Genomic DNA, 71,743 nt, shown 5'->3' on the forward strand with positions numbered 1-71,743 from the left:
TGATTTTAAGTTGGAGTTGTCCTCTGAAGTATTGGCCCATCAAAGCTGCTATTATAGCAGAGCCATTTGGTTTTTGAGGGACAGATTTGCTTCTGGTGGTGATGGAGGTGGGGGTTGAAATATGTGGGATTTGTTTCCAGGACTTGCTGTCATCCTGTGGCAGCTAGTGCTAGATCAATGTTTATGTAGCACAGTGTATTAATAGAATTCTCTGTTTTAAAGAGTATAATTTCTGAACCAATTTAGGTGCTTTGTTAAAGTTAACTCTTTTATCTGTTAAGTTTTGTAGCAGGCTTGTGGTTGCAGTATTGTTACATGATTCATATTTCTAGCCTAAGTCCATGGATCCATGAGTTTATTTATTTTAGGATTTGTAAAGAAGGCTGTGTCTCTATTTGGCATACTTGTATATATTAGCATCAAAAAAAATTTTTGTATACTATTTATCTGTAAAAATAATTTTAGAGCTCTTGTGTATATGGTTACATAGAATCTTTCCCCAGTAATGGGGGAGGTAGCATGAGCTTTAAGGCTTCTAGTACATGTTACATTGTTCCATAAGACTTCACTTACAAAACACGAATTCAAAAATAAATTAAGAATTGTAAGACAGCAACTTCAGCATTAAAACCCAAGCTTGAAGCCCTGTGTGGTAACATGTCCGTGAATCCAGCCTTGCTGATTATATTAAAAGATTCTTCTCCAATGGATGAAGGATACCCATTGCTTATATATTCCTGTTGTGTGATTTGTCTTGTGCACAATGAAAGGCTCACTCACACTGATGGCATTCGAAGTGTTTCTCTTTGCTGCAACTGCTCATTGGTTACCTAAGGATAGAGAAATTGTCCCCTACTCATTGGCTACATTCATAAGATGTCTAATATAAATTGTCTCATGTGCCTAACAGATTAAAGATCAATACATGCTTTTCCACATTCATAGGGATTTTCCCCATTATATACTCTTATGTGCAGTAAATGAAGGATTATATTGGAAGGATTTTTCACACTGATTACATTCATAGGGCTTTTCACTAGTGTGGTTTCTCGTGTTTTCTAAGGGATGAAGTAATACTAAAGGCTTTCCCACAGTCTTTGCATTCTATTTTGTATTCTCTTGTACACAGTAAGGGAAAACCTTTCCAAATTGATTATGAAATGAAAGTTTGAGCTTTCATGTGTACATCAAAAGTGAGTGTTCCCTGAATATTTTTCCAATATAATCATGACAGTTACAGGGTTTTTCCCCAGTGTAAATTCTCATGAACACAATGGGAGTGGAACTTATGCTGAAAACTTTTCTGTATCAATCACATTTATAGAGATTCTCCTCAGTATTCTCTTCTCTAAGGACAGATCTAATGCTAAAGACTTGAAAATGCTACTTACAATCATTGTGTTTGTGAATTATAATGTGTATCCAAAGGGATGAGTGGTAACTGAAGGCCTTCTGCAGTCCTTATATTTGTAAGGTTTCTCTCTGTTTTGTGTTCACATGTACCTCAGAAATTAAGAGTTACTACTGAAGCATTTTTCATATTAGTTATATGCAGAGCAGAAAATTCACCAGTTCAAATTTTCTTGTGTTGAATAAAGTTACATCTTGCACTGATGATATTCATTGAGTGTTTCTCTAAGATAACTTATTTCTGTTTTTGTGCAATTGTGTTAACTTTTATGTCTTACCTAAAAATGTCCTACTTAAGATTTGACCCTTTGATTTTTAAGTAGAACCTACAAATATGAACAGGTACTTGGGGAATTTCATCTTCTGTCATCAACTCATCTTTTTTCTCTAACCAAGAGATCAAACGGAGTTTGTCCATATGATGCCTGGATGATACCATGTTGGTAGTTCTCCTGTGTCTCATTCCTGGGCAGGTTTCACTGAGATGAGTCCAGTAAAGGCCTCTTCATTGAAGGTCACTGAGTCCTGTGATTAGCTTGTCAGCAGCCCAGCAGCCAACCCTTCCTTCCTTGCATTTCCCGTTTGGTGACAGGGAGGGTCCTGAGCAGACCAAATGCTAGTTAAGAACAGATAAACAACTGCCATACTGTGAGTCCGACTGTAAATCTTGAAATTCAGAGCAGTGAGAACTCAAACATACCCTCTTTTAGTTCTCACAGTCCATTTGGGGCAAGGATCTTAGACTTTTTAGGTGGCATCTTCCCACTGAACTGTGATTTTTCAGATGAAGGCAGTACTCAAAAGTTGAAATTTAGTACAATTAATACTTTTTATTGCTTCATCAAAGATATTGAAAATTAAACTTGCTTTTCTTCTCTTCTTCCCTGTGAGTGTGTGTGGTGATGAAGAATACAGTGATTTTTGCTAGGAGGCCAGAATTTTGCCCACTATTGGTTTTGTGCCATCAGTGTAAATGTCAACATAGGTGGGTAACATCTTAGAATTATTATGAAAATAGTTTTGACTTTGTGTTATTTCCTCCAAAGGGTTTGGTTTCCTTATGAGTATAAGGACAGTATTCTGAGAATCGCTTCCCTAGAGAATTGTAAGGCCTTTTCTTTTGCTTTCTAATCTTTTTCATGCAGAGAAGGCATTAAGCTTTACTGAATTATTCAGTATCTCCTTTTTTGTGTGTGTACAATTGCTTATCCAGTTGTATGGAAATACCGTATTCAAATTACAACCCATAGAAGAGATTTTACAAGCCATGTAGACCATTTTTTAAATGTTCTACTAGACATTTTTTAAATGTTCCTCTTATTTCTGGCCTCAATGCAATCATTTGAATCTTATCATATTTATTTGTCTGCTTCAGAGTTGTTTTTTTTTTCCATGTCTTTTCCCAGTTATCTTACACAGTTTGATTTTGTAGTCTGACTGTGGTTTTCTTTTAAATTGATATATTTTGGTTTTGCTCTACTTCATGGATCTGTAAGTTTATGCCTTTTACCAAATTTGGGAAGTTTTCAACCATTATTTATTAAAATATGTATTTTTTTTCTATTCCAATGTCTTTCTCCTCTCCTTCTGGAACTTTTGTAACACAAACGTGTTTTTTTTAAAAATACTATCTCGGAGGTCTCTGATTCTTTTTTTTTTTTAATTATACTTTAAGTTCTGGGGAACATGTGCAGAACATGCAGTTTTGTTACATAGGTATACACCTGCCATGGTGGTTTGCTGCACTCATCAACTCATCTCCTACATTAGGTATTTCTCCTAATGTTATCCCTCCCCTAATCCCCAATCCCCCAATGGGCCCCGGTATGTGATGTTCCCCTCCCTATGTCCACGTGTTCTTTTTTTTTTTTTTTTTTTTTTTTTTTTTTGAGACGGAGTCTCACGCTGTTGCCCAGGCTGGAGTGCAGTGGCGCGATCTCGGCTCACTGCAAGCTCCGCCTCCCGGGTTCCCGCCATTCTCCTGCCTCAGCCTCCTGAGTAGCTGGGACTACAGGCGCCCGCCACCGCGCCCGGCTAATTTTTTGTATTTTTAGTAGAGACGGGGTTTCACTGTGGTCTCTATCTCCTGACCTTGTGATCCGCCCGCCTCGGCCTCCCAAAGTGCTGGGATTACAGGCTTGGGCCACCGCGCCCGGCCTGTCCACGTGTTCTCATTGTTCAACTCCCAGTTATGAGTGAGAACATGCGGTGTTTGGTTTTCTGTTCTTGTGATAGTTTGCTGAGAATAATGGTTTCCAGCTTCATCCATGTCCCTGCAAAGGACATTAACTCATTGTTTTTATGGCTGCATAGTATTCTGTGGTATTATGTGCCACATTTTCTTTATCCAGTCTATTACTGATGGACATTTGGTTTGGTTCCAAGTCTTTGCTATTGTGAGTAGTGCTGCAGTTAACATATGTGTGCATGTGTCTTTATAGTAGAACGATTTATAATCCTTTGGGTATATACCCAGTAATGGGATTGCTGGGTCAAATCTGATTCTAAAAGAATTATTTTTTTTAACTTTTTTCTTCCGTTATTTATTTATTTATTTATTTTTTGAGACAGGGTCTTGCTGTGTCTCCCAGGCTGGAGTGCAGTAGTTCGATCTCAGCTCTCGGCTCACTGCAACCTCCACCTTCCGGGTTCAAGTGATTCTCCTGCCTCAGCCTCCCAAGTAGCTGGGACTGCAGGTGTGTGGCCACCATGGCTGGCCAGTTTTTGTATTTTTAGTAGAGATGGGGTTTCACCATGTTGGCCAGGCTGGTCTTGAACACCTGACCTAAAGTGATCTGCTCACCTTGGCCTCCCAAAGTGCTGGGATTACAGGCATGAGCCACGGTGCCTGGCCTTTCTTCTGTTTTTCAGATTGGATACTTTCTATCTGTTCAGCAACTCTTTCTTCTGTAATCTCTATTCTGCTATGAACCCCTACAGTGATTTTACTGTTACTGAGATTTCTAATTATGAAATTTATATATATATATATTTGTTTTGTTTTGTTTTTTGAGACAAAGTCTCACTGTCAGCAGGCTGGAGTATAGTGGCGTGATCTCAACTCATTGTAACCTCCACCTCCTGGGTTCAAGCAATTCCCCTGCCTCAGCCTCCTGAGTAACCAGGACTACAGGCCTGTGCCACCACACCTGGCTAATTTTCTGTGTTTTAGTAGAGACAGGGTTTCACCATATTGGCCAGGATGGTCTCGATCTCCTGGCCTCGTGATCCGCCTGCCTCAGCCTCCCAAAGTCCTGGGGTTACAGGTGTGAGCCACTGCGCCCAGCCCTGATTCTCATCAATCTTAGCATGTACAACTAGGGGTGAGATAAGGACTCCATACACTAACTTTAATGTGCCCTTTCTCTGGCCCCCTCATTTTCTTGGTTCTCTACTCACTCTTTGGTTCCTGGGGTTCCCCACTCCTGGGTTTCTGACCAGAGCATTAGCTTCCCTGCGCTGTTGATAGGGTTCTCTGCCGAATCTGCCACTGCCACACTTGCCTGTCCTAGGGTAAGAGGCAACAGGCTTTGCCTCTGAGGGGCCATCTCATTGCTGGTGAGGAGAGAGAGGACACAGATTAGTTGCTTATACTTCCTTGGTGTACAGCAGGGAGAGTCTATAGGGCTTTCACCCACATATTGACCATCAGTTGGCTGGTGGGAAGGGAAAGGTGTGCTGGTTGTTTGCTGGCAATCCCTGGAGTAGGATAAAATAAAAGATTCCTTATAAAAGATAATTGAGTCAGAAAGACTCAGGACCTTGGAATCCGAGGCCTGTGGATCCAGGGAGGGGCGGTGAGATAGACTGACGTTAGATCAGTATACTACTGAATTCTGCTATGCTCTGGCATGGAGTTATCCTTGGTGAAATTAAATCAGTATAACTCTGTATGAGGGAGTGAGATTAATGAAACTTCTGATGTTACTGGAATTTAGCATTTAAATGTTGCTTACTCTTTAAATCAACCAAGTTCCTCTAGAGACCTCCAAGAACAAAAACTATTTTGCTCTGGAACTCAAAGCAGAAGGATATAGGTAAGACATCATTCGCAAGTATCCTTCTTCCTCCCTACAACCCTCTCACCCCTGACCCACAAAGCTTCATTAAATTAAGAGCTATTGCTCTTTCTCACAAAAGGTTGATGCCATCCTCTTTAAGTGATAACTTCTGAATTATAATCTTAGACCATTAAAATTCAAAGAAATACTTCAGGCTTGCCTTTGTGGAGCTGGAGTTGGTATCTCTGGATTAGTGGTGTGGTGCTGGTTTTTACTGACTTTTTCCTAAAGAGATCACTTTTCTGAAGTATCTTTTCCTTTTGGGATGTCAGAAGAAGAGAGTTAGTAAGTAGATTTCTTCCAAAGAGGAAGAAAAGAACTCTTAAGGGATTGGTGATTTGGAAAATATCTGTCAGCTAGCTTTCTTGCCCTCTGAGCCAGCTGAGTGGCAAGTGGGACATTTGTTTCCTGCTCTTATTAAAAAAAAAAAAAAGTATTCCTCTACTGCTTACAGCATATATATACAGACATCTATACAAAAATGAATGTTTTTATATGTATAAATGAAAATGTTTGCTTTTTTGCTGTTGATGTTTTCGATTTTTTTTCATTTATTTGTTTTCCTTTGATTTTGGCTTCTCCCAAAGGTTTCTACTTGACCTCCCTTCTGATCACAGGGGCATCAATAAACATGGTTGGTTGATTTTGTTCTTGTCTTTCATGATTATACCATTATGTACAGTCAAGTCTATTTTTCTCTGGATCAGCTGACTTTAAGGGTCTGACTTCACTCATTTTTTTCCTTATTCTCAAAGCAAACAGTTTTGCCTCTTTTTTATCTGGTGTTTACCCCATCCTGTGGCCACTGGTCTCTGCAACCAGGAAGGGTAGCTAGACCAAGAGACTATACAAATGGGAGAAATCCTGCTCAATGTGGTCCTGCCTTTCCATCTGGCAATCCTTCCTGAGTGCACTGTCCCTGTGCTGATGCAGTAGTCCCCTGCCGTGTAAATCCTCAGGGTCACATTATTGTGCCCTGATTTTAAAGATGGGAAAAGGTACAGTGAGTACCTTTAGATACTCTTGAATCTGAGCAGCTCTGAACTGTGATTATGGACATAAACTAGCCCCTGCTCTATGGTGGAGTTACATAATAGGGAGAGGGTCAACCCTAGAGAAAAGGAAACCTAACACAGTACTTAAGAACTTAGGCCTTAGGATTAAGTAGACTTAGGTTTGGTTCCAAACTTTACCACTTGCTATTGTGTCACCACTTACAGCTCTGTCATTATCATTAGTTGTCCTTCACAATGTCCCTTACCTACCTTTTCGGTCCCTTCTCCTGCTACTTCCTTCTCATTGTCTACCACCCTCTCCCTGCCCCTCAACACACACCTATGTTTTAACCAGATGGAACTACATGGAAGCTTCTTAGAAGGTAAAACCTCTAGCCCTATCTTCAGACCTATGAATTGGAATCTGTACTTTATGAGTATCCCAGGGTACTAAATATGCACATTGAAGTTTAAGAAGCACTGGTCTGACTGGGCACAGTGGCTCATGCCTATAATCCCAGCACTTTGTGAGGCTGAAGTGGGTGGATTGCTTGAGACCAAGAGTTCGAGACCAGCCTGGCCAACATGGCAAAACCTCGTCTCTACCAAAAAATAAATAAATAAATAAATAAATAAATAAATAAATAAATACGGGCCGGATGCAGTGGCTCACACCTGTAATCCCAGCACTTTGGGAGGCCAAGGCGGGTGGATCACTTGAGGTCAGGAGTGATCCTGATTGAGATTGCACTACTGCACGCCAGCCTGGGCGACAGAGCGAGACTCTGTTTCAAAAAAAAAAAAACAAAAAACAAAGCACTGGTCTAAGCTACTTCCTGGAGTTTTGATTTTTAAAAGAAACTGTCACTGTCTAGCCTGTGACTGCCGAATGTATGTGATTGCCCTCTGGAAAAGTATGATATGCTTGGCAATTTGAAGTATTCTTAGAATAATTCTTTGAATTATTCCCAACTAAACTGTATCCAAAATAGGTCCTTGAGAAGCTAATCCTTACTTGGCCCCCTTCATTTCCAACCCTTTGAAATTCACTCTGCTCCTTTCTCCTGATCTTCTGGAAGTTTCTTTCTGAATCTAGAGAAACTCTCCTCACCAGAGAGGAATGATGTAAGCAGGCTTAATTAAATGCCTGCTATATATAATGAAGCATATTGTTAGGTGCAGCATGGGGCATAGAAGTTCAAAGCCTATAGCTCTTGGGGATATTTTTATTTAGTTGGAAAGACAAGACAGAAACATTCAAAGTAAAGTAAATTTATTCCTTATATTTAGGTAGCCCTTGCTTATCTACCTCTTCTGAAACTTTGCAATAATTCTGTGATGTTGGTAGGAAGGGAATGTGATGTTAGGTAAGAAGTCAGATGGTGGGCACATCCGTCCCACAGCCACACTGCTGATATTAAGGGATTTGTTAATGTCATATGGCTCCTAAAGAGCTAGGATATGCATCCATATCTTCCAGCTCCAAGTCCAAGTTTTTTTCTTTTTAAAAAATATTGTGTCACATTATACCCTCTAATGCCAAGTTAATTTAAAATAAAGAAAAAGCCATATAAGATTGCAGAAGGAATTTTTGTGGTTGTGGTAGTTAAGAGGGAAGAAGTCATTTGAAAGAGTTTGGGGAGTCTTCAGTGAAGAAGGATAATGTAGCAGTACCTTGAAAGATGAGCAGGACTTATCTGGGCAGACAAAGAGGATGAGCAATCCAAGAGAGGGGATGAGAGGGAGAAAAACACAGTATGTTCAAAGAATAAGGATTAGACCAGTGTCCTCAGGCGGTGTGAAATCTAGATTGTTTCAGTCCAATTGAATGCGTCATCTAAATTTCCCAGGTGTGGGAATCAGTGTTTAGGTTAGAGGGACCACACAGTTGGTTCCTTCTTTTACTTCATGCTCTTGCACAGAATCCACTGTGTAGAATTAGGGAGACATGACTTCAGATACCTGACTGGTGGAATTAAAGGTGGTAGTTTCTAGGCTGGGTTGTGTTTCATGGGCTACCCTGTGTGCTTTCTACAGGCAGTGTGTTGCTTGTTTTGGATAGTTGGGAGCAGCTTCTCTCACCTTAAGGAACTGTGAGTAGATGGTGTGCGGGACCATATACACACACAAAATAGCCAACTAAAGAAAGCGGTGGAGCTTTTTGTCCGACATCTTAGGAAGCCTGTGGTGTCCGCTGCTGCTCTCCGAGCTTCGCAATGCCGCCCAAGGACGACAAGAAGAAGGACGCCGGAAAGTCGGCCAAGAAAGACAAAGACCCAGTGAACAAATCTGGGGGCAAGGCCAAAAAGAAGTGGTCCAAAGGCAAAGTTCGGGACAAGCTCAATAACTTAGTCTTGTTTGACAAAGCTTCCTACGACAAACTCTGTAAGGAAGTTCCCAACTATAAACTTATAACCCCAGCTGTGGTCTCTGAGAGACTGAAGATTCGAGGCTCCCTGGCCAGGGCAGCCCTTCAGGAGCTCCTTAGTAAAGGACTTATCAAACTGGTTTCAAAGCACAGAGCTCAAGTAATTTACACCAGAAATACCAAGGGCGAAGATGCTCCAGCTGCTGGTGAAGATGCATGAATAGGTCCAACCAACTGTACATTTGGAAAAATAAAACTTTATTAAATAAATAAATAAATAAATAAATAAATAAAAAAGCGGTGGAGATCAAGATCAGTAAGTTTGATTTGGGAACAAAACCCTGGAGACTGTATAGGCGATTGTTGGGGGTGGACAGGCGCTGAAGACTTTGATTGGTTTAGACCTAGAAGGAAGTGGCATTTGATTGGTTATTATAAGTGAAAAGGGCCCCTCCCTGGGTGAGATCTGCCAGCCTCATAATTAGGACCTGAAAATCTCTGCCAGGCCCGCCTTTGTGACGTGGCCCCGTCCACCTCAGCTATGGAACAGGCCTTGACTGGTGAGGCCCAAAGCCAGTGGCCCCGCAGAGGCGGGAGTGGGGCCATGGCTGAGGCGCCTGGGCCCAGTGGCGAATCTCGAGGCCACTCAGTCACTCAGCCGCCAGCGGAAAAAACTGTCGGGGGACCATCGAGGCGCTGCCCGCGGTCCGTGCTCAAAGTGTCCCAGTTGGTGCTCCGGGCCATCGCCGCTCACAAAGGGCTGACTCTGGCAGCTCTCAGGAAGGAGCTCGGAAACGCCGGCTACGAAGTGCGCAGGAAGAGCGGCCGCCACGAAGCGCCCAGAGGGCAGGCCAAGGCCACGCTCCTCCGGGTCAGCGGCAGCGACGCCGCCGGCTGCTTCAGGGTCTGGAAGGTTTCCAAGCCCAGGAGAAAGCCGGGGCGCGCGAGGCAAGAGGAGGGCGCGCGTGCTAGCCGGAGGACCGCAGCCGCGTCCCGGAGCTCACGGAGGCGCCGCCAGCCCCTTCGCAAGGCGGCCAGGAAGGCCAGAGAAGTGTGGAGACTGAACGCGAGGGCGAAAGCCAAGGCCAATGCCAGGGCGAGGAGGACAAGGAGGGCGAGGCCGAGAGCCAAGGAGCCGCCGTGTGCCAGAGCCAAGGTGGAAGCGGGAGCGACAGCGGCAGGCGAGAGGCGAGGACGGGCCGTGAAGGAACACACCAGGCCGAGGTCAGGGAAGGACAAGAGGCGAAGCTCCAAACCCAGGGAAGAGAAGCAGGAGCCTAAGAAGCCCGCACAGCGGACCATCCAGAAGCCAACGCCGGCTAAAACCGACCGGACATCTAGCGGGCAGGGGAAGACTCCGCTAAAGACTTCCACAAAGACCTTCCCTAAATCTGAAGGTCTTCGGAATGCAGTCGGGAGTGCATCTTGTGGGAGCAGCTTCACTCCCACCACGGACAAATGCCTTTCCCCCATAGGCCCCAAGAAGAGCGGCTCTCACACTCATTGAAATGAAATGGACCTCTCGACCACCTTGTGTCTGTTTCCTCTTTGCCGCACCTGGAAGGGAAGGGGTGGGTGGTGGTAACGTGCAGCGAAGAGAGTAAATTAACAGATTCTGTTCCTGCTGCAAAACTCAGAGAAATATCTTTTAGAAGGACAGAAAACAGAGGAAAACCAGCAGCTTAACAAGTGTTGAAGTTGTTAGATACTCTAGCAAATTCAAATTGAGTTCTGGGGAGGAGGGCATATTGGGAAAAGTGTGGACAGTCTTTAAGTTAAGTGGCCCCACTGATTCGTAGTGTTCTTACCTGAAATTCCTTTTAGGACAAAGTCCTCCCAAAATCGATTATAATGAGTTTGTAGTTTTTGCCTTGAATTGATAACCTAGTTTAATTTAAAAAATATTCTTAGGTTAATCCTCAGTTAAGTAAGTGTGTGAAAGCATACAGCATAGGGCCTGGCATAGGGTAGGTACTCATCACTGAGAGTTAAATGTGTGTATAATTAATTTCCGACGGGGTGGTAATGTGCTACAGCAGAAAACTACTGGACCAGTATGTACTAAGACCAGGATTCTAGTCAAAGTTCTGCTAGTCTGACCTTTGCTGAGTCATTTCTTAACCATTCGTGGTCTTGGTTTCCTTCTCGGTAAAATGTTGGGATTGAGCTAAGATGATGTCTAAGTGATTTAAATGTCATTAAAATGAAAAGGGGACTTAAACATCATGGCATAATGGTTTGCTTGACAAAATTCAGCAATAAGGAAATTATCTTCTGAGAAAGTGCCAACTCCTAAAGAGGAAATTATGAAGATTTACAGAATGCATAGCAGAAATACAAGGAGATGGAGAAGGCTAGATAATGAATAGGTCTTTTGCTTTGCTTAACAATAACAACATGTATTGAGCACTGTGTAACAAGTGTGAAATAAATGTATGATTTTAGTTCTGAATGCAGGGATTAAGAACAGTGCAAGAGTAGTTCTCATGCCATAGGCTGACAGGACACAGAAATGATTCCTAGGGAAGTAAAACGTCAAAGTAGCTGATTCAAGGAAAGGAGTAGCTGTTTTCAGCCGAAGTCAAAGGAATGGGGACATGGAAGTGGCTGGGAAGTGCTTTTTATTCTTAAAGAGGTAAGAGTGGCAGTGGGAAGGTATTAGAACCTCCTGGGAGCTTTCTCCAGGTATACCTGACCAAGCTTTTCCTTAGGAGAGTATGATATGTCCTACAAGGGGCAACAGGGTATGTGTATTTAAAACAGACAAAACAAACAAACAAAAAAAACCACCCTTAAGTGATGCTAATATTTACCCTTTCACACCCTTGAGAATCACTGCTTTAAGCCTATGCAAAGCCTAGTAACTGCAGAATTCTTGTAGCGTTATTTCATCTATAGATGATCGGAACTTGATATTTCCCCGTGTTGTAATTAAGTTTATTATGCACATGAATGTGAGTGGAAGAAGGCCTCTGAAAAGAGGCAATGAGAAAATCAAACATTGTCTACTGAACACAATTAGAATAAAGTTAATCAAGTGCCCTGATGATAGCCAGATGTATTACCCCCTTTCTAGTCTTAGGATGTTTTTACCTAAAGAACCAGTGAGAGAGGAGGCAATTAGAGGCTGGCTAGATAGATAGAGAGGGAGGGTCTTGGGAGAGAGACGGCGCCCGTGGGACTGCACCTGTATTGTCCCTACGGTGTAACTAGCAGATGGAAATGTGGTTAAGAATTTCCTCTTATACCAGGATGTCTGCTCAGAAGGGACTGTCCCAACTTAGGCACAGGCACAATAAATCAACTAAATGTCCTGAACACGACCCAGAGTTAATTGTAATATCATTAGCACTGTGGTTTGGGCACCTCCCCACCACCATGGGTTTCACTAAGGCGCCTGGGTAATAACCAAGATGGAGTCACTATGGTGCAACACCCCTGGGGGAACTTTACCCCTCCCACTATGACAGAAACCACAGAACACTTCTTTTTGCCACATAAAAAACCCATAACTCAGCCCCATTTCTGGCAACCCACTTTTGAGTCCCCTCTTGCTGCTAAGAGCTTTTCTGTTGCTTAGTAAATGCTACTCTGCCTTACTCACTCTCTGGTGTCCACTTGCCTTCTTCTTGGTTGTGGGACAAGAACTCAGACCTCACTAAACTGAATAAGAAGGCTGCAATACTAGGTGGTCTAGTATTAGTCTTTTTCTTCTAAGTATCTAATGATACTGGGAAAAATTTGTTTTCTAGATTTCCTAAAAACCATCACACTTATATTTGTTTTATGATGGTTTCTTCATTTCAAACTTCCATTCATTCACCAAAATGTATCCAATTTATTAAGTGCCCACCATATGCAGGAACAGTAGCAGACATGAGAGACCCAGATCTTGACCTTATATAGCTAACAATGGTCATCTCAGATTATTTTTCATTGATAAGCTTTAGGGTGGCTGTACTCCAATGAAATATAAGAAATGACCATATCTCGTTAGCAAGCTACCCAGATTATCAAGATCATAATGTTGGCTGGGTACTCAGCCAGAGGCATTCCCAAGAACAGCTAATCTCATCTCTAGTATTCATTAATGACTAAGTGCCTGCAAGATTCTAGGCCCTGTGCTGAGAATACTAAAATGGATAAAACATAATCTCCACTTTTCTGAGCTCACATTTGAGTGGCACATTTGGGTATTTAACTTTAGTCAGAGCAAATTGAATGACCCTGACGCAATTCTTTGCTTTTCTTTTACCTCAACTGCTTAGTGTAATGCTGATCACATCTTTGTTGGACTTGAGTTGTAACGAATGTTAGATGTCCTCTAGAACAAATATTCAATGGTTGTTTGAAAAACACTTAACAGAAACAAAAATGTCCTTTTAAAAACATGAAAAGGTCCAATTTAGAAATGCATATTTAAACTATACTACACATTAATACCAAAAAAAAAAAAAAAAAAGTATTTTTAATCAGATGGGCAAAAATCTAAATGTTTGAGAGCCTACTCTACTGGTAAGGCTGTGGGGAAACAGGCACTCATCTACAGTGTTGGTGGGAGTTTATATCATCCCTGTGCCTGCCAGATTTCTAGCTAGTGGACAGTCATAGTGGCTGTGTTTCTCTTTTCCCTTTTCTCAATTCCCTTACCTCCTTCCCTTTTTGGTGATGGAAAAGACCAGACTCCAAGTGGCCAAGGGGAAGTAAGAGTGAACACAAGAAAATAAGGAAACTTATGAGGCCCGGGGCAACAAAACAATCTGGCTGGGGTAAGGAAAGCTGCAAGGCATCTGAGGATCATTCATCCCCTAAGCAATAGGCTTGAGGCTTTTTAAGGCAACTCCTGTAGAGGAAGAGCCACGCCTTTGAGTTGCACTCACCACAGGCCCTTCCTGTCCAAGAGGGGAGGCTTTGTCACTGAGTTAATGGACAGTGGCTTCTGACCCTACCTCCACACCTGCTTTCCATGTTTTCTCCCACAACCATTTCCTACCCTACCCTATCCTCTCAATCCCAGGAATATCCAATTACTGCGAACATGCCTAAGGGGTCAAGTCGCACTCACTACCGCCACCACTTGGTGGCTCCAGACTTGAGCTCAGCACTCTTAGATCTTCAAGAGTAAGGTCAGCCCTTGCAGGGCCTTGAAACTGAGGGCCTCCTTAAACTCACGTGCTGGGCGATCTCCCTAGTCCTGGCCCTGCTCAGCAGTCTGCTGCTGAAGTGCTCCCTGGGAGTAGACCACCAGCCCAATCCTCCAGCCTCTACAGGTTAGATCGAGTGTCTGGCTGACTCAGGAGCATATGGGGGCCAGGATGCCAGAGGGAGGTGGCGAGGCCCAACCTGTTGTGTCTGGAGGCTTATGTTTCAGGCAGTGAGATGAGGTGGTTCTCAGAAGATTCTGCGGCTTATCTTCCCCCGTTCTGTGGTAGTCTTTTTGTCAGGAGCAAAGAGCAGGAATGGAGGGAAAAGTGAAGGAGAAGACCTAGAGAAGAAATAAGTGACACAGCCAACACTTTTATTAAACTGACAGGGACCATAAGTCCCCTGTTGGGTAACCCAAGGAAGTTCACAGTTCATCAGAAGGAACCAATTCAGATAATAGCTAGAAATCTGATAGGCACAGAGCAGCTGGGCTGCATGGCAAGTGGGCATTCATCCCCAAAGTTTCCTGGAAGAGGATGCCCAGGTGCCTGGTGGCAAGAGACAAGGCAGGAAAGTGGGGGAGGGCTCGACTGAAGAACACACTGAGAGCAGGAGCAAGGGCCACATTTGATTTCCCAGGCCTGAAATTCCAGTGCCTGGCACGTAATAAGGACACAAAAAATTGCTTGTAGAATTAAGAGTTTGATTCTCAGGAGTCACAGGAGACTGGAAGGAAGTAAATTAAAAATGGTGAAAAGTGGAAAACAACTTTGGAAGTTATCTGAAAGGAAGAAGAACGTCTAGGAAATGGAGGGATCAGATTTGGCAGTACTAGGCAGGGGGTGGAGTGGTGGGGGGGTCCTGTGGGGGTGTGTATGAGAAAGGGGCAGAGTGGTGAGGAGGCTGATGAATTGCTATAGCCAAACCAAGAATTTGGAGGATGAAAGTGGGAAGTAGGAATTGACCCCTGCTTAGTAGGCTTAAAGCTGATAGAAAAGAAACTGAACAGTAGGCAGAGGAATAGGTGGTAAGTGGGCTCATGATGGAATAGAATCGGCCAGAAATTTGAAGAGAGAAACTAGAATGGAAGGATGGGGATTGGAGAGAACAAATGCCCTTGGAAAGGCATGTTATTGCTCAGTCAGAACAAGGCAAAACTCAAACAAACAAAAAATCTGAAAAAGAGTAGGAACAAAGAGTAGAGGAAGAATGCTGCCTGTTGGGAAAATGGAGGTGGTGGCAGGAAAGAGGGAGAGAGCATAAGGCCTGGAGTTGAAGAAAGTCTCAGCCTAGGGGTCTAATCTTTTGACCATGGAGAAGCCCTGTGGGCAGAATTGTAACTGTCAGTTCAGTCTATCCCCATAGGTGCACCTGGGAGAGGAACTGGAGGAGGTAGCAGGGTCAGAGACTGCAAGGCAGGTTCCTCCCCACAGCCTGAATCTGTTAGAATCTTCTAAGCAACAGAATGCATTTTGGGTACCATGGCTTCATTGGTTACAACCTCTACCTAGTAAGCAGAGTCTGGATTTAAATCTTGCTTGTGTCAAATCTTACTAGAAAAACCTAGTTCCCTCTTATGCCCTGGTTACTCTGATATTCCTGCTGCCCTTGCCCATAGGGTATGCCAAATCATGGTTAGAAATCCCTTCCATGGCCCCTCGTTGGTCCTTAATCCAATTTTTATGTTGGAAAACCTGGGTCCTTAAGGGCTTGGCATAGCAGGCCTTACTCTACCTTTGTGCTAGGTGCCCATTCCACCTGCCTTTTATTAGAAGAGCCAGTGAAAAGGACAAAGCAAAGGGGAAGCATTTCCTTGGATGTCAGTTTTTCAGTTTTACATGGGATTTTCTATCTTTGAGTTGTTTGTTCCTTTCTGTCCTTTCAGATTTCTGGACCCAAGTATCCTCAGTGCCCATATTGGAAGCCCCAGCCCCAATCAATCATAGGGGCTTGGTAGTTGCCCCACCACAGTTTCTGATATTGGTGACTAGCCCCAGTTCTTTTAATGAGTTAAGAGTGGAAGACGACCTTGCAACTAAGGGGAATGGAACTGAGGTCTAGCCTAGTGAGGCTGCAGAGAATAAACCTGACAACAGGAGTGTGAAGATCCATTTGAAAACAGTGAGGTACCACTGCTTGAAATATGAACCCCCTAGCCAGTGGTTCTCAAACTTTAGCTTATATCACACATCCTGGAGGGCATGTTAAAAGACTGAATGTTGAGCTCCTTCCCAAGTTTCTGATTCAGTTCTCCTCCTGGGGCAGGTGCTAAGAATTTGCATTTCAAACAAGTTTCCAGGTGATATTTATGCTGCTGGCCCAAAGACCAAATTTTGAGAGCCACAGTTTGGTATGGCACACAAGGGAACAGAGGGAAATTTTGCTAGCTGAGGCTCTCTAAGGCTCTAAATAAATGGATTTCACTTTTCTGTTATTGCCCAGCCCCACCCACTCCCATTCAGTGCATTCATCCTAATACAGAGATGGAAAGAACTGGCCTTCTGGCGCCTCTAGGTCTGAGTCAGGACCTGCCCTTTATGGAACTAGGAAACAGTAGTTTGATTGCAGGAATGTTGGAAAGGGAGGAATTTTGTCCCAAATTATCACCTCTTTAGTTCTCTAAAGCCATTAACATTACTTTGACAAAGGAAAAGTTTTTCCTTCTACAGTGAGAACTAAGGCTTAAAGTGTAAATAGCCTTGTGAAAAGCTAACACTTTGGGATACATTATCCCATGCAAGGAATTCTTTGAAAGATACTATGTTGGGGTGGAAAGGGGAGGATACTCAGAATAGGGTGGAGGCATCACAGATGGAAAAATGTGACAAGTTCCTGAAGATGGATGTCCCTGTTTTACATTTTGCCCAAAGAGAACATAGAGACTCTTTTTAAAGGGGACAGGATGAAACATGAACATTTGAGGCTTATTCCCTGTGGGAAAAATCATTCAAATCTATTCACTCATCTGATAGCTGTTGCTTGTTTTATTTTTCGTCCAAGGGAGGTGGTGTTGGACCGAGGTAGAGAAGACAGCGGTACACCAGAAACAACCCAAAGGATTGCTCCTTCTGTAGAAGGTCCTTAGACTCCATGATGCCTTTCAGCTGGGTGCTACACTTGCACCTAACTCTGGGGGCTTCACTTTCTATCCCTACAATTACTCAAACAGATAAAAGACTGGACGTTAACATGTAGTTATTAAGAGGCGTGATCTAATAGTAAGGAATACCACTTCCCACAAGTCCTTCAAACAAGATTTGTGAGGAGCTGGATTTGTCAGCATGTCAGATCTTTTTGAAACCCAGAGAGTAGAATGTAATCAATACCCTTGTCATAATTAAAGACCAGACTATATGCTTATACACTGATACCTCTGGTACCTTAATCCTTAAAATATTTAGTGACCCTTGCCTCTTGACACAAATATATAATGACCATTTTAGATCCGGGTAACTCCCTTTCTTTGAAGGCAGTTTAGGGATTCCACAGATAGGCTTTGAACCTGCTAAATGTGTATGGAAAACTGAGTGAATTACAAATGTCTTTTTCTCAAAAGTGCGTTTCTGGTTTCTGTCAGATTCAACAGGTCTGTACCTAAGACATGTTCTGAACCATTGCTTATGCAGAGCTTTTAGTCTTAAAGAGGGAGAGTAAAAGAAGTGGCAGAGTCCAGATTTATCACTGAACCCAATGCTTTCTTACTCCCTGGGGCATCTCCTAATACTGATCCTAAAATGCTCCTGATTCTGAGAACCTAGGGCAAGACCTGCCTTACAAAGGCCGGCCATTTTGCCTTATTCATAGGATCATAAACAAGAGAAGTGCATTCCAGGAAGAAGGAAGGCTGCTCAGAGTAGCAGGAGGCAGGGGCCAAGCTGCTCAAGTCACATAAACTCTAAGAAGCCCAGTCAGCAAAATAAGTCTATCTTCAATTCTAATTGAGTCCAGGACTCTGAGGAGCTGTGATTCACCCAGTTTTTCCTGCAAAAGGCACAGTCACTAAACTAAATTGTTGCAACTCACTTCCTCTTGCCTCTCTGGTTCACTCCACCAATTGTGGTTGTGAAATACATCTTAGGGAAGAAACAATATCTAAGCATTAAAAAGAAAATATCCCACTTTGCTCCTCTTCCTCCCTAACACCAAACTGCTCTTGCATACAAGATAATTTTTAAGTTATAAGATTGATATTAACACAATCATTGATAAAGAGAAAAAATGACCAACTAACGATGCTAGAATACTTATGCAAGCCCTAGAGTTAAGGGTCTCAGTGTGGACATCTTTCCAGAAATGGAAAACCAACCAGAAAGCTCATTACCCTGCATCAGCTGAAAAGCTAAGCCACAGCCATTTCCCCTAAAGTTCTGTTTCTGGGAGAATGAGATCTTCAAGAATAACTCTTGCCCCTTGATGCGGCAAAGTCAAACAAGAGTGATGGCAACAACTTGCAAACATGGTAATTCCTGCTCTAATTTTCCAGCACTTAAAACAAAATCCCCACTCAATACAAAGTTTCTGTGCCTCTTGCCTGAAATCAACAAGAAACAGCTCACCTCCCCAGACTTTTCTCTGCCCAGTTAAAAGCAATCTGCAGCCCAGAGATTCAGACCTAGACACACACATTTACAACTGTCTTGATCTCAGCAATAACTGGGAAAGCTTTGTACTCAACTCCCACAACTTAACCTGTCATTTAACCCTTTCCACTAGTGCTCCCTAATCAGACTGCTTCCTGTCTTGAAACAGAAACCCATATAATCCCCACTACCCTCATCCCCAGAACACAGCCCCTAGAAAACCTAGCTTGTACAGTTTGCACATAGCATGCTCTCTTCAAAGACCCTGCACACAAATACACAAGACACAAAAAGACAGTCAAGAGGAGAGAGGGGTCTGCTCAAGAGGGTAATTTTTTTTTTTTTTTTTCTGTGTGGACCTGGGTCATTTGGGGGTATTAGGTCATCTCTTAGCCTTGTAGTGTGATTTCTCAGCTGGATATATGTATGTGCAGGATGAAGGGAGTAGGAATAAGGGGTAAAAAGGTTACTATGTTTTTCAGCAGGTGAGGGTGAGAGGTGTAGATGTATATACTGCTGACTGGGGTAAGGCAGACAGACCCACACAGAAACAAGGCCTGGCCCCGCTGGCTTTCATATGGATAAAAGGAGGGGCTCTGGATGCCTGATCACTAAGTCTCATTTCCTCATTACTCTCTAACCCAGTGTTCACCAGAGTGTTTCATAGTCACCGGTTCTGTGGGATGCAAATAGAAAGGATACTGAGGTCAAATACATTTAGGAAACACTGCATTAATAGAATCTTCAGTTTGGTCTACTGCAGAAATTTTCAGAGCCTTTACTATGCTAAAATGGCCTTTCTCTATATAGAGAGAGAAAATAGTAACAGTATGCAAAAGTGATACTCAAAATATTTAACAATTGGTATAGCATAGACTCCAACAAATCAGAATGGATTTCAGCCATAAACTGCCAGTACCACTCTCCTCTTGAGAATGGCTCAGGCTGAATATCAGCCCATGTAGGATGCATTGTTTCCAAAAGTTTTGCCCAAAGAACTCTATTTTTATGTGCTATCTCACAGAACTGGTGAGAAATGCTCTGGCCACTGCTGGGACCTCATCTTTCTAGGGATGGGGTTAGGGCTCATGATTCTGGCCCCTGGGGTTCAGAAGAACGGCAGCCCTGGCAGTGACTCCTAGTAGCACCAGCTGATAGACTTGACCGTAGCTGTAGTGGAAACAGATTTCAAAAGACAGATGTTCCTTTGTCCCAGCTGTTCCGGGGACTTTGTCCCTGGTGGGTCAGCAGATGCCTGTCCAGGTGATGTTTTCGGCCAAAGCTCTTCTCACAGCGAGGGCACTGGAAGGGCTTCTCCCCAGTGTGGGTCAGCCAGTGTCTCACAAGGTGGTGCCTTCGGCCAAAGCTCTTCCCACATTCAGTGCACACGTGACACTTTGGCACGGGTGGGGCACGCTGCCGTTTCCTTGTGCCAGGGCTCTCTCCAACCTCTTGGCCCTTGCAGGATTTGCCTTCTGCATGCACTCTCTGGTGGCTGGCCAGATGGGAGTTGCATCGGAAATTCTTACCACACTCAGAGCACCTGCTGGGCTTGTCATGTAGGTGGGTTTTCTGGTGCCTGATGAGGTGATGTCTTCGCCCAAAGCTCTTCTCACACTTGAGGCAGCTGTAGGGCCTCTCCCCAGTGTGTGTTTGTTGATGCCTGGCAAGGTGGGAGCCCCACACAAACTGTTTCCCACACTGGGGGCATGTGTGGGGTCTTAACAGGGAATCCATCTCTGTGCTACACAGCAGGTTTGAGAAGCCGTCTTCCTGAAGAAAAGGGGGCCCCAGGAGCATTCCTCTGGAGCTCCTGTGCATGGAATCCCAGCTCTCATCATGCTCTGGGTTCCAGAGAACAGTATCTTCAGAAACGCTGGATAACATTCTGGGAGGTTCTGCTTCTAGTTCAGGGGTATCCCCCTCATGCTCACTTCCATCTCCTGTGGAGAAGGGGAAATACCAACCCCAAGAGAAGAGTCACAACATTTCCTAAGTCACAAATGAGGTTGTCTGATACCTGCCAGCGCCCAGACTTGACCCCAGAAGGGCTGAGAGAACATAGTCTAATGTCGTACAAGATAGTGCAACAGATATAGAGGTTAAAAGCCTAGGCTTAGGAGGCAGATTACCCAAGATGGAATCTCAGCTTTCCCACTTAATGTCTCTAAACCTTCATTTCTTCTGTAAAATGGGAAGAAATACCTCTCTCTCAGGTGGTTATAAGATAGATAGCACAGGACCTGCACATAGTTTAAGTACTTAGTAAATGGTATATGCTATTGTTATTATTTATTACCATTATTTATTTACTACTATATATTACTATTAATCAGCATCTTTCTATCTAAGCATAGATGGAGAGGGTTACAGAATGTGCTGCAATTGTCACTGGCTGAATGACAACTGTCAGCAATCCTCAAGGCATTCCTGAAATGGGTGGGAGGTTGACAACAATATCAACAACTAACATTTATTGAGTGCCTATTACGTGCTTGGCACTGTTCTGTTCTAATATTCTAATATATTCGTATATTTAATTTTCACAATAATTCACAGATGAAGAAACCAAAGGGAGTTTTATTACTTTTCAAAGGTCCCACAAGTACAGTCCAGAATTCCAATCCACAAAGTGCCTACTACACCATGCTGCTACGCTCCCTTGCTTTTGAAGAAAAAGATCTCTAAACCTTTCGTCTCTGGAACTCTCTGAGGCAGAGTAGGGATAAGACGAACATGGAATGATGATGCCCTGAACTGTGAAGGAAATGGCTGAAAGCCTATTCTAGGTTCTTACCTGTATATGTGACCCTCAGAATGTCCCTCTCCTCTAAGTCCTGGGGGTCAGGGACCCATTGTTCTTCTCCTCCTTCTAGTTGAGAAAGCATGTCCAGTTTGGGAATTGGAAATCCTGCTCGTGGGGAAGAAAAACAGGGCTGTCAATTAGTTCAACAGCAATTCTATATTTCTGAAACCATCAAACAAAAAACTGTTTCCTATTGTTTGGAACTCTAGACAAAAGAAGGTCAAGAAAGAAACATCTCCCCACCCCAACCTCTTCCCCCACCCATCTCTGTTAAGTCCCTCTTCTCTGCCTAGAAAATCACTCTCCTTCCCAATGAACCTGTTTTATTCCACTCAGATTTTCCAGCCCAACTGGCCTTTCTGGGCATAACTTCACTTTAGTCCTCCTACAACAGTCCTACCCCCTGCATCCCTGTCTTCCTCTATATGGTTCCCAAGTTTACAAGGACCCGGTTCCAGTTCTCTCTGCTTTGTGAGAACCTCCTAATTCCCAACCAAGAAAAACCTCAAGTTCAGTACTCCACAATTCAGCATCAATTGCTTTTTTATTTATTTATTTTTAATGATGCTTTACTCTCTCATTCTCTTGGGATTGGCCCTAGTGTTCTTTCTCTGGCAGAAGCATAGACAGATTCCCTGCCACAGAAGGGGTTCTAGACAGACACTGTCCAATAGCCCTGAAGCAGATGGCTCTGTCCTCCCAGAGTATAATCTTCTAGTGGCTGGAGAAGGTCATGCTTACTCAGAGAGACTACTATCCCACAGTTTTCTTGCATGACATATTCTCCATAAAAGTCTGTCTGAGAGGGGTCCAGGCTCCGCCACTCCTCCTGAGAGAAGCACAGTGACACATCCTTGATGGTTACCAGGCCCTGAAACAAAATGTAGCATCTTCTGTCAGCAGCTGTTTTTCAAGGAAAATGTGATTCAGTATGAAAGGCTAATTTAGTAGAGGAGAGAGGGTGAGAAATGATCTGAGAAAAGAGCTGCCCAGAAGTCCCTGGGTAGGGCACACAGTTTTGGTAAAGGGGAAATAAGGAGAAGAGTGAAGGTAGATGGTCAAGGAGTGAGTGAGTGTAATGTTACTGGAGGAATTTCCCAAGTGGGGCCATGAGAAGCTGGAGGCACCACAAACTCATCACCCCCTCTGTTGACAGGTGTCTACTCAGTCACTTCTCCCTGGCCTTACTCTTTTGAAGAAGAAATTGTGTACCATTTCCTCCTCCTTCCACTGGACCTTGCCTTTTCTATCAGCACAAAATGCTACAGATAAAACATTCTTTCTTGCCTCCCTTGCCACAGCATTAAAGATATGAGTTGGCTCACATGATCATCAATGGTATGTTCATCTTATAACTGAATAGAATCTATCCCTTTCCAAGGGGTCATAAGACCCTTGGAAAATTAAATGGAGCCACAAGAAAGGGAATTCTTGAGGTTAGGGTTTTTTGGGGTTTTGTTTGCTTTGTTTTTTGTTTTTTTATTTATTTATTTAGAGACGGAGTCTCACTCTGTCACCCAGGCTGGAGTGCAGTAGCGCAATCTCGGCTCACTGCAACCTCCACCTCCCAAGTTCAAGCGATTCTCCTGCCTCAGCCTCCTGAGTAGCTGGAATTACAGGCACCCACCACTACACCCAGCTATTTTTTTGTATTGTTAGTAGAGACGGGATTTCACCATGTTGCCCGGCTGGTCTCGAACTCCTCACCTCGTGATTCGCCCACCTCGGCCTCCCAAGGTGCTGGGATTACAGGCGTGAGCTACCGTGCCTGGCCATATCTTTATATTTTTAGGCAGCACAGTATAGTGGTTGGGAGCTCAGAATCTGAAGCCAAGTGACTCAGCTTTGCCGCTTTCTCACAGCATGACCCTACACAAGTGCCTTAATCTCTCCCTGCCCCATTTTCTCATCTGTAAAATTGGATAACTTGAGTTGTTCTCAGAATTACATGAGTTAATATACATAAAGCACCCTGAAAATGGCCTACGTGATAAGCACTCTGGGGGTGTACTCCTATTAGTACTAACACTATTATTATTAGCTTTCCACAGCTCTCCTATTGCCTTCTGAATCTAAACCTATTTTCCTCCCAGGTTCTGCCCCTCTTTATATCCTTCTTCCTCTTCTTTTCCATAAATGTTCCATCATCCACCCAATCCTTCCACTTTAGGTTCTTCTAAGCTTTCTTCAGGTCCTCTTTTCCTAATCTTTCCAGATTTATTTCCTAAGGGAAGGTAATTATTCTTAAAATCCTCCTGTGGATAACAAACACAGCCATCCATTAAAAACCCTAACCTTGACTAGGCACGGTGGCTCATACCTGTGATCCCAGCACTTTGGGAGGCTGAGGTGGGCAGATCACCTGAGGTCAGCAGTTCAAGACCAGCCTGGCCAACGTGGCAAAACCCTGTCTCTACTAAAAACACAAAAATTAGCCAGGTGTGGTGGCATGTGCCAGTAGTCCAGCTGCTTGGGAGGCTGAAGCAGGAGAATTGCTTGAACCCAGGAGGTGGAGGTTGCAGTGAGCCAAGATCGTACCACTGCACTCCAGCCTGGGCGACACAGTGAGAGTCTGTCTCAAAAACAAAAAACAAAGCAAACAAAACCCCAAAAAACCCTAACCTCAAGAATTCCCTTTCTTGTGGCTCCATTTAATTTTCCAAGGGTCTTATGATCCCTTGGAAAGGGATAGATTCTATTCAGTTATAAGATGAACATACCATTGATGATCATGTGAGCCAACTCATCAATGGGCTGCTGCGAAAGCAATACAAAGGCACCAGTGATGGGACCACAGGAGAGGCCAAAGGAAGCAGAGCTCACCTGTGATCCAGCTGCAAGAAGTGCAGCTGCCATCTCCCAGTCTCCAGTGTTCCCCTCCTGGGGAATTGCAGGAACCCAGGGAGCAGACTGAGCTGATGAGGAGAGAGAAGAAACATTAGAGAATAACTATCTACCCTTTCTCAATAGGGCCTGGGCCCCATTTTAGAGAGGCTTAAGGGCCACAGCTTCTGTATCTATGCCCGCTGGTAAAACTCAAATGCGTAAATGTAGATGAGAAGGCCATCACTCAAAATGTTCTGAAAGGGTATCAGATGGCTTTTAGTTAGACTAGCTATAGTTTGAATTTACAGTACTTGAATGTAATTTTCATCTAGTAAAGTGCAGCTTACTGAGTGAGTTATCCAACAGTAATCAGGTTGCTGTCATTTCCTTCATCTCCCTCATTCAGTATCACTAATTATGCATTTGTATGTGGAGGGAGTAATTATGAAGAAACAAGAGAAGCCCAGTTGCATGGTTTGCTGAATTCAGAAGCCTATTTTGTACCTGTGACCAGGTCTCAAAAAGAATGGACTGGTCCTGGTAAAGTTTATGCTATTTAGTCCATGGCAATTTGGAGATTTTTAGCCCTACTTCTGGAACAAATATTAGGAGACTACGCACTGTGCTTCCCACACACTGTGGGCTCTCACCCTTCTCCTGAAGGGACTGTGGCTCCTCTTCAAGGTCGCAGCACAGGTGCTCCAGAGGCCCTGGTGCTGTTCTCCATGGCCCCTCTTCCTTGCTTCCCCTTTCCACCTGGGGCTCTGCTCCATCCAGCTGTACATTGATTGATTCCCATCCTGTCCCCAGAGCTGCTGTCTGTTCTGAAAGCATTTTTGCTGCAGACCCAAATTGTGACCTGGAACAAATTCATATCAGCAATGCCCATGAAAATGGGAAAAGAGTGATATTCCTAAGGGAGTTATGAAGAACAGGCCCAGGGATAATAGATGAAACTAGATAGGAGGAGCTTGCTGGAAGATGAACTTTAAAAGCTTGATGTGTTCCGATCAACTGAGCCTGCACCAAGCTTCCTGGAGGAACTAAGAAATTGGCAGGTGCTATGTAGCAAAGCCACTAACTGGTATTTTGTGGACCTCATGATGGAAACAAAATATACCTGAAGATTAGAAGAAGTTCATTTAAAAAAAAAGAACTGTCCCAGAAATTCAAAGGCTATCCATTTAATTTCAAGCACATGAAGTACAGGAAAGTAAGCAGTTTGGAAACATACAGGAAGAAATACACATAGACCTGCACTCAACAAGATGGATGTAATCACACAGAAGATTTTCTGCCACAAATCACAGTCTCATCAGTTTAGAATGAAATGATTACTATAGGTAGAAGTCCCAACCAAGGGGCGTATTTGTATCATGAGCACACACCTCTTTCATGAGGCTGAGCCAAAAGGTACCTCACTTGGGACAAGCCTCAACAAAAAGGCAATGAGAACTGGTAGTAAATACGGTAGAAAAACTAATAACTTGGAAAGCAGGTGTAAGACTCCAAAGTAACCCTAACAAGTAAGAGAAATTGTTGGTCAGTGAGGAGCTGAAGTTTAATCAGGAAAAGTAAAAAGGAACAGAAAGAGTTTGAACCAGAGCTGGAAAAGGGGGAAGAAGTACTGCTAACATGACCCAGATGAACAAACCTGTTTGTCAGGCACCAGTCAGATCTCGTTAGAAAAATATATTCAGTTTGAAAGAAGCATATGGAGAAGCCAGGGTGTGTCCATCAGAAGACATGAAAGTCAAGAAAGGGATGGGAAATATAGCCACTGGGAAAGTTAAAAATGTCGGATGTAGTTTTTTCGGTCTGGAGAAGGCTGATGAATGATGTTACTAATGAATAAAAACAGAGGTCCCTTCTATCTCTACATAGGTCAAACAGAAAAAATGGGTCTTGATTGCAAGCGAAGAGATTTAGGTTATTATTATTTTTTAATTATTAATAATCCTGCAGTGTACAAAACCAGATAGTGGGCTCTTCTTTTTCTTTGGACATCTTAAGAGCAGGATAGATCACACTTCTGTTGTGATAGGGCTTTATGGCAGAGAAATAATCTGAGATCTGAGAATCTCTTTCTGCTTGGCAACATATTTTGGGTATTCTTATTCAATAACCAAACACTCGAGTCCGTGAAAGACTTCCAAGAGGAGTCAGAAACTTGGTAACTATCCTGGCTTACTTACATCCTTTTAATAACATTTGCAAGAACCTTGAAGGCCAGGGTAGGTAATGACAGATGTCAAGTCATCTATTTTCTTGCCTATTTGTCTTTGACAAAAGAGGTAGGTGGGAACCCTAAGCCAATGCACAGGAAAAACAAATTCCCCTTTCATCTCAAAAGTCCAAAGATGGCTCAGGGCCTCATGGGAGCACCCTGGAGGTTTCCTTTTCAGAGACTTTTCATGAGAAAGGAAAATTTTTGCTAAAGTAATGAAGGGAAACTTCCATTTTAGCTCTCTTCTCTGAATTCCAGCTCTGTATCCACTTTTAACACACAGGGCACTAATTCCCCCTCTTCATCCCATCTTTCTGGTTCTCTAGCCCCTGTGCAAATCCTCCCTGAAGGCTTTACCTCTAGCTACATATCTGGACACTTGTCTCAAACCCTTTCTCCATCTCCCCCAGGTAGCAGAGTCTCTTAATAGGAAGCCTCTTTCTGTAGAGCCCACTGGGCCAGCTGTTAGCCTTTCTATACCACTGATAGAAATCCGTGGAAGTGCTAGCAAAAATCTCAGCAAAGGATGGGATGGGTACCTGTCCTCAGCCTGCATTTCCTAAGATGTTCACGCAGAGCCAGCACCTGGGCGGTTAAGGTGGTAGCCCTAACCTCGTTTCTCCTGGTTCCAGGATGATCCCATGCCCACTGGAGTCTGCGTTCTAGGGCTTTCATTTCCCCCTTTTCTTCACACATACGGGTAGCAAGGGACCTGCAAAAGGAAGTTTTTGCAGCCAGTGCTGATGAACAGAAAAGGGGCCATGTTATAAAAATGAGTAGCCCAAGGGCACACGGACGAGTTGTGCTCCGTCCATCAGAGAACCCTGGCCCCTGCCACGGGTGGGGCATGGGCGGGACGGGAGCCTGCTCAGGGGTAAGGTTGCTTCTTCCCTCCTTCTTGTCACAGTGCCCCTGGAAAGGGTCAGATTTCAGAGAATCCGAGCAAGGCAGAAGTGGAGCAGGGGAAGTGAGGTCAGAAAACAGGTTTCCCATTAGCTGGGGCATGAGCAAGTGAAGAGAAAGGGAGCCACGGGGTAACCTGTGCGCGAGTGACAGCGGCGGAAGCCCGCAGGGCCTGACAGCTGCGATGGGCACGGGGAGACAGGGCGAGGGGCGGGCACAGAATGTCAGCGGGGCAGACCCCCAGGAAAGGCAGCAACCCGGAAGCCGCGCCGATCCTCCTCCCCGCCCCCATGGGTGACCGAGCCCCCACCCGCCGCCCCGGGAAGCCAGGAGTCCCTCCCTCCAGCCGCAGCTCCTTCCAGCCCGGCTCCACTCACCCCCGGTCGGCTTGGCCCGCGGCCCGGTGCCTCCCTCCCGGGCGCCGCCTGCCCCTCCCCTCCGCCCTCCGCTTGCGTCTGGGAGCCGGCGGCCGGCGGAGCCAGAGACAGGCGGAGACGGCGGCCCGGCGGGCGCGGGCGGGGCGGGCACAGGAAATCCCCGCCCGCTTCCGGGGCTCGGCGGCGGCGGAGGCGCGGGGAGTGGGAGGGAGGGGCGTGGGAGGGAGACGCGTGGGAGCGGGGAGGGGCTGCGGCTGAGGCGCCCCCGAATTGGCCGAACCCGGGACCTCCGCGCCCCCTGCCTTGGGGAGGGTACGGCCCGAGGCGCTTGGAGGGCGGTGGGCACCGGGATAGCAGCCTGCCGTGGCCACTTGCCCGCACTCTTGCCAGACTGACCATTTTCCGCTCTGGCTACGGGGCCTCCCACGGAGTTGTGTCCTCAGGGGTTCATCAGTTACCTGGAATTGCATAACGGCCCGATACAGGCCAGACCGAGGCCGAGAGTGGTTTCTCCAGACAAGAGTCTGGAATTCCTCAAGTAGCTTACTCTCTAGTTTTCACAATAGGATAAAGGGCTTGAGAGACACTGAAGAGGAGTCACTCATTCTGCCTAAGGGGAAGTCAGGTTGCTATTTGAAGTAGGCCTTGCGGCTGCTGTCCAATTTGCGGGAGCCGTAGCCGCAGGTGACACGTGAGCTCTCCAAATGTGGCTGGTCTGAACAGAGATGTGTTCGAAGATTTAGAAGATTTAATTTAAAAACTGATATTTTGGGTATATTGGGTTAAATATATTAAAATTAATTTCACTTGGTTTTAACTTTTTAAATGTGGCTACAAATAGTTTTAAAATTACAAATATGGCTTGCATTATATTTCTGTTGGATAGTGCTACCTTGGAGCATTAAGATGGATTTGACTGGAAAAGATGAGAAGGGCCTACAAACAGTGAGTAAACCCATTACTGTTAGAATCTGTTTATAACTTACAAGTCACATTCACATTCCTTATTTCATCATTACAACAATTTTGAAAAATTTTATTTAGTAGACTTAAAAAATAAGTGACTCACTTAAGGTCATATGTGACAACCATTCCTTTAATACATATTTATTTTCTACATGCGCCAGACACTGTAACTAAATGCGGGAAATTAAAGAAAGGATTCACAGTCTGGGGAACCACACGTCAACAAATATTTGCAATAAAACATAGTAGATGCTAAAACAGAGGAATGTACGCTGCACTTGGAGCAAAGAGAAGTGAGCATGTATGCGACGGAGGTCAGAGAAGGCCTCCCTCTGACAGAAATCGTGAGGCAGAGAAGAGTTGGGAGGGCTCTGTAGTGAAAAAGAGGAAAATGCAGTAGACACGCAGTTGGGAAGGGTATAGAGCATATTCTAGGAGCAGATCATGGGGGACTTGGGGGGAGTAGTAGAGCCAGAATTTTTATCCCGGGTCTGGAACTAAGTCCAGGGATTCTTTTCACTTATGCTACCACTGGTGATAAATATAAGATGTGTTAATTGGGGTAGGCTAGCAAAACCAGTATCTCGGACCTTGACTCCATAAAGGCTTATGTTCATACAAGTCACAGTGTGGTAACAAGTTGGTTGGGGCCAGAGGGTGGGGTCTGTACTTCTTGCATTCATTGAAGGACCAGGCTTCTTGCATTTGGTGGTTCTACCATGCCCTGAGGCCTTGGTAATGTAGCCAAATCTGTGGCCCTCAGATAAGGGAGGCTGGCTGTGGTTAACTTGTCAGAGATATTAGGGGCCAGTCCTGGAAGTGCTGTGTATCATTTTCACCCCAATGCCTTAGCGGGAATTTATGCGCATGGTTACATGGCCCCACCCAGCAGGGTGGCTGGGAATAAAGTATGTGTGCCTCCTAGAAAAGGAAATGGGGGCTGGTGGACACAGCCTTGCCTCTGTCACGCAGAGTTAAATTGAACATAACCAAGTACCTAAACCTGACTTTACCTGAAAAGAATGTTTGGAAAGAACCGATAGATATTATAATAGCTCAAACTCTCCTCGACTGTTTTGGGAAACAAATCAGTGTGAGATTGTTTCCTTAAAAAAAACAAAACAAAAAAAAGGCCAGGCGCAGTGGCTCACGCCTGTAATTCCAGCACTTTGGGAGGTCGTGGCGGGCGGATCACGAGGTCAGGAGTTCAAAACCAGCCCGGCCAACATAGTGAAACCCCGTCTCTACTAAAAATACAAAAATTAGCTGGGCATGGTGGTACATGCCTGTAGTCCCAGCTACTCGGGAGGCTGAGGCAGGAGAATCACCTGAACCCAGGAGGTGGAAGTTGCAGTGAGCGGAAATCGTGCCATTGTACTCCAGCTTGGGCAGCAGAGTGAGACTTCGTCTCAAAAAAAAAAAAAAAGAGGCTAAATGTATACCATTTCTTTATATCAGAATCTTTTCTTTTTAAAAATAACTTGTAATTTTAAATTTGTGTAGTTACATAATAGGTGAATGTCTTTATGGGGTACATGAGATATTTTGATGCAGGTATGTGATGCATGATAATCACATCATGGAAATCAGGTATCCATCCCCTCAAGCATTTATCCTTTGTGTCACAAACAGTCCAATTATACTCTTTTAGTTACTTTAAAATGTACAGTTATTATTGACTATAGTCACCCTGTTGTTCTATTAAATACTAGGTCTTATTGATTCATTCAAACTATTTTTTGTACCCATTAACCATCCTCACTGTCCCCATTCCCCCATTACCCTTCCCAGCCCCTGGGAAGCATCCTTCTACTCTCTATCTCCAGGGTTTCAATTGTTTTGATTTTTAGATCCTCCAAATAAGTGAGAACTTGTGATGTTTGTCTTTCTGTGTCTGGCTTATTTCACTTAACATAATGACTTTCAGTTCCATCCATGTTGTTGCAAATGACTAAATCTCATTCTTTTTTTATGGCTGAATAGTGCTCCATTGTGTATAAGTACCACTTATTCTTTTTTTTTTATTTTTTTATTTTTATTTTTATTTTTTTTATTTTTTATTATTATTATACTTTAGGTTCTAGGGTACATGTGCACAACGTGCAGGTTTGTTACATATGTATACTTGTGCCATGTTGGTGTGCTGCACCCATCAACTCATCAGCACCCATCAACTCGTCATTTACATCAGGTATAACTCCCAATGCAATCCCTCCCCCCTCCCCCCTCCCCATGAAAGGCCCCGGTGTGTGATGTTCCCCTTCCCGAGTCCAAGTGATCTCATTGTTCAGTTCCCACCTATGAGTGAGAACATGCGGTGTTTGGTTTTCTGTTCTTGCGATAGTTTGCTAAGAATGATGGTTTCCATCTGCATCCATGTCCCTACAAAGGACACAAACTCATCCTTTTTTATGGCTGCATAGTATTCCATGGTGTATATGTGCCACATTTTCTTAATCCAGTCTGTCACTGATGGACATTTGGGTTGATTCCAAGTCTTTGCTATTGTGAATAGTGCCGCAATAAACATACGTGTGCATGTGTCTTTATAGCAGCATGATTTATAATCCTTTGGGTATATACCCAGTAATGGGATGGCTGGGTCATATGAAGTACCACTTATTCTTTATTCATTCATCTGTTGATGGACACTTAAATTGCTTCCAAATCTTGGCTATGGTGAATAGAGCTGCAACAAACATGGGAATGCAGATATCTCTTTGATAAACTGATTTCCTTTCTTTTAGGTATATACCCAGCAGTGGGATTGCTGGATCATATGGCAGCTCAATATTTAGTTTTTTTGAGGAATCTCCAAACTGTTCTCCCTAGTAGTTATACTAATTTATATTCCCACTAGCAGTGTATGAGGGTTCCCTTTTTTCTACATCCTTACCAGCGTTTGTTATTGCCTGTCTTTTGAATATAAGCCTTTTTAACTGGAGTGAGATGATATTTCACTGGAGTTTTGATTTGCATTTCTCTGATGATCAGTAATATTGAGCACCTTCTCATACATCTGTTTTTCATTTGTGTGTATTCTTTTGAGAAATGTCTATTCAAATCTTTTGCCTATTTTTTAACCAGAGTATTAGATTTTTTTCCTATAGAGTTGCTTGAGATCCTTATATATTCTGGTTATTAATCCCTTATCAGATGAGTAGTTTGCAGATATTTTCTCCCATTCTGTGTGTTGTCTTTTCAATTTGTTGATTGCTTCTTTTGCTGTGCAGAAGCTTTTTAACTTGATGTGACCCCGTTTGTCCATTTTTGCTTTGGTTTTCAGTACTTGTACAGAACCTTGTCTTAAACATCACAAGGAATAAATGCAAAATGTCCTTATATTATGCTTTGGTGTGCCATCTCTTTAGTTGTCAATTAACAAACTCTGCAAGGTGTAGATCTGCATGGGTTCAGGGACATTAAGTGAGCCAACAGGCACAATCAGGAATTGAGCCCTAGTCTGACTTCTCACCGGGTGCACCTTTCACCAGAGTGGTACCTTACCTTTTACAGAAATTTTAAGGACAAGTACAAACTCCTATGCAATGTTACAGCAGGAATTAATTAAATATGCATTGAGTAGCAGGCAGATGATTCCATCTTTTTCAGACTTTCTGATGGAGGAGTTTCAAGATCAGCTTTGAAGGTGAAATGTAGGAAGGGCATCCCATGTAGCATCAGAAGGCAGAAATGGACATGCTGTGGCATGTTGTGGAATGAAGAACACACATGTGGGGGTGTCGGTCTAGAGTAGAGAAGAAACAGGGAAATTGATAGAACAGTGGTGAAGGTAGTGGATGAATAATTTTTTATTTGCTATATCAGGTGATAGGGAGTCGTTATATTTGTGTTTAAAAGGAAGTGATACACCTGATGGTCCTAATTATATCTTTGTAAGGAGACTTGGTGGTCCTGGGCTGCTCTGTTGATGGAATTCTGGTAACTGGAATGAGTCGGGCACACAGGTGGATTCTAATGTGTGGAAAACAGAGTTCCTTGGGACATAGCAGCATTCTTCCTGCAGCTGTTGGTCACAAGTAGATATAGGATATGACTGTGAGAGTGAGTGGCTGCAGTGGTGAACACAATCATTTAAGGTAAAATAAAGCCAAGGAACTGAGAGACTAGAGTGCTAGCAGGGATGGGGTTCAAAATATTTAACTACCACTACTAGCATGGCATGGACCTGTCAAAATAGACGTAGCCCATAATGCTGGTGCAGGGTCCTGCAGGTACCTTGTTGTGTTAGATGATTACTTTTTGTTTCTGAATTGTGAAGAGATCTGTTGAATCCTGATGAGGGGCTAGAGCATTAAGGCATGACATTGAAGAGGATTGACAGTGGCTATGAAAATATTTCAGTATTTTCGCAAGGAATACAATTATACTTGCACATAGTCATATGCAGGAGATGCATTGTCCACGTGGATGTTGAAGTCACTAGGAATAATGAAGGCATTATGGAGAGAGGGATAGTAAGCCAGTTGATGGAGTCTTAAATGAAAGGTGACCAGGAGTATTGTAGGTAATAATAACAAGGAGGAGTGTGTGTGGAATAGTTTGATGGCGTGTGCTTCAGTGCAGCTGGACGTTATTTACAGAGGAAGGATGAAAATGGTACTTGAAGCAGCAATGAAGAGAAAAGAGAACATTTACTGCACTTGTAACTCTCGGTGATATAAAGCAATGGCTTTCAAATATATGTATATAGCTGGGTGCAGTGGTTCATGCCTGAAATCCTACTTATTTGGAAGGCTGAGGCAGGAGGATAGCTTGGGGCTAGGAGCTTGAGACCAGCCTGAGCAACATAGCGAGACTCCACCTCTAAAGCAAATTAGCTGGACTTAATGGTGTGCACCTGCAGTTCTAATTACTTGGGCAGCTGAGGTGAGAGGATCACTTGAGCTCAGGAGTTCAAGGTTAGAATAAGCTACGATTGCACCATTGCATTCCAGCCTGAGCAGCTGAGCAAGACTTCGTGTCTAAAAATAAATAATTTTTAAAACCCACAAATATATGTGCATATATATGTGTGTTCAAAGTATATATTGTGATATACAGCAAGAAATACATTTATTTTTATTTTATTTTATTGAGACAGAGTTTCGCTCTTGTTGCCCGGGCTGGACTGGAGTGCAGTGGCGTGAACTTGGCTCACTGCAACCTCTACCTCCCAGGTTCAAGTGATTCTCCTGCCTCAGCCTCCAAAGTAGCTGGGATTACAGGTGCGTGCCACCATGCCCAGCTAATTTTCTATTTTTAATAGAGACAGGGTTGACCATGTTGGTCAGGCTGGTCTTAAACTCCTGACCTCAGATGATCCACCTGCCTCATCCTCCCAAAGTGCTGGGATTACAGGTGTGAGCCACTGCACCCGGCCAAAAAATACATTTAGATTATGATCCAGCACACCCATCATTTATTTAATTGAAACAAAATTTTCATAAAACAATGTTTAACTACATACAGTATATGCTGAAGTTTTATGTTGTTACTTGATTTAAAGTTTTCTGTTAACTATCCACTAAATTAATTTCACAACTCACTAGTGGGTTGCAAGCCACCATTTGAAAAGCCTTTATTATATAGATTGTAGGATTTAAAAATTGCCACCTCTTTCGAGGGCTGAAAGGGAAGCGTGCTATTTCCATAAGAGAGAGCCAGGTTTCAGTTAGATAAAGGGGGTAAAATAAACATCCATCATAGAAGTTGAAGGATATAGGGAATTTTATGGATGACTGACCCTGAATTACATAGGTTACAGTGGAAGGAGTAAGGGGTTGTGCTGGGGTTGGAGCCTGATTCATGTTAGGCAATGTAGGCGACTCTAACAGGGTAAGAATTTATATGATGAGGAATGATCTGGAGGGTAAGGCTTCTTGTGTGAGTATGGGAAGCAAAGATCTAGGGCATGATGGGATTAGTAGTCATCTAGTAAGGTGGATAATTAGTTCTAATTATAGACTGCTCTCTCGGTCAGCTAATCAGTGGTGAGGTGAGGTGCAATGGTTGATTGGGCTGAGTAGAAGTTATATGGGTCATAGAATGAAGATGTCACTACAAGTGTGCTGAGCTCTGTCGGCCCTCTTTCAATCCTGTTGTGGACAGGTTAAGGCTACAGGAGGGGTATATTTCCAGAAGTACCAGAGCTCTGAGGGTGGGTACCTTACATCATACTTGGCAATGGGGTTGGTAGTGGGAGTGGTATCAAGGTTTAAGAGGTTCTGTGGCCTACCCTTTTAATTGCTACTGTTCTTGATATTGAGGGAGAGGGAATGAGTGGCCTTACCAGAGGGTAGGTAACAGTTTCTTGTGGACTCTTTATGTAGGAAAATTTTAATTAAAAAAAGCAGCACTAAATTAAGAAGTAGGCAGGAGTTGTGGTAGAAAGTTCAGGAGTTCGAGACCAGCCTGACCAACGTGGAGAAACTCCATCTCTACTAAAAATACAAAATTAGCCGGGCATGGTGGTGCATGCCTGTAATCCCAGCTACTCGGGAGGCTGAGGCAGGAGAATCACTTGAACCTTGGAGGCGGAGGTTGCGGTGAGCCAAGATCGTGCCATTGCACGCCAGCCTGGACAACAAGAGCAAAACTGTGTCTCACAAAAAAGAAAGAAAAAGAAAAGAAAAGAAATAGCACTAAGTTAAGAACCAAAGGCTTTGTTTTTGATCTTGGCTATGTCTCTGGGTGACAGATTAGATCCTTAACCTCATCTATCAAATAGATATGTCATTCTTCTTTTCTTTAAAAGCTGTTATGATGACCAAATTAAGAAAAAATAGGCCGGGTATGGTGGCTCACACCTATGATCCCAGCATTTTGGGAGGCCAGGGCAGGCGGATCACCTGAGGTCAGGAGTTTGAGACCAGCCTGGCCAACATAACGAAACCCTGTCTCTGCTAAAAATAAAAAAATTATCTGGGCTTGGTGGCAGGTGCCTGTAATCCCAGCTACTTGCAAGCTGAGGCAGGAGAATCACTTGAACCCAGGAGGTGAGATGTTACAGTGAGCCGCGATGGTGCCACTGTGCTCCAGCCTGGGTGACAGAGCAAGACTCTGTCTCAAAAAAAAAAAAAAAAAAGAAGAAGAAGAAAGAAAAAAGAAAAAGTATAGGCATGTGGTATGAGTTTATAAAGCCCAATTCAAATGTAAGATGTTGGCAATGGGCATTACTTGGTAGAAATAATTTGTAGTCAGTGTAGATAGTGAACCCTAGGCAGCTGTCAGTGACAGGATTTAAAGATTCTTTTGATGGTGGGACACGACACAGAGACACTTGGATAGATTAAAGGCAGATCTCTTTGTTATGTATAGCTCTAAAGCAGAGAAGGTTGCCATGCAGGGCCACGTAGAGGGTTGCACCCAAGGACAAAGAAACTTCATGCTGGAGCTGCAGGAGGCTTATGTATGGCAAACAGGATGGCGTTAGCAAGGTATGTTGGGTTTCCCAGTGATTGGATATTTTGAATAATTCTGTGGCCTAAAGAAAGAGGGGGCTGGGCTGGGCGCGGTGGCTCATGCCTGTAATCCCAGCACCAGCACTTTGGGAGCCCAAAGTGGGCAGATCACGAGGTCAGGAGAATGAGACCATCCTGGCTAACATGGTGAAACCCCGTCTCTACTAAAAATACAAAAAATTAGCTGGGCGTGGTGGTGGGTGCCTGTAGTCCCAGCTACTTGGGAGGCTGAGGCAGGAGAATGGTGTGAACCCAGGAGGCGGAGCTTGCAGTGAGCTGAGATTGCGCCACTGCACTCCAGCCTGGGCAACAGAGCAAGACTCCATCTCAAAAGAAAAAAAAAGAAAGAGGGGGCTGGTCTTGGGTGTTAAGGATCTGGGGACCTCTGGCAGATGGGTATTGTATATTTTAACTTAGGAGTGTTAGAGCCTGATAAGGGAAGTAGTTGGGCTAGGAGCTTGCTACACTGTTCTCAAGAGTAACTGAGAGTTCATGACATCAAGACTGGGTCAAGACAGCACTTGTGAAATATGTTATACTAGGACAGCTTCTAAGTGGTGTAATTTCAAATTGTCATTTTTTAAAATAGCGCAAAAACTTGCTCTAAGCAGACTTATTTGCTTCATCTTATATTTCATATAAGCATTTTGTTGAACACTGCATTTTAGTATGCTACAGAAAACGTACTCTTTAATTCTGTCATCTATGACTTAAAAATATTTTAAGTAGGCCATATTGTTGCGTCATTATAGACAAATACCTGGCACCATCTAGGACCCAGTGGCAGAAAGAGTTAGAAGCTGGGTTAAATTATGAGATCATAAATACTTATTGCATATAATGGTTGGAATGATAGTCTCAAAGTTGTTTTCCATATCCGTTTAGGATTATTTTCTTACTGTAGAGCTGTGGTAGTAGTTTTAAGATGTTCTCTAGTTGAGATAGGAAAAACCAAAGTGATTTTCCCTACTCTCTACTCTCAGTCACTCAGTGCAATACTTCTGACACCAGATTTGTAGGTTTTTTCGCTGCACACCAAGCATTTCTCAAGTGTATACCACTGGTCATCCCCTAATTTGTGTTAGCAATGCTGGCACAATCTTCCAGGAGATAACATCAGATCCCACAGCTTAAGGGCTCAGTCCCATAAGACTGACTACTTTAGATGCCAATTGAAAGCTCCAAGTTTTGACCTGTGCTTCTGGCTGGCTATACATCTCCTCAAGAACAAAAATCTTTCTTCTTTAGAGATTATTTCTCTATTTCCCAAGCAGCAGAATCACATATCTTTTTCTTTCCCTAAGACATACTTTTCCTTCTTTTTTTTTGGCCTCAACATCCTCTGCAGAGCTGTTTTTACTTCCTGGTTCACTATAGATGAGACTATAGATGAGAGGGTTCACCAAGGACGTGATCACACTGTACTGAACACAGACCACTTGCCCCAACACCGAGCCTGAAGTAGAGTCTGGGTGTCTGAAAAAAGCTATCCCATAGAATGAGAGAACCACAGTGAGATGGCAAGGGCATGCGGAGAAGGCTTTGCCTTGGCCCTCAGAGGAGCGGATGCTCAGTATGACAGATGTGATTCTAGAGTAAGAGAAGAAGGTTAGGGAAAGTGTCAGTAGCCCCCAGAATGCCCATGACACAGCTAGAAGAATCTCATTGACAGTGGGATCAATGTAGGACAGAGGGAAGAATGGAGGCAGCTTACAGCTAAAATGGGGATAATGTCAGACCTACAGAAATGTAACTTGTGGATGAAAAGACTGTACATCAAGGAAATCAGAAATCCCACTACCCAAGCAATGCTCACAATCACCATACAGAGAGGTCTGTTCATGACCATGGTATAGACCACAGGGTGGCAGATGGTAGCGTAGTGATCACAGGCCATGGCAGAGAGCAGACAAGCTTCTGTTCCCCCAGAGAGAGTGAAAAAGAAACTCGGTGAGGCAGCCCCACATTGAGATGTTTTTCTTTTGAGAGGAAATTTTGTAGCATCTTGGGCACAGTAACTAGGAGTAGCTGAGATTCAGAAAGGACAGATGTCCAAGGAAGAAGTACATGGGTCTATGCAGGTGAGAATCAGCCCTGATCTCCAGGATCATTACCAGCTTCCCTGTCAAAGTCAGGAGATGAATCACCAGGATTAGCACAAAGAGCATGGTCTGGATCTCGGCATCACTGGAAAATTCCAGAAGGACAAACTCAGGACTAACATTGACATTTATTATGGTTGCTTCCCTCAAAAGAAATGAAGGGTTCTCTACTTGGCAGGGCGTTCATCTGAGTCATTCTCACTGAACAGGAGTTTTCTACTTAACAGATGAGTATATCTCTTACCTATGGCCCAAAATGGGAAACTTGGGATAAGGAAGTGTCATCTTAAATACAATCTCCTCACTTGCCCTTCTTTCCTACCTTCTAGCACTGTCTCTGCATGATCTTGAAGCCTTCACTCTATACCTCCATCACTCTTTAGTAAAAGTACCAAGTGCATACGAATCAGGTAGGTCCTGGAGTCAAAATGAGACAAACCGCCCCAGTGGCAAAGCCTGGAAAATCTTCTCTGGGTAAGCGTTGGGAGGCCTATGGGAAAATTATTCCTTCTCAGAATGGTAAGATCATAGACTCACACTATGTAAGGATATTTACATATTATACTTTAATCCCTTCATTTTACAAATGAAGAGAATGCATTGCCTATGGTCTCATAACAAAGTGAGGACTAGGTTGGGACTAAAACCAGTCAAGGTTGAAAGTAGAACCAGGTGTTTCAGCTAGTCTTGTATGCGTCCAAGTGCATCATACTTCGTGGTTTTGAATTGTTAGAGCTGAGTCTTGTGTGGTTAGTGGATCATGTGCAACTTTGCTAGTAGGGAGTTCGCCTCTTAAATTTTTTCCTTCAGCTCCCCACACATCTAAATCTTTTGTGAGGAGATACATTGAAAGGGTAAGTCTGGCTCCATGAATGTCCCATCTGTATAGCTGCAAAGTATCCTGATTTAGAAGGGTCCTGGGCTCTGGCTCTGTTTACTTTTTTTTTTTTTTTTAGACAGAGTCTCACCTTGTTGCCCAGGCTGGAGTGCAGTGGCACAATCATGGCTCACTGCAGCCTTGACCTTCTGGGCTTGAGTGATCTTGCTGCCTCAGCCTCCTGAGTAGCTGGGACTACAAGTATGTACCACCATGCCCAGACATTTTTTTTTCATTTTTATTTTCTGTAGAGACAAGGTCTTGCTATGTTGCCCATGGTGGTCTTGAACTCTTGGGCTTAAGCCATCCACCTGCTATGGTCTCCCAAATTGCTGGATTTACAGGCACAAGCCACCACACCTGGCTTAGTAGGGAGTTCACTTAAATTGTAATATATGCCAGTATTCCTTGGCTCTGACACCCAACCAATGGTCTCTATAGTTCTGTGTCAACTGCTACTGAAGTGGAAAGAGCACTAGTCTTAGAGTAAGGGGCTTAGTTTGTCCTGGCCCACACATTCTAGTGGGATCATCTGGGAAGAGTTCACTTTTTAAAGCCTTAACTTATTTATTTGTAAAACTGAGTAAACGAAATAAATGCCCTTGTAAACCATATAGCCTATGATCTGCTATACAAAAATAAAATTTATATATGTATGAACAAAGACTGACATTGAATTTTGAAAAATAGATTTCTCTACTGGGTATTAGGCTGATGGACATTTTTCTTTTTCTTTCTTTTAATTTATATATATTTAGAGGGTACAGTGAAGTTTTGTTACATGGATATATTGTATAGTGGGGAAGCCTGGGCTCTTAGTGTAGCCATCACCTGAATAGTGTACATTTTACCGCTTAAGTAATTTCCCATCCTTTAGCCCCCTCCCACCCTCCTACCCTTCTGAGTCTCCATTGTTATTTCTCTGATGTTGTAAAATTATTTTTTCATTGAACATATATATATATATATATATATATTTGCGTGCATGTGTGCAGTAAAAAGGACTTGGAGATTTTCAGGAAATACCCAGCCTAGTTTTGTTTTCTCCAGAGATAAAAGGCAAAGGAGAAACCTGAACTGAAGTGAGAGAAAAGTGCTAGGGCAAAGGAAGCTGAACTTCTAAAGAAAAATTTGTCTCATGGTCTCTTCCCCCCATCATCATTGGACATCTCAGTAGTTTGATTCCACTTGGGTACATGTGACTGGACCAGATGCCCTCTTGAAATGCCCCAGACCTAGGATCCCAGAACACTGCCCCAACAGTGTTTACAAAGTCTATTAAACAGAATCCTGTATGCTCTGTGATAGCACTTCAGGGGCCACCATATGTGTTGAGGGGATGAGGAGTTAGAGGGTGCCTCTCTGCCCTCATAGCCACCCCAATCGATTTGTCTCTCCTTTTATCTGTTTAATAATACTTGATTTGTGTAGTAGGGTTTCATTGAAGCAAGGATTCCATGACTAAATCCCTTTCTAAAACTACAACTTTAATGGCCAGAAGAAATAAAAATCTCTATCCCTATTCTCCACTCTCTTCATTTTTGATCCTCCAGGAAATCTCCCTCCTACTCTTCATCTGGCTGCTGCAGCTAGTAACACATTTTAAAATAAAAGGCTAACTTTTTTGGGGATCCAGAACTTGATACATAAAGAAACAGAATAGAAAGATTCCAGATGGAGGAAGGGCAGAAGCCTCAACCTTCTGGCTCAGCCATTACTTGGTTGACTGAGGTAGCAGTGTTTGACTTTGAGAAACACACATCCCTAATCTGTGTCCAGTTTCCTCCTGTGTAGGAGGATATGGGGCTTGGACCTGTTGTTTTTGCAGATCCCCCCCGTTACATATGTCTGTATGCCTCCGGGTTTCTCTCACCAACCTTGCTGAGCAGAGGTGCTCTGGGTCTGACAGGTCTTCTGACTTCTGAGCTGGGCTGCCTGCCATAGGGCACTGCTGCTGGAAGGAGACTTGGTTCCTGCAGCTGGAGTTGAGAGGCCTCCAGACAGACCCCAGGAAAGGTGGACTTTGCTTTCCAGTGAGTGATATGACCAGAGACAAGTACAGACAGGCAGCGACTTAAAGCCAAAGTGTTCAGGTATCTGCTGGCACAGGCATGGGTCTTTTTGGAGATGGCTGTCTTAAGACTTAGAATTTTCTCTTGTTTTATCACCTTTTACTCCCTCAGTCCTGAGGAAAACTCCTGATCAGTTTGTGTGATTTCTATTTATTCTTTCGTCAAATCCCTGGGATCTTGTGCCAGGCAGACCCTGGTGTGGGGTGGTAAGAAGGGGCCCCAGAGAGTCAGGAATTGCTCAGTGCTCATGGATGAGGTGGCATTAGCCAGAGCAAAGGGGCCTCTGGTCCCGGGACAGAGTGGCTACTGACATGGCTGTTACCAAGAGAAGTCTGGCTAAGGACACAGGAGTGTAGAAAGCTCCTAGCCACAAATTCTACTAATTAAGAATCAAGGGATCAAGAAGCTCTGGAAAGGATTAGTCTTGTCTCTGATAGCTCTGATTCTGAACATGAGTTTGTATATGCCCATGCACACCTATACCTAGGTAAACACAGTTGAAAAGTTTCATTACTCCTATGATGCCATTTACTTTTTAACTACTCTTGCTTCTCCAACTCTCAGCTTGGGCTCTTACCTCCTATTTCACAGAGATAATCTTCCTTTCCCTACTTTAGTTTTATTATATCTCCCTCTATATGTTGGGCTTTACCACTGTTATTGCTCAAGTTTTTCCTATTTGAAAATGAAGTGGGCACAATTAGTAGCCCTTCCTCCTCTGGAGAGAGTTGGCTTCCCTCAAACCAGCCTTAGTTGTCCTGGGAATGGCAGGGAAATACCAGCTGTGCTAAAGAAACATGGTGAGTACAGACACAAGAAAGATGAAACCAAAACTTTGGCTTACCTCTGTAAACTGGGAATTACTCTTCTGTAACAGGACTAAAGGGAAGCTAAGCATTTGGAGTATAAAAGAAAGCCTAGGCCAGGCACAGTGGCTCACATCTATAATTCCAGCACCTTTGGAGGCCAAGGCGGGCAGATCACCTGAGGTCAGGAGTTCGAGACCAGCCTGGCCAACGTGGTGAAACCCCATATCTACTAAAAATACAAAAATTAGCCAGGTGGGTGGCAGGTGCCGGTAATCCCAGCTACTCAGGAGGCTGAGGCAGGAGACTCACTTGAACCCGGGAGGCAGAGGTTGCAGTGAGCCAAGATCGGGTCGTTGCACTCCAGCCTGGGTGACAGAGTGGGACCCTGTCTCAAAAATAAATGCATAAAAATAAAAATAAAGGCTATCCAACTCCAGGCTGTTTGATCCCCCAACTACTTCCTTGTCTTTGCTTCTCTTTATAGCCAGTTTTTTTTTTTTTTTTTTTGGAAGGATAGTCTATGCCACAATCTCCTCCTTCACTTCTCAGTCCATTGTCATCTCTTTTTTTCTGCTACCTCTATCACCCCTAGGGACAATTCACTTACTATATTCAGAACACCAAGATATACATAAAGACTACAGTTGATTGGTGAGCATTGCTGGACTCAGGTGGAGAAGGCTTTGCCTTGGCCCCCAGAAGAGCAGATGCCCCGGTCAATTCTGGAGTAGGAAGAAAAGATTTGGGATACTTTATGATTCCCTGTGATATGGTTTAGATGTTTTGTCTTCTCCAAATCTGAGGTTGAAATGTGACCTCCAGTGCTGGAAGTGGGCCTAGAAGGAGTTGTTTGGGTCATGGGGGCAGATTCCTTATGAATATCTTGGTGCTATCCTAGCGGTACTGAGTGAGTTCTCATTCTACGAGTTCACATAAGATCTGGTTGTTTAAAAGAGCCTGACATCTCCTTTCTTTCTCTCTTGCTCACTTTCACCACGTGACACACTGGCTCCCCTTCACCTTCCACCATCATTGTATGCCTTCTGAGACCCTCCTAGAAGGAGATACCTGTTCCGTGCTTCAGGTACAGCCTGCAGAACCATGAGCCAAATAAACTTATTTTCTTCTAAATTACCCAGTCTCAGATATTTCTTTGTAGCCATGCAAATGAATGAACACAGCCAGAAATGGAAGTTATCTCACCAAAATTACCTGTTGGCAATAAGATCTGTGTTGGATGAAGGAGAAGTAGAGGCAGCTCAGAGTTGAAGAGAGGTTATAGGGCTTACAGAAGCGTTAAGTTGAATGTGTCCATCAACTTAGGCCAAGTTATGCTGCAGTAACATGTGACCCAGAATTTCAATGGCTAACAACAATAAAGATTTAATTATCATGCTACATGTCATTGAGACAGCTGTGGCTTTGTTACTACATGGTCTTTACCTCAGGACCTAGACTTAGAGAGCAGCCTTTAAACTGGGATATGGCTGGTGTTTGGACTTATGAAAAGAGAGGAATGGTGAACTATAAACTGGTTTTTAAAACTTGTGCTCAGAAGCGATACCTGTGACTTTTTTTCCAAAGTAAGACACATGGCCACATTTGAGTCAATCATCCTCTTACAGAGATAAATCATCCTCTTACAGGGAGGTACGTTGAGATTACATGGTAAAACCTGAGATCAATGGGGTAGGGAGAAAGCATAATTCTTCCCCAGGAGGGTTAGCAAATATTTTGAACAGTAATATAATCTTCCATGTTATTAATGAAATTATTGGTCAGCAAGGAGGTAAGAACCTACTTTCCACTTTCTGTTCCCTCTCCTTCTCCAGAGAAATGCAAATAAACTGCTTTTGACTGAGAAATAGAACAAGAGTGACACTTGACAGTTTATCTGTCACAGGCCATAGCAGTGAATAGTCAGGCTTCAGGGTACCTTGAAGAGATGAACAAAACTCTGGATCATACAGTCCCCAATGTGAAATATAGCCTCCTTGATTTATTTGCTTCTTGCTAGGATACCTTCCCAATAGAAGTTTTCAAATAAGGTGGCAGTTTGGTAAATTTTCTGAGGTTTTCTATCATTTAAAATATTGGGCCCTAACTTTTAAGAGAGTGTCACTGGATACATATTCATAGTTTTAAATTTATTTTCTTCAAGGCTTTGGAAATTTTACATTACTCTCTGTATCTGATGTTACTTTTGAAAAGTCTGATTTCAATGTGATATTTTTTCCTTAGTAGGCAGTTCTTCATCTCTACAAACATTTTTAGAAACTTTTAGGAGCATCTTATTTGTCTTAGAAGTCCTCAAGATTCATTTTAAGTGTTTAAGTGGTTTTCTTTATTTTTTATGTTTATCTATCCTGTTTCTAACTTGGAACTCTGAGTGCTTTTAATCCTAGTTTGTTTTTCTCTGTTTTTACTCCATATGAATTTTTTTCTTTACAGCTTTATTGAGATATAATTATTGTATAATAGACTGCATATATTAAAAGTGTGTAATTTGATGGGTTTTGACAGATATATGTACCCATGAAACCATCAATGCAATCAAAATAATGAACATTTCCATCACCTGCAAGTGGTAGATTCTTATTTCTTTAAATATGCCTTGGTCATTTTTTTTTCCTTCTTCCTCCAGGATGGTTATTGAAAATTTTTCGTTTTTGGATTTCTCATCTTTTCATTTTGAATTGTTAATTTTTTGTCCATCTTGGTGTTATCTAGAAGAGCTTTTCAACCAGATCTTTCAGCTCAATAATTAACTTATTGGTTATATTCTTTTACTATTTGTCTCAACTATTTATTCATTTTAACCATTATATATTTTCTATTTTAATTATGAAGCATACATTAAAAGACTATATATAATGTCTGTATGCAGTGAGAATGAAGATAATTGGACCTCAGTGTATCTCACCCAGATGAAGAAATAAAACAATAACAACTCTTCACTCCTTCCTATAATAACTGTTACCCTAAGTTTTGAGTTTATGGTTTCCTAGTATTCTTTTTATAATTTTACCTCAAATGTGTGCATTCCTAAACAGTAAATTTAGTTTTGCACATTTAAAAATACTACATAAAAGAAATAACAGATGTATTATTCTGTGATATGTTCTGTTCTCTCAAAATTATGTTTATTAGATGAAAACAATATTTGACAAAGTGGACATAGCAAATCAATGGGAAAGGGAAGAGCTATACAATAAATGAAACAATTGGTATTGTTTGGAGAAAATAAAGTTGATTCTTCTATCAATGTACACAAAATCAGTTCTAGATGGATTACAGTCTTAAGTGTAAAAAACATGTTAAAAGTTTCCTACAAAATATAGGGAAATATATGTTTGGTTTACACTGTCAGCTTTGTCATCAATTTTTTTTTTTTTTGAGATGGAGTCTGGCGCTGTTGCCAGGCTGAAGTGGAATGGCGCGATCTTGGCTCACTGCAACCTCTCCCGGGTTCAAGCAATTCTCTTGCCTCAGCCTCCCGAGTAGCTGGGACTACAGGCACATGCCACCATGCCCAGCTAATTTTTGCATTTTTAGTAGAGACGGGGTTTCACCATATTGGCCAGGATGGTGTCAGTCTCCTAACCTCATGATCTTCCCACCTTGGGCTCCCAAATGCTGGGATTACAGGCATGAGCCACTGTGCCCAGCCTGTCATCAATTTTTCAAGGGTACACTCGTTTATTTCTGGCCTAGTCTCTATTCTGATCTCATTGGTTTATTTGTTTATCTCATTGCAAATACCATATTATCCTTATTATAAAACTTTATGGCAAATTTTGATATATAAGAAGGAAAATCTATTCATCATGTTATGATTCAGGGTTATATTGACTTCTTAATTTTATGTTCTTCTATCTAAACTTTTGAGTGAGTTTGTCAAATTTGCAGATATTATATCTTTAACTTTAAAATACTTAAGCATAGCAGGATATTATATTGTGTTAGTTACTTTACACTATACTGTAAGGGAGGTCAACTTTCCTATTCTGGAATACATACTTATAGTGTGGTTAATTAGCATGTAAGTGACACTTTACAGTCTAGAACTACAAGCACTTTTAACTATATTTCTTATTATTCCTTGAAGCATTTTCAGTATGGATTGCCTCATTTCTTTTTGATGCAAAAAAGTAGTAAGGTTTTCACCTTTTCAAAATAGATGCGTGGTGGAGGATCTCATATCATAACTCCATAACTAAAGAACATTAGCGTCAGAGCATGGTGCTAATTATAGCAGAAAACAGGCTGCACTCAGAAATAGAGATATGTTACGAATTTATTTAGAATAGGCTAGCAATGTTCTTAGTGTGAGAATTCCAAGATTTGTTGCACAAATAAACAGTTTAAACAAAATATTGATCACAGCAATATAAGAAAAGCACTCTTAGGAGTCAAAAAAACTTCATATGAGCTTTTCTTGATAGATTGCCAGAAGTTAGTGTTTAATTTTTAGAAAAAGGCAGATGGCCCAAATTGCAGGTCACATCAGCTTATGCTTATCCTTTCATCTGGCCACACACATGCACTGCCAGTTCCTATCTAAATGGAAACAACAAAAATCAGCAGATGAAGGTCCACCATAGCTTTAAAAATATCTTTTGCACCTATAGTTATGCCCTCCTTTTATTCTTTTTTTTTTTTTTTTTTTTGGTATTTTCTTTTCTTTTCGTTCAGTCTTCCAGAGGTTCTTTTGGAGAACAATTTTTCAGTTTAAAAATTATTTCTATTAAGTATTTTCTTTCCATTTTATTAATTTCTGCTCTTTATTATTTTCTCACTTCTAACATTCTTTAGATTTATGCTCTTTTCCTTTTAATAAAGTCTTAATTTGAATACTTAGCTTATTATTTTCATTTTTCATCATATAAGAATATACTTCTCTTTGTTGCTATAGGTATGCACCACGAGTTTTGACATGTAGAATTTTCATTATCTTTCATTTCTGATTATGTAAAAATACCCAATGTTATTTTATCTGTAATGCTTGCCTTTAGATTTTTAAAACACTGTAAGAGTCTTCTTGGTCTTTTTAAAACTTAATATAGTCAGATAATTTGATTCATGATACTGATTTTTAGAGACTTGCTTTATGCCCAGTTCACAAAAATTTCATGAGTGCTAATTTTTTTTTTTTTTTTTTTTTTTTTTTTTTGAGACAGAGTCTCGCTCTGTCACCCAGGCTGGAGTGCAGTGGCCCAATCTCGGCTCACTGCAAGCTCCGCGTCCCGGGTTCACACCATTCCCCTGCCTCAGCCTCCCAAGTAGCTGGAACTATGGGCACCCACCGCCACGCCCAGCTAATTTTTTTGTATTTTTTTTTTAGTAGAGATGGGGTTTCACAGTGTTAGCCAGGATGGGCTCGATCTCCTGACCTCATGATCTGCCCACCTCGGCCTCCCAAAGTGCTGGGATTACAGAGGTGAACCACCACGCCCAGCCCATGAGTGCTAATTTTTTAAAAGTCTCTCTGATTATTTGATGCAGTGCTCTGTATATTCTATCAGATCAAAATTTTTAATTAGGCTCGGTGCAGTGGTTCATGCCTGTTAATCCCAGCTCTTTGGGAAGTCAAGATGGGAGGACTGCTTGAGGCCAGGTGTTTGAGACCAGCCTGGCTAGTATAGTGAGACCCCATCTCTACAAAAAATTAAAAAATTTAGCCAGGTATGTTGGTGCGTGCCTAGAGTCCCAGCTACTGGGAAGGCTGAGGCAAGAGGATCACTTGAGCCTAGGAGGTTGAGGTTGCAGTGAGCTATGATTGTGCCAGTGCACTTCAGTCTGGGCAACAGAGTGAGACTCTTATCTGAAAAGAAAATAAAAATGTTAGTTATATAGTTTGATTCTTTTTTTCTTAGTTTTGGTCTATGCGTTTTTTCTTTTTTAAGAATGAGGGAGGTGTATACATTTCTTGTACCTGCTGTAATAAATTACCACAAACTTGGTGGCTTACAAACAAAAGAATTTTTTTCCCTCAGAGTTCTGGAAGCTAGGAGTTCAAAATCACAGTTACCGCAGGGTTGTGTTCCCTCTGAAGACTCTGTGGAAGGATTCATTCTATGCCTGTTCCCAAGCTTCTGGTGGTTGTTGGCAGTCGTTTGCATTCCATGACTTGCAGCTCCATCACTCCAGCCTCTGCCTTTGTCTTCACATTGCTTTCTCCTCTGTGTGCCTGAGTTTTCTCCTCTTTCTTCTCTTGTAAGGACATGTGTCATTGGGTTTAGAGCCTACTGGATAGTCCAGGATGATCTCAAAAACCTTAATTATGAATTTAAAAAGCCATTTGCCAGTAACATTCACAGGTTCCAGGGATTTAAGCACAGACATATATTTTGGGGGGCCACTACAAGTATATGAAAATCTCCCAGTTCGTTTATGGTTTTGTTAAATTTTTCTTATAATTATGTCCATTTTGCTTTATATATTTTAAGGTTATGATATTAGACTGATACATGTTTTGATGAAATAACTTCTCTGTGAAATAAAACTTATCATTTTACAGTAATGCTTTGTGCCCTAAGCTTTAACAGCTATAGTCTATTTGGTTTGACATGAATTAGCTTTTATTTTGTTAGTACTTGTATGTATACCCTTTTTTATAATTTTATTTCTAACTTTTCTTTGTCATTATGTTCAAGGCATATTTTGTGTATAGTATATAGATTGATGTTTAAGAATTAATCCTCCCTGAAAATATTTGTCTTTACATGCAGATTTTATTTACTTTTTTGTTATTATGGATATTTTGGAATTTTTCTGTCCCTTTATTTTGTGCTACATATTTGACTTGTTTTCTCTAAGTTGATTTATTTTTTTCTCTTTATGCCTTATTTTGGATTGAGTGGTATAATTATCATCCCCTCACTAATTCTGATATACAGCCTATTTTTATCACTGTAATCGTAACCTAGAAATTTTAGAATGCATATCTGACTTTGTAAACCTAAAAGTTAATCAACAACTCCCTTATTTTTTTTTTTTTTTTTTTTTTTGAGACGGAGTCTCGCTCTGTCGCCCAGCCCAGGCTGGAGTGCAGTGGCGCGATCTCGGCTCACTGCAAGCTCCGCCTCCTGGGTTCACGCCATTCTCCTGCCTCAGCCTCCCGAGTAGCTGGGACTACAGGCGCCCACAACCGCGCCCGGCTAATTTTTTGTATTTTTAGTAGAGACGGGGTTTCACCGTGGTCTCGATCTCCTGACCTTGTGATCCGCCCGCCTCGGCCTCCCAAAGTGCTGGGATTACAGGCGTGAGCCACCGCGCCCGGCCTAACTCCCTTATTTTTAAAAAAGCTCCAGATCCAATACCCTTACTGTTGAATTCTTTTTTTTAAATATGAACTTGTTTAGGATGAATTCTATTAGATGTTTTAGAAATATCAGTGTAAAATGAACTCTTGGAAAATAGAGGAGAAATTACCCTTCTAAACTTGTTTTATGAGACACATATTACCTTAATACCAAAATCTAAGAAGAATATTACAACAAATGAAAGTTACAGACCAATACACTCATTAATACAGATGCAAAAAAATACAGATGCAAAATATTAGTAAATAATGCTCAGGAATATATGAAAAGGACAATACAGCATGACCAAGGTTTATCTCAGGAATGCAAGGTTGGCTTGACATTTAAAAAATCAATATAATTTGTCACTTTACTAGAATAAAGAAAAAATACTTCAATGATGATTACAATAAATTCAGAAAAAATACTGACAGATTTTAAAGAAATTCATGATAAAAAGTCTTAGTAAACCAGGAATAGAAGAGAACTTTCTCAATGTGATAAAGAGAATGACCAAAAAGTCTACATTTAGCATCATATTTACTGATGAAATATTGAACAAGGCAAAGATATCAGCTAAGACTGGGAATAAGGCCAAGATGTCAGCTCTCACCACTTCTATTGTAAATTGACCTGGAGGTCCTAGCTAGTGTAATAAGGTAAAGAAAAGAAATTTAAAGCATATATATTGAAAATGAAGAAGTAAAACTCTGTTTATTCTGTGATGCATTCTTATTTATGGAAAAAATAGGGAAATTACAAATAAACTATGTGGACTAATAAATGAATTTAGCACTGTCTAATGGTAAAGATCAACATATAAAATAACTGCAATTGCATATACTAGCAACAAATAATTAGAAAATGATATTTAAAAATATAATTTCAAATGGCATCAGGAATCATAAGATACTTAGAATAAACTTAACAAAATATACAAGCCTTCTACATTAAAAATTACAGATTGTAAGAGAATTAAGACTACCTAAGTAAGTGGAGAGATATATCACATTTATAGTTTGGAAAGTTCAATATTGTTAACATGTCAAATCTCAACTTGATCCATAGATTCAAATGCAATCCTAATCAAAATTCTAGCAGGTATTTTTTGGGGGGCAGGGGAAGGAGATAGAAATTCACAAGCTTACTATAAAGCTTATCTGCAAAGACTCAGAATAGCCAAAATTGTTTTGAAAAAGAATAATAGCAGGGGGCATGACATCAGAAAAATGGCAGAATAGGACTTTACAGTGTTCATCTCCCCCATAGAAACATCAATTTGAACAACTGTACGCACATGAAAATACCTTCACCAGAGCTAAGGAAACCAGGTAAGAGATTACAGCACCCAGGTGTAGCATAGAAGTAAGAAAAGGCATATTGAAGAGAGTAGGAAGAACAGTTTTACATTACCTGTGTCATCCTTTTCCAAATGCCAGGCGGTATAGTATGAAGAGAGATAACTCTCTTCTTGGGAAGAGGAGAAGGAAGTGACCACTGGACTCATTGGTGCTTGGCAGACTCCAGCCAGGACTCACAGACTGATCCTCCAGATCCATCTCAGTGCCAGGCTGGATCCCACAGACCTAGGCTCCAGGCCTGCCTGGGAAACCCAGTCTCTGGGCCCATCACATAGTTGACCTCAATGGCCCCAGGCTCTGGACTGGCTTCAGTGCTGGGCCATCCCCAGTGGCCCCAAGCTTCAGGCTTACCCTAGCACCAGGCCAGTCCCCACAGACTCAGGGTCCAGGCCTGCCCTATAGACGCAGTCTCCAGACCTTCCCCAAGCTAGCTTCAGCAGCCTCAGGCTCTGGACCATCTGTACCACCAGACTGACCCTCAGGGTTCAAGCCTGTTCCAGTAATTCCAGTGCTGGGTCAGTTCCCACAGACCCAGGCTCCAGAACTTCCCTATGAACTTAGGTTTCAGGTTGGCCCCTGTAGCATCAGTAGCCAGGCCAGCCTTTGTGGATCTAGCCTTCAGGCCAGCACCCATAATCCCAGGCTCGAGACCTGCCCCTACACAAGACTGGCCCAAGCTCCAGGTCATCCATGTGTCCCAAGCTTCAGTAGACCCAGGGCCTAGGCCTGCTCCAGCAGAAAAATCATACTGAGACTGCACTATTGCACCTACCCAGAACCAAAGCCAAAGCAGCCTACCCAACTGACACTATAGGACACATTTACAAGAAAAAATTATTTCCCTAGGAAACCTATTTTATAAAGTTGGAAAAAATGATAACTGTTCCACTAGATGTACAGATATTAACACAGGAAACACAAGAAACATGAAAAAGTAAGGAAACATGATACCTTCAAAGGAACACAATAATTCTTCAGTAGTAGACTCCCCCATAAAGAGGAAAGCTATGAGATATCTGAAAAGGAATTCAAAATAGTGATCTTAAGGAAACTCAATGAGATATAAGAGAACACATGTAATTCAATGAAATCAGGAAGATACTTTATTATTTGAATGAGAAATTCAACAAATAGATATAGAAAAGAACCAAACAGAAATCTTGGAGCTGAGGAATTCAGTGAATGAAATAAAAAATACAGTGTGATCCTCAACAATAGACCAGATCAAGCAGAAGAATTTCTGAACTTAAAGACAGGTCTTTTGAAATAACCCATTCAGAAAAAAAATTAAAAATAAAAAGAAGAAAGCCTACAAGACATATGGAACACCATCAAGTGAACAAGTATTCACATTATGCAAATTCTAGAAGGATAGGAGATGGAAAAATGGATAGAAACCTATTTAATAAAGTAATAGCTGAAAACTTCCCAAGCTTTGGGAGAGACATGGACATCCAGATACTAGAAGCTCAAAATTCCCCAAATAGATTCAATCCAAAAAGGTCTCTTCTGAGACACGTTATAGTCAAACTGTCAAAATCAAAGGCAAAGAGAGAATTCTAAAAACAGCAAGTGAAAAAAAATTTAAAAATTAAAAAACAGCAAGTGAAAAGCATCAAGTCACATACACTTGCAGTCAATTGGTTTTTAAAAAAGATGGCAAGTACACACAATTGTGAATGGACAGCCTCTTCCATAAACAGTGTTAGGAAAATGAATATTCACATGCAGAAAAATGAAATTAGACCATTGTCTCACACCGTATAAAAAATTAATTCAAAATGGATTAATCATTTAAACAAAATTAGTAATTTTAAATGTACTAGGGGAAAACATATGGGGAAACCTTCATGACATTAGTCAATGAGTTTTTAGATATGGCCGGGAAAGCACAGACAACAAAAGCAAAAATAGACAATGGGATTATATCAAGCCAAAAAGCTTCTGCATTGCAAAGGAGACCATCACCAGAATGAAGAAACAACCTATGGAATGGGAGAAAATACTTGTAAACCATACATGTGATAAGGTGTTAATATCCAAAATGTATAAAGAACTCAATAGCAAGAAAACAAATAATCCAATTTGAAAATGGACAATATACCTGAAAAGACACCAAAAGAAGACACAAATGGCCAGCAGGTACATGAAAAATGCTCAACATCACTAAGCATCAGGGAAATGCAAATCAAAACTACAATGAGCATCACCTCACTCTTGTTAGAGTGGCTGTTTTTTTAAAAGATGGAAGATAATTGTCAGCAGGGATGTGGAGAAAAAGGAACTTTTGTATGCCCTCGATGGGAATGTCAATTAGTACAGCCACTGTGGAAAACAGTATGGAAGTTCCTCAAAAAATTAAATATAGAACCATCTTATGATCCAGCAATTCCATTTCTGGGTATATATTCAAAGAAAAGGAAATATCGAAGAGATAGCTGCCCTCTGATATTCATTTCAGCATTATTCAGAACAGCCGAAATACAAAATCAACCTAAGTGTTCATTGCCAGATGAATGGACAAATAATTGTGGTGTACATATAGGCAATAAATACTATTCAGCCTTAAAAACAGAAGGAAATCATGCCATTTGCAATAACATGGACGAATCTGGAGGGCATGTTAAGTGAAATAATCCAGGCACAGAAAGGCCAATGCCACATATTATATGTAGAATCTAGAATAGTTGAACCCATGGAAGCAAAGAGTAGAATGGTGGTTACCAGGGACTGAGAGGTGGAAGGTTGAGTTGTTGTTGGTCACATGATGCAAAACTTCAGTTACATTGGAGGAATAAGTTCAAGATATCTATTGTACAACATGGTGACTCTGGTTAATAGCAATGTATTATATTTTGAAAATTGCTGAGTGCATATTTTAAGTGTTATCACCACATAAAAATAATGTGAGGTAATACATACATTAACTTGATTTAGCCATTCCACAATGTATATATGTTTCCACCCATCATGTTGTTAATGATAAATATACAATTTTTATCACTTAAATAAAAAAGGAAAAACAATTAGGACAATTTATGTTATTTTAACACTTATGGAAAAGTATGTAATCACTGCAGTGTGGTATTTGTATATTGTAACAATATACAAATAGATAAATGGAAGAGAAGAGAAGGCCCAGAAATATACACAGGAAGTTACCATGAATTGATTTCCAACAATGGTACCAATATAATTGAATAGGGAAAGGAAAATATTTTCAGTGGATGGTGCTGGAACAACCAAATAAATGTATGGGGAAAAATGAACCCTGACACTTTCCTCACAACATGCATAAAACTTATTTTGGAATGGGTCATAGACCTAACTGTAAAAGCTAAAACTAAAGAGATTTTGAAAGAAAATATACAAGAGTATCTTCATGATTTCATAGTAAGAAAGCCTTTATTAGAGGAGGAAAAAGAAAAGCCTTACTTCTAAAGAAATGATAAATTGGGCTTCATCAGTATTAACAACTTGTCATCAAAGGATACTTTTAAGAAAATTAAACTTAAGGTCAAACCATAGACTGGAAAAATATTAGCAATATACACATCTGATAAATAATGCATTTATCAAAATTAAGAATTTCTATAATTCAGTCATAAAAACTATAAACAACTCAATATGAGAAAACGTTTGAGCAGACACTTCACAAGGAATTTATATGAATGGGAAATAATTACGTGAAAAAATCCTCAGCATCATTAGTTCTCAGACTAATGCAAACTAAACCATAATGAGATACCACTTTGTAAGCATTATAATGACCAAAATTAAAACGACTAACAAGGCTAAATGTTGGTGAGGATATGAGGCAAATGAAACTCTCATACATTGATGGTGGTAGTTTAAAATGATACATTTACTTTGGAAAACTATCTATCAATTTCTTATACAATTAAATATATTCCTTTCTGTATCTCAGCACATTCATTTCTATGTCCTCAAAAGAAATAAAAACATGTCTTCTAAGAGGCTTATATAAGAATATTTCTAGGGGAAAATCTTGTTACATCTGCCTTGGCAATAATTTCATGGATATGACATCAAAATCAGAGGCAACAAAAATGAAAATCAGGTAGGATTACATGAAACCAAAAAGATTCTGCACAGCAAAGGAAATAACCAACAAAATGAAAGGCAGCATAAAGAATGGGAGAAAATATTTGCAAACCATATGTCTGATGAAGTTCCTTACATATAATATCCAATATATATAAGGAACTCCTACAACTCAATAGCAACAAAACATAAACAAAACCTTCTACCAATACAATTTTAGAAAGGGCAAAGGACTTGCATAGACATTTTCCAGAGAAGATATACAAGTGGCTAACAGTTATATGAAAAAAGTTCAACTTCACTAATCATCAAGGAAATGTTAAAGCTTCAATTAGCATCTCACATTTGTTAGAATAACTTTTTTAAAAGCAAAAGATAACAAATGTTGGCAAGAATGTGGAAAAAAGGGAACTCTTATACATCGTTGATGGGACTGTAATGAGTGAAGCTACTATGGAAAACAATATGAGGATTCCCCCCAAAATTAAAAATAGAACTACCATATGAACCGGGAATTTCACTTCTGTGTATATATACAAAGGAATTGAAATCAGGATCTTAAAGAGATATCTGCACTCCCATGTCCATTGCAGCATTATTCAGAATAGCCAAGACATGGAAGTGACTTAAATGTCTATTGACTAACAGATGACCAAAGAGAATACTGTGTGTGTGTGTGTGTGTGTGTGTGCGCGCACAATAGAATATTCAGCCTGTGAAAAGAAGGAAATCTTGACATTTTCAATAACATACATGAACCTGGGGGACATTATGCTAAGTGAAATAAGACAAACACAGAACGACAAATACTACGTACACTCACTACACAAGGAATCTAAAACAGTGAAACTCACAGAAGCAGAGATTGGAAAGATGGTTGTAAGGGTCTAGGTGATGGGGGAAACAGGGACATATTAGCCAAAGGGTACAAAGTTTTAGTTATACAGGATGAGTAAGTCCTAGAGATCTACTGTACAGCACTGTGACTATAAATAACAATATTATATTGCATACCTTAAAATTTACTAAGAGGATAGATCTTAAGTGTCCTTATACCATACCCAAAAATAATAAGAGGGTGGGAGGAAACTTTTGGAGATGATGGATAGGTTTATGACATAGATAGTAGTGATGGTTTCATGAGTTTATACTTATCTCCAAATTCATCAAGTTGTAACACTAAATATGTATAGCTTTTTGTATGTCAATAATACCTCAATAAAGTGGATTTTTAAAGATAACATAATTTTCTATGGAAAAAGTCAAAATAATCTGCAGCTGAATTATTAGAATTAATAAGATAATTTAGAAAGTTTGCCACATAGTGTCAATATGCAAAAACTAAGTTATATTTTATAAATAAGCAACAATTAGAAAATGAAATTAAAATGCCATTTTATAGTAGCATTATTGAATACCTAAAAATGCATCTAACAAAAGATATTCAGTACCTCCACATAGAAAACTGTAACACTTTACTTAGATAAATTAAAGAACTAAATAAATGGAATGACGTACTAAATTCATGTACGTGGGTTGGAAAACACAATACTGTAAGAATGTCAGTTCTTCACAGTTTGATTTTGTCGGTTATTAGGCTTATTCCTCCTCAGCTCCAAATCCACCTTTCATTATCTATTCTGTGATAATGGAGAATGAATCTGTGAATAAGTTTTTCATTATCAGCTGACTTGATGTTAACCCTTGACAATAGAGGCAATGGAGGGATAGTGGTGAATGACAGGGTTTTCTTCCTGGTTCAGGTGTGCTCCTCTAGGCAGGCTCCTGCAGTGTGTGTGGCTTTTGTAGCATCAGGCTCTTGCAGCCTTCATGGCTTTTTAAGTGCCAGGCTCATTCAGTGCACATGGCTATACATTGCCTAACTCTTATTAACTCCATGACTTTTGCAGCGCCTGGTTCTAGCCATGCTCAGCAGCAGCAACTCCTACTCCTATGAATGGCTTCTCTCGGCACTCACTTGTGTGTCTTTGCAGTGGAGTGATGCCAACCTGCCACTTCCCTATTAATGGCCTCCCTGGCACCCACTCAGATGACTTTACCACCTTGGTGTACTTCTCTGCCATTCTGTGAACCATGGATATTCCCTTTCCAATTAAGTGTAGATATTTGCCCTGGTTGGTTGTGAAGGTGGGGAAGGAGGAAAGTATTCCAAATTTGTTTGTCTCTTGGATGCTCTATCTTGGTCTTGGGAATAGTGACCTCTTCCTATATCTGCTATTTCTCTATTCTTTAGAATTGTCTTTACTTTTTTTCTGGCCAATTCCTCATTATGCCAGTCCTCTGTTATAGTTAGTAATTCTCTGTATTAAATTTTTCCTGTTCAATATACCATGTGGTTTATGTCTCTTGCTTGCACCTGAATGATACAGAATTGGTTCTTGGAATGTTCTTAGGATGTAGACCCACAAATATTGGATTTTGTGATTGGTTTGGTCATGCCCTTGGGTTTGAGTGCAGTACTGAGCTCTTTGCCTATGGGAAATGGGTGCTAGTAATCCATGGTATGCAGTGTCATTATATTTAATCAAGCTGTCATCTGTGGTTGATTGCCAACAGAGGAAAGTGCATTGGGGACCCACTTGCTATTATGGCAGTAAATATGATTGTGGAGTGGGATAGATTCTTCTGAGTATACTTGAATGCTTAGAGAGGAAAATGACAAGCTTAGGTCCTTTAACTCTCAACTCAAGTCAGGGTTTGAGAACCAGAGAGCTTTCATGGCAGCTCTAAAATAAGCTCTTATATTTTGTAATCACAGGGATGATGTTGCTGAAAATCAAACATGAAACTTAATTGTTTGGGTTGTCGAAACACAAGGACAGTTGAATTCCTAGTCTTACCACCTTTTTAAAGTTGCATTGATTGAAAGTAAATGTAATCATGGAATCCTGAAACTTGGAAGGGGAACATCTGGTTGGACCTAGATTGAAACATGATGTTGAATCCCCAAGCCACATTGACCCTCCCTTGCCATGCAGTCACTTGCCCTTAGCGTCAGAGGGCACTAGTCTTCTTTTGCTTGAAAACTCTGTAACAGCCTCTTGGGACAGATGTCTTAAAAGGAGATATTCATTCTCCTCAAAATCTATCACAGACTCCCACCCTGGAGTCAAATCTCAGTGTGCTCCAGAAGGACAAATACACAATATGGGCCAGGAGGAAATAGCTCACATACCAAAAGAATTGAAATACTTTGCCAATATATGTCAGCAGAAGCTTGGGTAACATGTGTGGGAGTGGATCCTGAGGTTGTTGAACCAGCAAGGGAAGAATATAACACTAGGTAAGACCAATTTCATTGATATGGGTGCACTTACTGGAGGTTCTAGACTTAACCGGTCAGCGCATGCAACTGAAGGTGGTGCCAGCCATTTACTTAGCTAACTGAATATCAAGCCCAATGGGCTACTCTAATGAGGTTGAGATGGCAGAGCTTCTTTGGTATGACATGGAAGAGGGAATCCAAAGATTTCTTTTTCTTTTTTCTTTTTTTATTATACTTTAAGTTCTAGGGTACATGTGTACAACGTGCAGGTTTGTTACATATATATACATGTGCCATGTTGGTGGAGTTAATAACCCATTAACTCATCATTTACATTAGGTATATCTCCTAACGCTGTCCTTCTCCCCGACCCCCTCCCCACAATAGGACCCAGTGTGTGATGCTCCCCTTCCTGTGTCCAAGTGATCTCATTGTTGAATTCCCACCTATGAGTGAGAACATGTGGTATTTGGTTTTCCGTTCTTGCGATAGTTTGCTGAGAATGATGGTTTCCAGTTGCATCCATGTCCCTACAAATGACACAAACTCATCCTTTTTTATGGCTGCATAGTATTCCATGGTGTTTATGTGCCACATTTTCTTAATCCAATCTGTCACTGATGGACATTTGGGTTGATTCCAAGTCTTTGCTATTGTGAATAGTGCCACAATAAACATACATGTGCATGTGTCTTTATAGCAGCATGACTTATAATCCTTTGGGTATATACCCAGTAATGGGATGGCTGGGTCAAATGGTATTTCTAGTTCTAGATCCTTGAGGAATCACTACACTGTTTTCCACAATGGTTGAACTAGTTTACAGTCCCACCAACAGTGTAAAAGTGTTCCTATTTCTCCACATCCTCTCCAGCACCTGTTGTTTCCTGATTTTTTAATGATTGCCATTCTAACTGGTGTGAGATGGTATCTCATTGTGGTTTTGATTTGCATTTCTCTGATGGCGAGTGATGATGAGCATTTTTTCATGTGTCTGTTGGCTGTATGAATGTCTTCTTTTGAGAAGTGTCTGTTCATATCCTTTGCCCACTTTTTGATGGGGTTGTTTGTTTTTTTCTTGTAAATTTGATTGAGTTCTTTATAGGTTCTGGATATTAGCCCTTTGTCAGATGAGTAGATTGCAAAAATTTTCTCCCATTCTGTAGATTGCCTGTTCACTCTGATGGTAGTTTCTTTAGCTGTGCAGAAGCTCTTTAGTTTAAATAGATCCCATTTGTCAATTTTGGCTTTTGTTGCGGTTGCCTTTGGTGTTTTAGACATGAAGTCCTTGCCCATGCCTCTGTCCTGAATGGTATTCCCTAGGTTTTCTTCTAGGGTTTTTATGGTGTTAGGTCTAACATTTAAGTCTCTAATCCATCTTGAATTAATTTTCATATAAGGAGTAAGGAAAGGATCCAGTTTCAGCTTTCTACTTATGGCTAGCCAATTTTCCCAGCACCATTTATTAAATAGGGAATCCTTTCCCCATTTCTTGTTTTTGTCAGGTTTGTCAAAGATCAGATGGCTGTAGATGTGTGGTATTATTTCTGAGGGCTCTGTTCTGTTCCATTGGTCTATATCTCTGTGTTGGTACCAGTACCATGCTGTTTTGGTTACTGTAGCCTTGTAGTATAGTTTGAAGTCAAGTAGTGTGATGCCTCCAGCTTTGTTCTTTGGTTTAGGATTGTCTTGGCAATGCAGGCTCTTTTTTTGGTTCCATATGAACTTTAGAGCAGTTTTTTCCAATTCTGTGAAGAAAGTCATTGGTAGCTTCATTGGGATGGCATTGAATCTATAAATTACCTTGGGCAATATGGCCATTTTGACAGTATTGATTCTTCCTATCCATCAGCATGGAATGTTCTTCCATTTGTTTGTGTCCTCTTTTATTTCACTGAGTAGTGGTTTGTAGTTCTCCTTGAAGAGGTCCTTTACATCCCTTGTAAGTTGGATTCCTAGGTATTTTATTCTCTTTGAAGCTATTGTGAATGGGAGTTCATTCATGATTTGGCTCTCTGTTTGTCTGTTACTGGTGTATAAGAATGCTTGTGATTTTTGCACATTGATTTTGTATCCTGAGACTTTGCTGAAGTTGCTTATCGGCTTAAGGAGATTTGGGGCTGAGACAATGGGGTTTTCTAAACATACAATCATGTCACCTGCAAACAGGGACAATTTGACTTCTTCTTTTCCTACCTGAATACCCTTTATTTCCTTCTCTTGCCTGATTGCCCTGTCCAGAACTTCCAACACTATGTTGAATAAGAGTGGTGAGAGAGGGCATCCCTGTCTTGTGCCAGTTTTCAAAGGGAATGCTTCCAGTTTTTACCCATTCAGTATGATATTGGCTGTGGGTTTGTCATAAATAGCTCTTACTATTTTGAGATATGTTCTATCAATACCGAATTTATTGAAAGTTTTTAGCATGAAGGGCTGTTGAATTTTGTCAAAGGCCATTTCTGCATCTATTGAGATAATCATGTGGTTTTTGTCTTTGGTTCTGTTTATATGCTGGATTACATTTATTGATTTGCGTATGTTGAACCAGCCTTGCATCCCAGGGATGAAGCCCACTTGATCATGCTGGATAAGCTTTTTGATGTGCTGCTGGATCCGGTTTGCCAGTATTGAGGATTTTTGCATCAATGTTCATGAGGGATATTGGTCTGAAATTCTCTTTTTTTGTTGTATCTCTGTCAGGCTTTGGTATCAGGATGATGTTGGCTTCGTAAAATGAATTAGGGAGAATTTCCTCTTTTTCTATTGATTGGAATAGTTTCAGAAGGAATGGTACCAACTCCTCCTTGTACCTCTGGAAGAATTCGGCTGTGAATTCGTCTGGTCCTGGACTTTTTTTGGTTGGCAGGCTATTAATTGTTGCCTCAATTTTAGAGCCTGCTATTGGTCTATTCAGGGATTCAACTTCTTCCTGGTTTAGTCTTGGGAGAGTGTAAGTGTCCAGGAAATTATCCATTTCTTCTAGGTTTTCTGGTTTATTTGCGTAGAGGTGTTTATAGTATTCTCTGATGGTAGTTTGTATATCTGTGGGGTCAGTGGTGATAGCCCCTTTATCATTTTTTATTGCGTCCATTTGAGTCTTCTCTCTTTTCTTCTTTATTAGTCTTATAGTGGTCTATCAATTTTGTTGATCTTTTCAAAAAACCAGCTCCTGGATTCATTGATTTTTTTGGAGGGATTTTTGTGTCTCTATCTCCTTCAGTTCTGCTCTGATCTTAGTTATTTCTTGCCTTCTGCTAGCTTTTGAATATGTTTGCTCTTGCTTCTCTAGTTCTTTTAATTGTGATGTTAGGGTGTCAATTTTAGATCTTTCCTGCTTTCTCTTGTGGGCATTTAGTCTATAAACTTCCCTCTACACACTGCTTTGAATGTGTCCCAGAGATTCTGGTAAGTTGTATCTTTGTTCTCACTGGTTTCAAAGAACATCTTTATTTCTGCCTTCATTTCGTTATGTACCCAGCAGTCATTCAGCAGCAGGTTGTTAAGTTTCCATGTAGTTGAGCGGTTTTGATTGAGTTTCTTAGTCCTGAGTTCTAGTTTGATTGCAGTGTGGTCTGAGAGACAGTTTGTTATAATTTCTGTTCTTTTACATTTGCTGAGGAGTGCTTTCCTTCCAACTATGTGGTCAATTTTGGAATAAGTATGATGTGGTGCTGAGAAGAATGTATAGCATTAGGAGATATACCTAAAGTAAATGATGAGTTAATAGGTGCAGCACACCAACATGGCACATGTATACATATGTAACAAACCTGCATGTTGTGCACATGTACCGTAGAACTTAAAGTATAATAAAAATAATAATAATTTTAAAAAGCTGTTAGCAGTCAGACATCAAAAAATTGATTATTTGATACACAGCTTTTTAATAGAGATTGCTTCCTGTCGAGGAATTCCTTACCCAGAAAAGGAAGTGCAACAATGAGCTCTTGCCCATGGATATAACTGGGCTTACCACATACCCCATCAACCAGAGGCAACTGAACTAACTGAAAGGTTGAATGGGCTTCCTGAAGACTCAGTTATGGTACCAGTTGGGAAACTACACCCCAAAATATAGGGTCCTGTGTTAGAGGATGCAAGACATTATTTGAATCAAACTATTGTATGCTATTATCTCTCCCATATATCGGCCTGAGAATCAAGGGGAGAAAGAGTGAGTTGTTCTCTAACTACTATTACCAGTAACCCATTCCAGCAAACTTGAGGTTGGAGGTCTTATTCCCCAAGAGGAAGTGCTTCAACCAGAGACATATCAGTGGTTCCAGTGAATTGGAAGATGAGACAGCCACCTGGCCATTTTGGATTCTTCATGCCTCTGAATCAACAGACAAAAAAAAGCAGGGGTTATTCAAATGGCTGGTGTGACTAATCCTGATTATCAAGGGGAAATCAGGTGGTTGCCACCAAGTGAGGGCAAGTCTGACTACCTGGAACTCTGGGTATCCTATGGAGTTCCTCTTAGTCCATCCATGCCTAGTAGTAAAGGTTAACAGAAAACTATACATGCTCCCCTCCTAATCAAAGGCAGAACAGTTGAGGACTCACACACTTCAGGAATGAAGATTTGGGATACTTCACAGGTAAATAATTCTGGCCAGATTCTGGCTGAGGGAAGGGGAAATATGAAATGAGTAATGAAGAAGAAAGCCATCGACATCAATTATGGCTTCATGACCAATTAGAGAAACGAGGACTGTAGTAAGTTTGCATATTTCCTCTTTGCTTATGGATGTATATATTTATTTGTATATGCTAACAAATTTTCCTTCTTTTTCTCTCTTCTGCTTTTTTATTTTGTATATAAGTTGTCATAAATAGCTCTTATTATTTTGAGCTGTGTTCCATCAATACCTAGTTTACTGAGAGTTTTTAGCATGAAGGGGTGTTGAATTTTATCGAAGGTCTTTTCTGCATCTATTGAGACAATCGTGTGGTTTTTGTCATTGGTTCTGTTTATGTGATGGATTATGTTTATGATTTGCATATGTTGGACCAGCCTTGCATCCCAGGGATGAAGCCGACTTGATCATGGTGGATAAGCTTTTTGATGTGCTGCTGGATTCGGTTTGCCAGTATTTTATTAAGGATTGTCACATCGATGTTCATCAGGGATATTGGCCTGAAGTTTTCTTTTTTTGTCATGTCTCTGCCAGGTTTTTGTATCAGGATGATGCTGGCCTCATAAAATTAGGGAAGAGTCCCTCTTTTTCTATTATTTGGAATAATTTCAGAAGAAATGGTACCAGCTTCTCTTTGTACCTCTGGTAGAATGCAGCTGTGAATCCATCTGGTCCTGGGCCTTTTTTGGTTGGCAGGCTATTAATTAGTGCCTCAATTTCAGAACTTCTTGTCTATTCAGGGATTCTAATTCTTCCTGGTTTAGTCTTGGGAGGGTGTATGTGTCCAGGAATTTATTCATTTCTTCTAGATTTTCTAATTTATTTGCATAGAGGTGTTTATAGTATTCTCTGACAGTAGTTTGTATTTCTGTGGTGTCAGTGGTGATATCCCCTTTATCATTTTTTATTGTCTACTTGATTCTTCTCTCTTTTCTTCTCTATTAGTCTGGCTAATGATCTATCTATTCTGTTAATCTTTTCAAAAAAACAGCTCCTGGATTCATTGATTTTTTTTAAAGGATTTTTTGTGTCTCTATCTCCTTCAGTTCTGCTCTGATCTTAGCTATTTCTTGTCTTCTGCTAGCTTTTGAATTTGCTGTTGCTTCTCTAGTTCTTTTAATTGTGATGTTTGGGTGTCGATTTTAGATCTTTTCCACTTTCTCCTGTGGGCATGTGGTGCTATAAAATTTCCCTCTAAACACTGCTTTAGCTGTGTCCCAGAGATTCTGGTACGTTGTGTCTTTGTTCTCACTGGTTTCAAATAACTTATTTATTTCTGCCTTCATTTTGTTACTTACCCAGTAGTCACTCAGGAGCAGGTTGTTCAGTTTCCATATAGTTGTGCGGTTTTGAATGAGTTTCTTAATCCCGAGTTCTAATTTGATTGCATTGTATTCTGAGAGACTGTTTGTTATGATTTCCATTCTTTTGCATTTGCTGAGGAGTCTTTTACTTCCAATTATGTGGTCAATTTTAGAATAAGTGCGATGTGGTACTGAGAAGAATGTATATTCTGTTGATTTGGGGTGGAGAGTTCTGTAGATGTCTATTAGGTCTGCTTGGTCCAGAGCTGAGTTCAAATCCTATTCTTGTTAATTTTATGTCTCGTCGATCTGTCTAATATTAACAGTGGGGTGTTAAAGTCTCCCACTATTATTGTGTGGGAGTCTAAGTATCTTCATAGGTCTCTAAGGACTCGCTTTATGAATCTGGGTGCTCCTGTACTGGGTTCATATATATTTAGGATAGTTAGCTCTTCTTGTTGCATTTATCCCTTTACCATTATCTAATGCCCTTCTGTGTCTTTTTTGATCTTTGTTTGTTTAAAGCCTGTTTTATCAGAGACTAGGATTGCAACCTCTGCTTTTTTTTTTTTCTTTCCGTTTGCTTGGTAAATATTCCTCCATCCCTTTATTTTGTGCCTATGTGTGTCTTTGCATGTGAGAAGGGTCTTCTGAATACAGCACACTGATGGGTCTTGACTCTATCAAATTTGCCAGTCTGTGTCTTTTAATTGGGGCATTTAGCCCATTTATATGTAAGGGTAATATTGTTATGTGTGAATTTTATCCTGTCATTGTGATGCTAGCTGGTTATTTTGCCCATTAGTTGATGCAGTTTGTTCATAGTGTTGGTGATCTTTACAATTTGGTATATTTTTGCAGTGGCTGGTAACAGTTTTTCCTTTCCATGTTTAGTGCTTCCTTTGGGAGCTCTTGTAAGGCAGGCCTGGTGGTGACAAAATCTCTCAGCATTTGCTTCTCTGAAAAGGATTTTATTTCTCCTTCACTTATGAAGCTTAGTTTGGCTGAATATGAAATTCTGGGTTGAAAATTCTTTTCTTTAAGAATGTTGAATATTGGCCCCCACTCTCTTCTAGCTTGTAGGGTTTCTGCAGAGAGATCCACTGTTAGTCTAATGGGCTTGCCTTTCTGGGTAACCCGACCTTTCTCTCTGGCTGCCCTTAACATTTTTTCCTTCATTTCAACCTTGGTGAATCTGATGATTATGTGTCTTGGGGTTGCTCTTCTCAAGGAATATCTTTGTGGTGTTCTCTGTATTTCCTGAAATTGAATGTTGGCCTGTCTTGCTAGGTTGGGGAAGTTCTCCTGGATAATATCCTAGAGAGTGTTTTCCAACTCAGTTCCATTGTCCCCATCACTTTCAGGTACACCAATCAAATGTAGGTTTGGTCTTTTCACATAATCCCATATTTCTTGGAGGCTTTCTTCATTTTGGAGTTTAGCACTACAGTATAATCTTTAAGGAACAGGTATTCAGTGGGACTATGACAGAATATGAGGAGTAATTAATACAACAGCAGTGGATACAATGACTGTTGGGACTGGTACAACTTTTGATTTTAGGGAAAGGGTAAAAACTTCACTTATAAGAAGGATAAGGTTTTAAAATGTGCATGACCATTTTATGGTTCTTATTACATATACCTAGATTGGTTTCTGAGATAATTTGACTAATATAAATTGTGGTCAAATAACTCGTGGTCAAATAAATTGTGGTCAAATAACTAATATAAATTGTGGTCAAAATGTGTATTTCTTTGCCCATTTTATCATTGTATTTAATGATATTTATTATTTTAACCTTGCATAATTGAAACTCTTTTTTTTTGTATTTTGGCATACTTTTATTTCAAGCCTTTTGCGGGGTGCATATACCTTTTTTGTTTTTTTTCTATTGAGATGGAGTTTTGCTCTTGTTGCCCAGGCTGCAGTGCAATGGCGCGATCTCGGCTCACTGCAACCTCCACCTCCCGGGTTCAAGTGATTCACCTGCCTCATCCTCCCGAGTAGCTGGAATTACAGTTGCCCACCACCATGCCCAGCTAATTTTGTTGTATTTTTAGTAGAGGCAGGGTTTCACCATGTTGGCCAGGCTGGTCTTGAACTCCTGACCTCAGGTTATCCTCACTCCTCAGCCTCCCAAAGTGCTGGGATTACAGGCATGAGCCACCACACGCAGCCCGCACATACCTTTTAAAGAAAGTTTAGCTTTACGAGTTTGTACAATTTCATGTCCTGATTTTAAATTTATTTATTAATTTAATTTTTTTTACTTTTGTTTTAGGTTTGGGAGTACATGTGAAGGTTTGTTACGTAGGTGAATTTGTGTCACGCGGGTTTGTTGTACAGATTATTTCATTATCCAGGTATTAAGCCCAGTACCCAATAGTTATCTTTTCTGTTCTGCGTGACTGAAACTGTATACCCATGAACAGCAACTACCATTTCCATTCTATGTTCTGCTTCTATCATGTTGCCTATTTTAGATACATTGTTTTTGGTTTTGGGGTTTTTTTTTTTTTGAGACTGAGTCTCTCTCTGTCTCCCAGGCTGGAGTGCAGTGGCACAATCTCGGCTCACTGCAGCCTCTGCCTCCCAGGTTCAAGCGATTCTCCTGCCTCAGCCTCCAGAGTAGCTGGGATTACAGGCGTGCACCACCATGCCCAGCTAATTTTTGTACCGTTAGTAGGGATTGGGTTTCATAATGTTGGCCAGGGTGGTCTTGAACTCCTGACCTCATGAGCTGCACTCCTCGGCCTCCCAAAGTGTTGTGATTACAGGTGTGAGCCACTGCGCCCAGCCCACATATACCTTTTAAAGAAAGTTTAGCACTTCAGGTTTGCAAAATTTCATGTCCTGATTTTAAATTTATTAATTTATTATTTTTAACTTTTATTTTAGGTTTGGGAGTACACGTGAAGGTTTTTTCCATAGGTGAATTTGTGTTACAAGGGTTTGTTGTACAGATTATTTCATTACCCAGGTATTAAGCACAGTACCCAATAGTTATCTTTTCTGTTCTGCATGTCTGAAACTCTGTACCTGTTGAACAGTAACTACCATTTTCATTCTACATTCTGCTTCTATCAGTTTGCCTATTTTACATACATTGTATAATTGGAATCACACAGAATTTGGATTTTTTGTGATTAACTTATTTTACTTAGCATAATATCCTCACGGTTCTTCCATGTTGTAGCACTTGACAGGATTTTCTTCTTTTTTAAGACTAAATAATACTACATTGTATGTATATACATTGCATTTTCTTTTCTTTCCTTTTCTTTTTCTTATTTATTTATTTAGAGACAGAGTCTCACTCTGTCACCTACGCTGGAGTACAGTAGCATGATCATGGCTTACTGCTGCCTCAACCCCCTGGGCTTAAGTGATCCTTTTGTCTCAGCTTCCTGTGTAGCTGTGACTAAAGGTGCATGCCACCATGCCCAGCTAATTTTCTAGTTTTTCATTTTTGTAGAGCTGGGATCTCACTATGTTGCCCAAGCTGGTCTTGAACTCCTGGGCTCAAGTGATCCTCTCACCTCAACCTCCAGAAGTGCTTGGATTACAGGTGTGAGCCACCACAGCTGACCCAATACTACATTTTCTTTAGCCATTCATCTGTCAATGGACATTTAATATGTTCATTCTTTGTTTTCACTATTCCTTGACCATTTGCAGGCACATATGCCATTTGTTGCCTATGTTCAAAGTGAACAGCCTTCACTTCCTGTTTCTTGAGGCTATAGATGAGGGGGTTCAGCAAGGAGGTGATCACACCTCTATACAGTATGCAAGTATGAGATTGTGCATACTGTATAGAGACCGCTTGCTCCAGACCTGATCCTAAAGGTGGACTGATGTGCTTGAATAGAGCTGACCCATAGAACAGAAGCACCATGGTGAGGTGGGAGGAGCAGGTTTTGCCTTGGCCCCAGAGAAAGAAATACCTAGAATGGCAAACATAATTTTTGAGTAAGCAAAGAGGATCAGAGGAAATGTCACAAGTCTCGAGAAATGCAATAGATCCAGCTAGCAGAATGGTGTTAGCATGGAATCAGTGCAGGACAGAGGGAAGCATGAAGGCCGTTCACAACTGAAGTGGAGAATGATATTGGGACCACAGAACTGCAAGTTTGGATACGAAGATTGTTCACTTGTGAGTTCAGAAACCCCATCTTGTTTGTTGCATTGACTGTTGCAGTGCAGAGAGGTTGGTTCATGACCGTGGTAGAAAGCAGAGGGTGACAGATGGCAGCATAGCAGGCATAGGTGATGGCAGAGAGCAAGCAGCCTGTGGTACCCCAAGAAAAAATGAAAAAGAAACTCTGGGTGATACAGCCCCACACCAAGGTAGTTTTTTATGAAACAGGAAATTCTGCAGCATCTTGGGCAATGACTGAGGAGTAACATATTATCTAGGAAGAAAAAATTCCCAAGGAAGAATTACTTGGGGGTAGGGAGGCAAGAATCAGCATTGATTACCAACGGCATCATCAGATTCCCTATCAGGGTCGGAGATAAATCACCAGGAACAGCACAAAGAGTGGGGTCTGTATCTGGGGGCCACTGGACAGCCCCAGAAACACAAGTTAATTCATCAATAATGCTTTTGATGATTTCTTAGAGATACTATCCCTAGAAAGAAATATTCACATTTCATCTGGGAGGACAATGATCTGAGTCCTTCTCAGTGATTTTAACCTATAAAGAATTCACCTTGGCAGAGCGCAGTGGCTCACACCTGTAATCCTAGCACTTTGGGAGGCCGAGGTGGGCAGATCATGAGGTCAGGAGATCGAGACCATTCTGGCTAACACAGTGAAACCCCGTCTCTACTAAAAATACAAAAAAATTAGCCAGGCGTAGTGGCGGGCGGCTGTAGTCGCAGCTACTCGGGAGGCTGAGGCAGAAGAATGGCGTGAACCCTGGAGGCGGAGCTTGCAGTGAGCCGAGATTGCGCCACTGCACTCCAGCCTGGGCGACAGAGCGAGACTCCGTCTCAAAAAAAAGAATCACCTTTTAGCTTCAATCCGGATATTAAATCTGAGGACAAAGGAATATCAAATTACTCCATTAAATACTGCAGCTTTCCTTCTCTTGCCAAGCTCTCCTAAGCCTCATATCCAGCTCATCTTCTTTTCCCCCATAACACTTGATGCTTTCTAACAGATACTTGACTTAGTACATTAAATAATTATCTCTGCCTTCTAGAATTTATATTATACTATATTACACACAGGCAGGAAAATTTGTCTTTTTTTTTTCCCCTAGGGAGTGTATGGCAAACGCACCTGATAGCAGTAACTTAAGCATACCCTGAGAATGACCCTGTACCGCAGACACACCTGAATGTGTGTTCTAAGCTAGGGAATCCGGAAGTGGCCAGCGCAGAGATTTGTTCCTTGTCCATGAGGAACAGGTGAGCCTCCGGCTCGTCCAGTAGAATGTGGGCCATACAGGGGATCAAGGTCTTTTGTTTCGGGTTAAGTGAAAGTTGCCAGATGGAGACTCTTTTGCGGTGGCGGCGCAGGGAGGTGGGGGAGTTGGGGGCGGGGGTTGCTAAGTGACATTGCTATATAAACTACAGGCCTTTTGCAAGCAGTTGCAGTTCTTCTGCCCAGTCCGCCATTGCTGTATTGTACCTAAGATGGTTCTCCTGTCCAGCCTGCTGCCACTGGACAGTGCAGTTATCTTATCTAGCCCATCGCCACTGGACTCTCTCCCCTGTATGTAAGCCCCCGATAAAACTCCATGTCTCATTTGCTGGCTCTGAGTCTCTTCTTTGGCCTCTTGAACCAGGTGCCATCCCCACTGGAGTTGATAGGGGTTCAGCATAACACTGATGCACTCCCCAACGCCAATAATTGTCACTGTCTTAAAAAACTTTTGAGTAAGAGAAGATGATCAGGGAAGTGTCACAGTCCTAGAAACGCAGTAGACCCAATTAGAAGGCTCTCAGTATTTGCCGAATGAAAGAACGAATGCCTTCTCAGCTATAATGTCTTCCCCTAACCCTCATGCTACCAGCTCTCTGCTTAGAAGCAAGACACCTCGCCCAGTCTCTATCCTCTTGTACTCTTCCCCAGCCTTTCAGCTGGTAACATCCAAGATTAGGTGAGCCCTAGAGTTGAAATGAGTAGAAAGATGCCAAAGTGAGAGAAACTCTTTTGTGGGAGACCATTTTTCCGAACAATTGGAGCTTAAATTCTTAGCACATTTCAACTAAAAGGAACATTCAGAGGCATGTTATCTGACCTCTGTATTTTCACATAATTACAATGTGGAACAGGGAAATGACATGACTTGCACAAGGTCGGTCACATAGCTAGATGGTTTCAGAGCCAAGACCAAGCAAGGTGTTCTGATTTCTCATCCAGTTCTCTTTTTGATGCGCCACACATGGGCAATAGATATTTGTGGATTTAAGCAGTTTTGCATTGAGCCGGGTGTAGACTGGGCAGGACAGGAGTGACCGCAATATTTCTTGGTCCTGTGAGTTTGCAACATGCCTTAAGGTTCTACAGCAGCTACTATGGTGGTAAAGTGAGCACTAGACTCAGAGTTAGGAAGCCCTTGCTGATTACCTTGAAAAGTCTGTGAAAACTTTTCAAGACGTAACCTTCCCCAATGCAAAATGGGTATAAAATTGGAGCAAATGTGATTAAAATCTTCATAAGATATGACATACTTTTAACAAAAGTTTTTAAAAATATGTATAAGACTGAAATAGAATATGAGTAAAAGAAAAATTTGAGATCTTTTGGTGTCTAGATTGTGCACAACTTTCCCCATGAAATATTTCACCTGTACTGTAAAATTATGTTTTCAGTAAACGCATTTTTTTAGATAGGAAAAGTGCTTTCTGGCTCACAGTTCCTCTCAGCCGGACTTCCAAGCCTTTTTCATTATTTATTCTCTCCGGACAGTCACTCTCCTCTTTCTTGCCAAGACATGCTGAGTCACCCTTGTATTTTATATTGTTATCCCATCAGAAAACAAACAAACAAACACTTTTTCTTTCCTTGCCTCCTTCAAACCTCATTTCCTTATTCTTATTGCTGTTCCCACCTACTTACATACTCATATGATAACTAGCATTTATTTTATGCATAATATATTTCAGACATCATAACAGAATGCTGTTGATCTCATTTAATTCTCACAAAAACTGATAATACAGATATTTCTGACCCCATTTCTGTGGGTCAGGAAGGTTAAGTGGCACACTCAGTCACACACCTTACAAAGTGGTGGAATTGCGACTCATGCCCAAGGCCCTTTGACTACAAATCCTATGTTTTTACTGCTTTGCAATACTGCAAAAGTGTGCTTATGGGAAAATCTTTCTTGGTTTGGAGATTATGCATTTTCTTGAGGAGACTTGGGAGTCCAGGCAGGAATGTGAAGTGGCCCTGGGCATTTGAGCTATTGACCATGCCTGGAACTTCTTCTTCAAATTGTCCCAATGCTCACAAATATATGGGCATGAGGAGTCTGACCTCTTGGAAGAAACATGGGGACTTCTGGGTCACGGAAAATTCCAGGAAGAGAAGACTAAGGTAAAGCCAGATGGAGGATTGAAGGCAATTCAGACTTAAAGAAGTAGAACTCTACAAGGATGGGGAAAATGGGGTGTCAGAGAGGGCACTTCCAGTTTTCCCTCACTTGTTTTCCTACCTGAAGCATCTGGTGGTGATGCATCAAGTAAGTAACACGGGAAGGACTAGAATTTATTCATACAAAGAACAGTCTTCTTCTTGTCCCTTTCCTAAAAATAGCAATAGCAAATTTAA

General features: G+C 41.4%; 2 protein-coding genes, 1 long non-coding RNA gene and 1 pseudogene across 15 annotated transcripts; 3 read left to right on the plus strand and 1 right to left on the minus strand.

Annotated features, from left to right (window-relative positions):
• Positions 1-8,644: 8,644 nt before the first annotated feature.
• LOC102144535 (small ribosomal subunit protein eS25 pseudogene) lies at positions 8,645-9,131 on the plus strand (annotated as a pseudogene).
• On the plus strand, positions 8,716-12,149 carry H1-7 (H1.7 linker histone). Its single transcript, XM_074006754.1, has one exon. The coding sequence runs from the start codon at positions 9,376-9,378 to the stop codon at positions 10,339-10,341; it is 966 nt and encodes a 321-aa protein (XP_073862855.1). The 5' UTR covers positions 8,716-9,375; the 3' UTR covers positions 10,342-12,149.
• Positions 12,150-16,945: 4,796 nt separating this feature from the next.
• Positions 16,946-28,216, minus strand: ZNF641 (zinc finger protein 641). Of its 13 annotated transcripts, none has more exons than XM_074006749.1 (7): positions 27,699-28,216; positions 26,958-27,130; positions 24,813-25,050; positions 24,189-24,280; positions 22,107-22,236; positions 21,357-21,470; positions 16,946-20,502 (listed from the first exon to the last, which is right to left on the minus strand). In XM_074006749.1, exons 1-6 carry the CDS (start codon positions 28,166-28,168, stop codon positions 21,404-21,406), a joined length of 1,170 nt encoding a protein of 389 aa, XP_073862850.1. In that variant the 5' UTR covers positions 28,169-28,216; the 3' UTR covers positions 16,946-20,502; positions 21,357-21,403. The 13 variants fall into 13 exon arrangements, with proteins under 13 accessions (XP_073862850.1, XP_065380190.1, XP_073862849.1 ...); XM_065524118.2 differs by having other exon boundaries at positions 24,842-25,050; positions 27,031-27,130; positions 27,699-27,849; XM_074006748.1 differs by having other exon boundaries at positions 24,842-25,050; positions 27,699-27,849.
• Positions 27,902-44,928, plus strand: LOC135966223 (uncharacterized). The gene is made up of 2 exons (XR_010579378.2): positions 27,902-36,103; positions 38,559-44,928. It is a non-coding gene; the product is annotated as an uncharacterized lncRNA (long non-coding RNA).
• Positions 44,929-71,743: the final 26,815 nt, after the last annotated feature.

This window comes from Macaca fascicularis, chromosome 11 (genome assembly GCF_037993035.2).
Source record: "Macaca fascicularis isolate 582-1 chromosome 11, T2T-MFA8v1.1".
NCBI lineage: Eukaryota > Metazoa > Chordata > Mammalia > Primates > Cercopithecidae > Macaca > Macaca fascicularis.

Excerpts from the sequence above, each read along its gene's own strand:
- H1-7 (XM_074006754.1), top strand. The coding sequence starts at position 9,376 with ATGGAACAGGCCTTGACTGGTGAGGCCCAAAGCCAGTGGCCCCGCAGA.
- ZNF641 (XM_065524117.2), bottom strand. The coding sequence starts at position 27,114 with ATGTGTGAAGAAAAGGGGGAAATGAAAGCCCTAGAACGCAGACTCCAG. Across the intron at positions 22,237-24,841 it reads ACAGTCCCTTCAGGAGAAGG|GGCCTGGTAACCATCAAGGA; the intron begins GTGAGAGCCCAC and ends ATTTTGTTTCAG. Across the intron at positions 21,471-22,106 it reads TGGGATAGTAGTCTCTCTGA|GATTTCCAATTCCCAAACTG; the intron begins GTAAGCATGACC and ends CCCCACGAGCAG.